This window comes from Echiichthys vipera (assembly GCF_963691815.1).
Source record: "Echiichthys vipera genome assembly, chromosome: 8".
Classification (NCBI taxonomy): Eukaryota; Metazoa; Chordata; class Actinopteri; order Perciformes; family Trachinidae; genus Echiichthys; species Echiichthys vipera.
In genome coordinates this window covers 1,407,347-1,477,250 of record NC_139833.1, presented here as the reverse complement: position 1 = coordinate 1,477,250, position 69,904 = coordinate 1,407,347, and the positions used below count along the sequence as shown (strand labels likewise).

The following is a 69,904-nucleotide window of genomic DNA, read 5'->3' as shown; positions in this document are numbered from 1 at the left end:
CGACCACCTTGGTATGGTTGTTGTTCAAGTTCTTTTGATGGAGCACCTACAGTAGGTGTCACTTCTGCAAATGTCACACACTTAAAAGCAATTCAATGGTTTTGTACTTTTACTTTGAAACATTTATGCATATTAAACATGATATCCTCAGCTCAGGCTCAGGAAATCTGTGTCTTTGACCTATTATTGGTATATATTTTTACATTGCAAGTTACGTGTTTATTTTTGAAAATGAAAAATAGCCTCTTGGCTAATTCTACCATAGTTATTTATTAATTACTCTTTGTATGAATGGGTTTGCACTTTCCCTTTTCAACCAAACTCAAACTTTTACAACAAGGGAAGAAAAAACAAGGCGCCACCTACTGGAAGGTCTGTGAGTTGCGGTCAAAGATGAACTCGTTCTCCAGGACGTCGGCGTCGTCGCAGAGCTCGAGCGCCGACTCCCGACTGCAGCTCGCCAGTTTTCCCAGCCGAGTCTCCGGATAGGACGCCAGCAGCTCCTGCGACAGCACGTAGCGACTTCCCCCGACATTGATGATGAAGAAGTCGAGCGGGTCTCTGATGCAGGAAGCCGTCGTCTCGTCGCTGAAGAAAACACTGCCGTTAAGGGACTCTGGGGAAGCGCTGTCGCCGTAGCGCTCAGCAGCCGCCGCCGCCGAGCTGGAGGGGAGGCTCATGGTGGAGGAGGGGCGGAGGGAGCGGGTGAGCTGGAGGAGAAGTAAAGGGTGAGAAGAGTCCACACAGAAACACCAGTTTATTCAAAATTAATCGAGTGTCAGGCCTGGGCAGGAGTGAGGACTCAGATGCGAAGTTGAACAGGTTATGCAGGCTTTTATTCTGAAACTTCAGCTCGCAAAAGGCTGAAAACCAAACTTAAGCTGCTCTGAGCAGTAAAAACACAAAACAAAGTCACTCTGAACAGGAGGAAAACAAAGGGACTCTAAAATAAGCTTCTCCTAAAAAACAAAGCTGACAGAAAACGCAATCAAAATCAAAATCACTCACAAGTGCGTGGTGATACTCAGGCTCAAAGGCAGGAACAAGGCTGTGGAACGGGCTGGACGTATTCGACATGACGGATGAAATACTCTGGCAACGAGACAGGGGTAGACACGGACTATATACACATGAGACAGGGGAAGACACAGACTATATACACATGAAGGGGGAAGACACGGACTATATACACATGAAGGGAAGACACAGACTATATACACATGAAGGAAGGGGAAGACACGGACTATATACACATGAAGGGAGGGGAAGACACGGACTATATACACATGAAGGGGAAGACACAGACTATATACACATGAAGGAAGGGGAAGACACGGACTATATACACATGAAGGGGAAGACACAGACTATATACACATGAAGGGAGGGGAAGACACAGACTATATACACATGAAGGGAGGGGAAGACACAGACTATATACACATGAAGGGGAAGACACGGACTTTATACACATGAAGGGGAAGACACGGACTATATACACATGAAGGGGGGGGAAGACACGGACTATATACACATGAAGGGAGGGGAAGACACGGACTATATACACATGAGACAGGGGAAGACACGGACTATATACACATGAAGGGGAAGACACGGACTTTATACACATGAAGGGAGGGGAAGACACGGACTATATACACATGAGACAGGGGAAGACACGGACTATATACACATGAAGGGGAAGACACGGACTATATACACATGAAGGGGGAGACACGGACTTTATACACATGAAGGGAGGGGAAGACACGGACTATATACACATGAGACAGGGGAAGACACGGACTATATACACATGAAGGGGAAGACACGGACTATATACACATGAAGGGAGGGGAAGACACGGACTATATACACATGAAGGGAGGGGAAGACACAGACTATATACACATGAAGGGAGGGGAAGACACGGACTATATACACATGAAGGGAGGGGAAGACACGGACTATATACACATGAAGGGGGAGACACAGACTATATACACATGAAGGAAGGGGAAGACACGGACTATATACACATGAAGGGGGAGACACGGACTATATACACATGAAGGGAGGGGAAGACACGGACTATATACACATGAAGGGAGGAAGACACAGACTATATACACATGAAGGGAGGAAGACACGGACTATATACACATGAAGGGGGAGACACGGACTATATACACATGAAGGGAGGGGTAGACACGGACTATATACACATGAGACAGGGGAAGACACGGACTATATACACATGAGGGGGGGAAGACACGGGCTATATACACATGAGACAGGGGAAGACACGGACTATATACACATGAAGGGAGGGGAAGACCCGGACTATATACACATGAAGGGAGGGGAAGACACGGACTATATACACATGAAGGGAGGGGAAGACACGGACTATATACACATGAAGGCAGGGGAAGACACGGACTATATACACATGAAGGGAGGGGAAGACACGGACTATATACACATGAAGGGAGGGGAAGACACGGACTATATACACATGAAGGGGGGAAGACACGGACTATATACACATGAAGGGGTGGGGGGGAAGACACGGACTATATACACATGAAGGGAGGGGAAGACACGGACTAAAACATGAAATTCACAAGACGGAAATCCCAGAGACAGGACCGTCCTCACTGCGGTGTGACATCAAGGAAATATCAAAGTCTAGAGAACTCGCTGTAAAGCATGGGTGTCAAAGTGATCCAGTAAAGGTTCGCTGTGGCTGCAGGTTTTCATTCCAACCAATCAAAAACACACCTGGTCCAACAAGTCAACTGTGTGAAGGCGGTTAAGGTGATTGAATGAGTCGAGTCAGGTGTGTTCTTGCATGGTTGGAATGAAAACCTGCAGCCGCACGACCTTTTACTGGATCACGTTGACACCCATGCTGTAAAGGGGCACCCACACCAAGAACGATGACCATAACAATGTGAGCATCCACTCAGATAAAGTGTTGGAAATGCACATTCTTGGCACAGGAAACTTACTGGGATGTTAACTGTAGTTCAGTGTGTGCACCCACCAAACTAACAATAGTGTGCCACCTGGCTAACATGTGGTGTGTGTCCTGAATGATGGCGTGGTGTTTTACCAGTGGCAGGGGAAACACAGACGCCACAGATGACTTTACCTCATCTTGTAAGACTTCGAACACCTGCCGGTCGTAAAAAAGCCAATAACAAACCTTTCTTTTGGGTCGTCAGATTAGCTCTTTGCAGAATATTCTCATTTAACCTCGGTCAAAACACCACAGCAAACATGAATCAGTGAAGGAACTCAAACAGGGGATGGGGTAAATAAGAAGAACTCCACGAGAGGAGACAAAGCCTCTGGTGCTGTCCCACTTTTGCAGATCTGGCTGCTACAGTTTTTAAGTATTTCATCTGGCTTCAAAATAAAACATGACATTCACCAGATAGAAAAGCCAGAGACAGGACAGACCTCACCGCGGTGTGACATCAAGGAAATATCAAAGTCTAGAGAACTAGCTGTAAAGGGGCGTCCGCACCAAGAATGATGACCATAACAAAGTGAGCATCCTCTCTGATAAAGTGTTGGAAATGCACATTTTTGGCACAGGAAACTTACTGGGATGTTAACTGTAGTTCAGTGTGTGCACCCACCAAACTAACAATAGTGTGTTTGGCTAACATGTGGTATGTGAACTGAATGATGGTGTGGTGTTTTACCAGTGGCAGGGGAAACACAGAAGCCACATGACGATGACTTTACCTCATCTTGTAAGACTCCGAACACCGGACGGTCGTAAAAAAGCAACTAACAAACCTTTCTTTTGGGTCGTCAGATTAGCTCTTTGCAGAATATCCTCATTTAACCTTCAGTCAAAACACCACAGCAAGAATGAACCAGTGAAGGAACTCAAACAGGGGATGGGGAAAAGAAGAAGAACTCCACGAGATGAGACGAAGCCTCTGGGACTGTCCCACTTTTGCAGATCTGGCTGCTACAGTTTTTAAGTATTTCATCTGGCTTCAAAATAAAACATGAAATTCACAAGATAGGAAACCCAGAGACAGGACAGACCTCACCGCGATGTGACATCAAGGACATATCAAGAACATCCACGTTCAAGGGGCGCCAGCGCCAAGAACGATGACTATAACAATGTGAGCATCCACTCTGATAAAGTGTTGGAAATGCACATTTTTGGCACAGGAAACTTACTGGGATGTTAACTGTAGTTCAGCGTGTGCACCCACCAAACTAACAATAGTACGCCACCTGGCTAACATGTGGTATGTGTACTGAATGATGGTGTGGTGTTTTACCAGTGGCAGGGGAAACACAGAAGCAACAGAGCACTTTACCTCATCTTGTAAGACTTCGAACTACGGACGGTCGTAAAAAAGCAACTAACAAACCTTTCTTTTGGGTCGTCAAATTAGCTCTTTGCAGAATATCCACATTTAACGTCAAAACACCACAGCAAGAATGAACCAGTGAAGGAACTAAAACAGGGGATGGGGTAAAGAAGAAGAACTCCACGAGATGAGACGAAGCCTCTGGTGCTGTCCCACTTTTGCAGATCTGGCTGCTGCAGTTTTTGAATATTTCATCTGGCTAACCTAATTGATAGATCCAATGCTACGATTCCTGTGATCATTCAATCCCTTTCGCTAGGTGTCTGACACCGTCGCCTCACTCATTCTCGTGGTGTGAATATTACAGGAGGCGGAGGTGTGATGACGGACGGACGCGCTCTCAGAGTTTTGGCTCAGTGAAGGGAAGCAGAGAAACGTAGAGCGCCACAGTTTTGCCTCTCCGCAGTGACGACCTGGATTTTGATTAAACATGCAGTGATATGGGGACACGGTGGAGTGGTGGTCAGCACAAGAGGGTTCCAGGTTCCCTTCTGTATGGAGTTAGCATGTTGTCCCCGTGTCTGCGTGGGTTTTCTCCGGGTTCTCCGGTTTCCTCCCACAGTCCAAAGACGTGCGGGTGTTCGGTTCATTGATGACTCTAAATCACCCGTAGGTGTGAATGGTTGTCTGTCTCTGTTCGTCTCTATGTGTCCTGTGATAGACTGGCGTCCTGTCCAGGGTGGACCCCGCCTCACGCCCGATGTCAGCTGGGATCGGCTCCAGCCCCCGAGACCCCGATAGGGACAAGAGGCTGAAGATGAATGAATGATGATTGTTGGTATTTATTCTGTCAGGGTCTCCAGCGAGCTGTAGTCAGGGACCCAGGACGTGTAGCTGCTGTGTGTAAACCTCCTGTTTATTCCAATATCTTCTACCAAAACATGAAATATGCAGCAGCTCGTCTCCTGGGTGTGATTCTGAGACTCATCTGTTCTAACATCCGCCCCCTCGTCTGACATGAAGTGGTATTAACAAGCAGCCGTGACCCAAAAACAGTACAAACGAGCATACAGGCGTCAATACACGCTGAGAAAGAAACAAACACAGATTAATTTTGACGCCAATGTGACACAAAACAGATGTTCCTGATGCAGGAGGGCAACACTGAAGGAAGAGAATGAATCCATCCAGAAAAGAAAAAGCACTCTGCTTTGTTCAGGTATAGAAGTTCAGGCTGAACCAAAGGGGAGCGTACCTATGTTCCCCGCTTTGTAAGTGACCGGGGTCCTATGTACCCTGGGCTGTTGGCAAATAGGCTTATGTAGACTCTAAGGGCGCACTCCCACTGTCCTTCTGCACCGGGCCAAAACAGGTTTTACGGCTAAAGCCTAGTGTGTTTGACGAGTGTGAGTGCAACCGTACCACGCATAACTGCGGCCAGCTGGCCGTCCACGGCCCGTTTGAGAGAGGTGGGCTTTTGTAAAGCACGTTTGCACATGTACGAGCACGAGCGTGCGCACGTGTACGAGCACGAGGCCTACGGCAGTTCTGAGGTCATTTCCTGTGCGCCTGTTGGGACGTAGAAAAAAGAAGGAGGGACCATGCGCGGACATTTCAAACAATGGCGGTGAAAGGTTCACGTTGGTGTGATGCGGAGGTGGAGTGTTTACTGCAGATTTGGTCGATGAAAAGATTCAAAAACAGTCGACAAGACGCACAAAAACTCCGAGGTCTACGGAAAGATCTGGAAACAAAGCCACGCATCGCCATGACGTCATCAATGCGTGTGACGTGTTACGGCGTGATGACGTATAGGCAGCAAGAAGCATTCTCCGAGGCCCAGGTAGTGTGAGTACAAACGGGCCTGGAGGGGGGGACAAGGACCCTAAAGCACGGGGCACGGGACGGAGGAACAGTGGGAGGGCGCCCTGACACTACCCCCTAACCCTGACCCTGAGACTTATGCGACAGGGGGACGTAAACATCCTTTACTTCAGTAAAAATATGAAATGAATTGAACTAAAGCACAGATATTAATTCGTAAAACAGGAAAAGACTGAATAAATCCCTTTCATGTTCAAATGAATCCACTGTGCAACACAATTAATGAAGACGTTTTAGGACTGTTTCATTATTTTTGCCCTCCTTTTCATTTCTGACTCCACTCCTCTGCTGAGTTTTGTCATGTTTTTATGATAAATGGACTTGTACTTATAAAGCACCTGTCTAGTCTTCTGACTACTCAAGGTGCTTTCACAGTGTTTATCACATTCACACTGATGGCAGTGGACGTCTACAGACCATCTAATGTAACCATTCACACCACATTTACACACCCATGAGCAGCACGCGGAGCAATTCGGGGTTCAGTGTCTTGCCCAAGGACACTTTGACATGTAGACCGGGTAAGGTGGGGATCGAACCGCCAATCTCTCGAATGGAGGACGACCCACTCTCCCACTAAACCACAGTTGCTGTTATGAAACCTTTATGAAACCTTTATCTCTTTCAGAAGGGTTTTCACAAATGCTGAGACTTATTTATGCTGAGACTTTGTCACATGCAAGGAAATAAACTCTCATTTAACTGATTTATCGTCCCACTAATGAGTGTTATTGGACTAAATAGTCAGAGATTGAGTATTAAGTTAAGATAGTTCTTGACATGCAACCATCTTCCGTAAAACCAGACGTCACTGTTGTTAACTGAGAGATTATAAATGATCGTAACAGCCGGTGTTGGATGAGAAAACCCCAGCTGGTAAAGGTGAATCTTACCTGGTCTAACTGAAGAGAGTCCTTTCTTGATGATAACTCCACATTTTCACAAAACCATCATGCAAAAGAAAATCCCATCATGAGGATGAGACAGACACGAGCGCAGCTCCGGGAGGCTCGGCTCTGTGCTGCCGTCTGAGCTTCGCGGTGCAGGTTTAAAATAGAGCAGTGGAAGGTATGAGAGGTGATTAATGACACGCAGGAGCAGCAACGGGAGAAAGAGGAGGAGGAGGAGACGGACCAGTAGCAGCAGCAGACTCTGTAATGGAAGATGACAGGGGTGTCTGTTGTGATAGATCACAGATGTGTTCATTCAGGTGAATTTACCCTTAAAATATAATGTTAACAGAGACCTCCGTGCAAGGACGCCACCACCGCCTTTGCGAGGCAACAGCTGCACACAGAGTTTCAGAGAGCCGGGGATGAGAGCGGGCAGTTGGGTGTCAGGTCTGTGCGAGTCCAGCTCAGTGTTGGGATCCAGCCTGACGTCCAGTACGCCACTCGCTCCCTTACTGCTAAATTCCTGTTAGTTCAATTTTCAATTCAATTCAATTTTATTTATAGTGTCAAATCATAACCAAAGTTATCTCAGGACACTTTACAGAGTAGGTAAAGACAACACTCTATGACTTATTTATGATTTACAGAGACCCAACAATTCCCCCGTAGAGTACGGTGGCGTTGGAAACCTTCACTATAACAGACAGGAACGACAGACAGACCCAGCTCTGTGGAGGACGCACATCTGTCTGCACCGGAGAGAGGAAGAGAGGGAGAAAGAAAAGACGGACAGATGGACAGAGACACACTTCCAGAGATGCAAGCAACCACAAAAGTCACAGTAACTATAATAATATCTATAGTAATGTGAATATGACTCACATGTTATGGCGGTTAATACAGCAGAATAGTAGAAACAAGCACAGCTAAGATGACAGAACATGACAATTATAATAATTATTAGTTATAGAAGTAGCAGGAAGCGTCATGCAGGACACATTTAGACCACTACGTACCACAGAAAGGATTAAAAACTCAAAACACAAAGGAGGTTGTTCTCACTGTGAACGATCTCTAGAACTCTCCCTAAATGACTTTGGTCCTATCGACTCACTTTGTCGTTGCCTTGAGAAGGTGGAGAAAACTTCCTGTCAAGAGCCGGTTCGGTCAGTGCCCTCCTCTCTCCCTTTGGTGTGAGTTTGTCTCCCTCTGTCTGTCTTTCCCTGCATGTGTCTCACTCTTGGGTCTTGTCCTCTAGGTCCGGTAGGTGTGTTTCCCCCCCAGCTGGAGCCTGTTACCCTGATCACCTGGTGGACTACTTAAACCCTGAGCTGACAGGCATGCAGCGCCGGACCGTTGTTATCCTTCATCTGTAAACTGTTCCCCCTGGATTGGCGTTCCTTACTCGTTTGTGGTTTTCGTCTGTAAATTTGCGTTGAAAGGAGCCAGTTGAGGTGGTTCAGGATCATCTGGTAAGGATGAACCCTGGGCGCCTCCCTAGGGAGGTGTTCCAGGCACGTCCAGCTGGGAGGAGGCCTCGGGGAAGACCCAGGACCAGGTGGAGAGATTAGATCTCCACACTGGCCTGGGAACGCCTCAGGATCCCCCAGTTAGAGCTGGTTAATGTGGCCCGGGAAAGGGAAGTTTGGAGTCCCCTGCTAAAGCTGCTGCCCCCGCGACCCGACCCCGGATAAGAGGCTGAAGATGAGATGAGATGATGAGTCTTTTGTTTTTCTCCGTAGTTCCTGTGTTCCTGTTTCCTCGTCCGTTTCCTTGATCGTCCGTCGTTTCCCGCGTTCCTGTTCCCCTAGTCCGTCTCGTCCCCAGTTCCCTGTTACCCTGTAGTGTTTTACGTGTTTTGTTTGTCGTTTATATTAAACTTTTGTTTGTACTTTAACCCCGTGACCGTGTCTGCATTTGGGTCCAGTCTCTTTGTTTTGTCCCCGTACCGTTCATGACACTTCCTTTAGTTTACCTCAACTCGAGAGGACTGAAACGAATCCCAACCTCAGTGTCATGTTCAACGTTCAGTGAACATTAAAGGCTTGAAAACATAATTGTCCAGATTTAGAAAAGATAACTCATGCTTTTATTTCTTAGGAGGATTGACAACTGTAATGCCCTTTACTGGTGTCCCCAACAGGACCAAACTAGAATACTGACGAACACCCTGAAGAGACAACATGTTTCTGCAATTCTCAGGTCCCTAAAATACAGATTATGGTCTTACTTATTGTCTAGAACAGTGGTTCTCAAATGGGGGTACGCGTACCCCTGGGGGTTCGTGAAGGCACTCAAGGGGGTACTTGAGATTTTTAAATATATTTAAAAGTTGCATGTATGCAAAAATCCTTTAAAATGTATCATCTAATACATTTTCAAGAAAATACAAGTACAAGTTCATAAAGTTCCTAAAAACCAGAGTCCCCCCCATAGCAGGATGGTTCGACCCAACCTGTCATATGCTAGCTAGCTAGCTGTCAATCACTGTCAAAACTCAAACAATGGAGTCGTGGTTGAAGCGTAGAAGTCATCTGAGGGTCAAGTGGCAAAGAAGGCCAAACCAGAGCCTGCAAAACTCCGGCTGTATCATGAAGATTATGTTTTGATTGGATTTACGTCCACAAGTTGCGACCAACCCAAGGCACTGTGTGTTTTTCTGTGGAGAGAAACGAGCTAACGGTAGCATGAAGCCGGCACATCTGCAGCGTCATCTCAATACAAAACATGGATGTCACGTCGGTAAGCCCCCTGACTCTTCCTGACTCTAGAAGTTACTCAATGGTCTGGGCCCAAAATACACAGTAGAGATATTATATAAGGTTCTGTTTCATTTGAGTTTCATTGAATAACAGCAACAGCTTCTGTTTGTGTGGTTCATGTTTGCAGACGCAACCTCTTAATGGACTTGGTTCTTTGCTCATCAGCCATCCAATGTAGTCTGAGTTTGATCACAGCTCATGTGAGACTCTAACGATCACACTCAACAGCGTCTTGCTATCGCTTCAGCTGAAGTTCAGCGCTCTGTAAAGACACGAGTCCACCTCACGAAGAGCAGCGATCAGAACCGAGCAGGCGGCAGCCCCCTTTCTCCGCACCGTGTCGATCACCTCCCGTGCTTTGTCTGCTCGGGCTTTTGTTCTGGCCGACTGCATCTCAGCATCATTTATCACGCGATGCTCAAGAAGTTGATCCAGAAGCTCGTTCAGAACGGGTTCAGACACTCTGTTAACAAACTGTGTACGGACTGATGACAGCTGCTCCTCTGCCGGGACGTCGTCCTCTGCTGGGACGTTCTGCTCTGCTGGGACGTTTCCCTGTGGAATTACTCCTCTTGAACCTGGAAAACCACACGGTAGTTGATGTATTGTTAGTCCTCCTCATGTTTTGTCCTCATATAAGTTTTTTGATACAGCGAGACGGACAGACAGCAGCTACACAGCACCAGAGCCACGGCCCCTGAACATCTACTGATGTTGACTTCATGTTAAAGGCTCGTTCTAATCTAACCTACAAACACACGTCCTGTCCTGTACCTTAGCTTGTTGAACCACTAAACTAACATTGGTGGACTGCGTGAACTAACGTGAGTTAGCAGCAGGCTATTGTATTAGCTGCTCAGCTGCAGCACATTAGGGCGCACTCACACTGTCCTTCCGCACCGGGCCAAAACAGGTTTTTCGGCTAAAGCCTAGAGCGTTTGACCAGTGTGAGTGCAACCTCTCCGCGTCTAGCTGCGGCACGCTTGCTGTCCACGGCCCGTCAGAGAGAGGTGGGCTTTTTTAAAGCACGTTTGCACATGTACAAGCACGAGCACGAGGCCTACGGCGGTTCTGAGGTCATTTCCTGTGCGCCTGTTGGGACGTAGAAAAAAGAAGGAGGGACCATGCGCGGACATTTCAAACAATGGCGGTGAAAGGTTCACGTTGGTGTGATGCGGAGGTGGAGTGTTTACTGCAGATTTGGTCGATGAAAAGATTCAAAAACAGTCGACAAGACGCACAAAAACTCCGAGGTCTACGGAAAGATCTGGAAACAAAGCCACGCATCGCCATGACGTCATCAATGCGTGTGACGTGTTACGGCGTGATGACGTATAGGCAGCAAGAAGCATTCTCCGAGGCCCAGGTAGTGTGAGTACAAACGGGCCTGGAGGGGGGGACAAGGACCCTAAAGCACGGGGCACGGGACGGAGGAACAGTGGGAGTGGGCCTTTAAACAGCCTGTAAACAGACCTGCAAATGTCACTTGTCCAGTTAAATGTGGTTCTTACTCTTCAAAACTACTAACAACATGTTGTTAGAGCTACACATATCTACTCTATTCACTGGGGTGTCAGGCGATCAGTGCTGCTGCGGGAGAGAGAAGCTTTCACCTGTCAGGTACACGTTACGTTTCCAGACTTCTCTCCTCTCTTGGTCCTTGATCATCAAAGTCACTCTCTCTGGGATCGACGTCAGGAAAACTTCAAATGTTGGATGGTAGTTTGGTCCATACTTTGAGCGAAATAGTCCATGCTGAAAACAAGAAGCAACACATCATTTCTTTTTAAATTTATTTGACACCAGTGTTGTTAACGATAAACAGTGACACGCAGGTGTAAAGCGAACTGAAGCTGGATATAATTTGTAGCAATATAAATGAGGACATACATTATGTAGTGAGATACTTGCTGCAGCTGCATTTCTAGTAGTGATGAAACGGAGGAAATATCCTTTGATTTCCGTGATTCACTGCTTTGTTCTCGATTAACGGCGCTCTCTTCATTTATTCTCTAGCTCGCTCGACCCCCCCCCCTCTCTCTCTCTCTCTCTCTCTTTCTCTCTCTCTCTCTCTCTCGTGCACTTGTTGACTGCCATTTCGACCACCTGACAGTTTGTAAGTGACTTGACCAGCGGACTTTGCTACAAGTTAATTGTCTGTTGAAACAGGTGACGTGCCTTGCTTTCTAAAACCAGCTGCTGGAGACTTGGCGAGCTGAGTTTACAACATCCGCCGGTTTGAGTCCAGACGAGACAAGTCGGTTCACACAGCTGTAACGTTTACCTGCAACAATCTAAAACAGTTTGGTCTCGTCCTGAATCTTTGGTCTAAACTGGGCTGAAGATTATTGCAATGCCGTTCAAGGTGTCACATTCAAACCTTTTAAAAATGTGTGTGACGGTTTGAAACATGTTGCCAACCTTGACAGTCGTGTTCATAACCATTAGAAGAAGACTCGTCTCACCTCAGGCTGTATTTCAAAGCCCTCGGGGTCACAGTGGGCACTGTAACGTTGGAAGTTTAGATTGCATTCGGAGGATATCTTGATGCGCTCAGCACCTCCTTGTTTCCTTTCCACCTTCAGTCACAGGACATATTAGTTTATGCTCAGATAGTTAAATTAACTTTATTTATAGAAAACATTTAAAAGCAGCAAATGTTGACCAACGTGCTTTACAGAGATGAGAATCAGTCAATCAGAAACATATTTATGAGGATAAACTGTAAGTAAATTGATGAACTTATCGTCAAACTAGGCTGCTAATCAAATATGACTCAAGATGTCAAGAGTCGGTTCTGTCAGTCCCTCCTCTCTCCCTTTGTGTGAGTTTGTCTCCCTCTGTCTGTGTTTCCCTGCATGTGTCTCCCCTTTGTGTTTGTTTGTCCAGGTCCTGTAGGCGTGTCCTTCCCAGCTGCAGCTCGTTACGCTGATCACCTGACAGGCTGACAGGCATGCAGTGCTGGACCGTTATTATCCTTCCCTTGTTAAACTGTTTGTCGGATTGGCTCCCGTTTCTCGTTCGTTGGTTTTTGCGTTCCACGTTGTTTGTGTTACTAACCGTTGTTTTCTTTGTTTTCTCCGTAGTTTCCCGCGTTCCTGTTTCCTCACCCTGTTTCCTGATCGTCATATTAAACGTGTGTTTGTACTTTTACCCCGTGTCCGTGTCTGCATCTGGGTCCAGTGTCCCAGTGTTATTTCCCCGCACCGTTCATGACACAAGATTCTTCAACTGTATTGCAAATTTCTCACCTTAAATGTTTTCAGGAGCACATTTTAGTGTCCTGTTTAAGTGTAATTTGTCAAGTTTGTTAGCAACATTATACTCCGCAGAGTGGTCTGTCCCACCAATGTCACTTTAGTTTAATTAAGTTTAAATAGATTACTACGGTTATGTTTGAGAAGACCTTGGTATTTAATTTTGGACTAATTTGAAATGAAAGAGCAATCTGAAGATTTACAGTCAAATTAACACAGCACGGTTAATTAATAAAAGGAGCAAGGTGTGACTAACATTAATGAATTTCTCTGTCAGCTGTGGCTTAAAAAAAGAGTTACGGTTGAAATGACAGATTTTTACCTCGTCTAAATTGACGTTGTCGGGCAGAAGTAACACATCGAGTACCCGGTGCCTTATGTCTGGCGGTCGCAGGAACAGCAGGACTTGAGCGTTTATTGGCAGCGAGAGGTTCAGAAACCTCTTGGCGATGTCCCAGATCAGGCCATAGACGGAGAAGTGAGGGACCTTCACAACCACATGAGTGTCTGTGATCTCCAGCGGCTCCAAGATGCTCATTCCATCATCAGTGATGTGGACGACGGACAACAGGCCGTCAAAGAGCAACGCTGTGGAACAAAAGAGATGTTTAACTTCTGTACTGCTGCTAAAACTGCTTCATCTCTGCCTGATTCCTTTCTTACAGATTAACCTATGACTCTGGAGCCTCCGAGTTTGCCTCTCTACCTAATTTTACACATTAAAATGAAGCGTTGCAATTGAAGACAGCGGTCTTTACCTTCCTTTGTTTCACAGTGTGGGAGGTGGAGCTGAAGCACCGCAGCGTCCTCAGAACTCTTGATATCGAACAGCGGCCCTGCAGGTGTTTTGCCAGCTGGTTGGAGGAGGCTTTCATCCCATTGGACAGTCCTGTACAGCAGCTCCACCTCCTGAGCCATAACAAACACCAGTCCAGTCGAGTCACACTGGAACACACCTGGACCAGGACACCTGAACCTGCAGGACACAGGGGGGTGAATTCATATGAGCTGTTCTCACTGACAGCTGTTCATGTGCAGTGCAGGGAAACTGGCCCCTGCAGGTTTTGTGTCATTAGGCAAGATACTGAACCCCAGGTGGTCCTGACTCCTCTCCTCAACTCCTCACGTCTCAGGGCACACTCCCACTATGCCTCCGTACCGTGCCCAAACAGGTTTCACAGCTAAAGTCTGGTTCCTTTGACCAGTGTGAGTGCAACCGTACCACGTCTAGGAGCGGCACGCTTGCCGTCCACAGCCCGTTTGGGAGAGGTGGGCTTTAGTAAAGCACGTTTGCACGTGTACGAGCACGAGCGTGCGCACGTGTGCGAGCACGAGGCCTACGGCGGCTCTGAGGTCATTTCCTGTGCGCCTGTTGGGACATAGAAAGAAGAAGGAGGGACCATGCGCGGACATTTCAAACAATGGCGGTGAAAGGTTCACGTTGGTGTGATGCGGAGGTGGAGTGTTTACTGCAGATTTGGTCGATGAAAAGATTCAAAAACAGTCGACAAGACGCACAAAAACTCCGAGGTCTACGGAAAGATCTGGAAACATAGCCACGCATCGCCATGACGTCATCAATGCGTGTGACGTGTTACGGCGTGATGGCGTATAGGCAGCAAGAAGCATTCTCCGAGGCCCAGGTAGTGTGAGTACAAACGGGCCTGGAGGGGGGGACAAGGACCCTAAAGCACGGGGCACGGGACGGAGGCACAGTGGGAGGGCGCCCTTAGTCCCGCCCACGAGATATGAGTGGATGAGGGAAGGAAAAAGGCATTCAGCCAAAAGCCACCTGAACCAGAACCTGAGCCCCAAGTTGCTCCTAATTGTCATGAGACACAAAATATATAAAGACTGTGTCTCCACTTCCCCCAGTTCATACTCGTACGCCTCCATGTCTGACCTGTTGGTTGATCCGCCTTCTTGTTAACAAACAACTTCATGAACCAGGAAAGAAGTTGAACGAGTGTTTTGTCAGTTTATAGGATTACCTGTATGAAGACTCAGGTGTGTGTTCAGGTGAGAAGGATAATGGAGCCTGGAGTTAAGAAAGGTACAAAGTAAGTCATAAAGCCACAACTCTACGCCATCAAATCATTCTTCACACTGTACAACTGCTCCTCTCTCACCTGTTTATCGTCCTGGGGCAGCTTTGTTTTCTCATCCAGTTTGACATCAGAGTGATCTGACGGAGAGAAGAAGAGAAAGAGCAACAAACAAACATGAACTTGTTCATTTTAACATCAGAGTTTAATGAACACCAGCTTGATGAATGGAGGACTGTCAAGATCCCTGTCCTGTCAGTCTCTTCCCTCTTCCTTCCTCCCTCTGTCTGTTTCTCCTGCTTGTGTCTTTCCCCTTTGTGTTTGTCTGTCGTTGCTGGTCGGCGTGGTCCCGCCCAGCTGTGGCTCATCAGCTCGTCAGCACTGGAGGGATAAAAGGCCGGATGTGGCTCACATTCGGCGCCAGACCGTTTTTGCATTTACGCGGTATCTGCCACAGTTCGCTCGGCTCCTCCCCTGCTCTGCTGACCCCTGATCAGTCTGCAGCTCTCACCTGCTGCTCTCACCTGCTCACCATCTCCAATCAAGCCAGTATTTATGCATCCTCACTCCACTCACGCTTTGCCAGATTGTCTTCGCTCTCATGCCTGACTCTCCAGCACTTGTTCCCGGATTGCTTACCTGGTAACGACCCAACTTGCCTCTGCCCTTCGCCTCTCGTCTAAGCCCTGGTAAATCCACCAGCCTTCTGTCCCTGACCACGAGTATTGCCTGTTTCCTGTTCCCTGTTCCTGGTCTGCCTGTTCCCTGTTCCTGGTCTGCCTGTTTCCTGTTCCTGGTCTGCCTGTTTCCTGTTCCTCGCTTGCCTGTTTCCCGCTCCTCTGAGTTATTCCCTGCACCGTTCATGACAAGGACAGTGTTTCAATACTCACACTTTTGGTGTTCCTCAGCTTCGATCACCTCATTGTTGATCCTGCAGGTGTGAAAACAATTACAAAGGTTATGGATCTCTGTTAATGTCTCTGTCTTAGCTGCAGAGTTATTAAATTACTACAAAGAAATAAACTAGGGGCAAAGTACTTTATGAACATATATATTAAAAAATGACCTGTAACGACAAATGATGTACAATTTAACAGTTAAGGCAACTTTATTTGTAACGCACTTTTCATACACAGGGCAGACTCAAAGTGCTTCACAGCAACACGTCATGAATTCAAATGCATTACAGAGACAAAGAGAATAAAAACACAGACAATAATAAAAACAGTGCGGACGTTAAAAGTGCAAAGGTTTAGCAGAAAGCTACGGTAAACATAAAAGTGTTCAGTCTAGTTTTAAAAGTGCTCAGAGTGGGTGAAAGGAAGTTGATTGCAGCTGTTTGTTGCATAATGACTGAAAGATGCTTCCCCTTGATTTGAGTTTACTCTGCGAACCTCAGACAGACTCTGACAGACTCAGAGGATCTTAGTGATCCTGAAGGCTTATGTAGCGGGAGCAGATCAGTGATACACCTCGGCCCTGGACCATGTAGTGATTCATACGTGAGCAGGAGGATTTTGAACGTACAGGAAGCCGGTGTCATGATTTAAGAATTGGTGTAATGTGCTCACATGTTCTGGTCTTTGTCAGAACTCTAGCAGCAGCGTTCTGAACGAGCTAATTCACTAAAAGGTTGTGCAATTTTGTGCAGAATGTGCAAATAGTGTGGTTGTCAGTGTTGTGTTAAATGTATGAAAATGTCACAGTGTATTCTGTACATGTTCCACAATGTCCAATACGTTGTTATGGCGCATAGAGGCAGTGACTGTGTTTGGGGGCGGGGGGGTAGAGTGTGTGTCCTGGGGTTCCTGGACCTTGTTGATGAGGCCAGTTGCAGATGGGAAATAAACAGTTCTTATGGCTTATCCCTGTGTTTAATACCAAACTGTTGAACCAGACCCCTAACTGACCTCAGAGTCTCCAGTCTGCAGCGTGGACTCTCCAGAAGCTCACGCAGCAGCTTCACTCCTGAATCCTGCAGCTTGTTTCCACCCAGGTCCAGGTATCTCAGATGGGAGGGGTTGGACTTCAGAGCTGAGACCAGTGCAGCACAGCTGATCTCTGACAAACTGCAGCCCCATAATCTGAATAAAAAAATAAAGGATGTAACTTTAGAAGACCAAGTTCTGGGGGGGTTTACATATTAGACATATAAGCGGGGTCTGTGGGACACCATCATCTCATCTTCAGCCTCTGATCCGGGGTCGGGTCTCAGGGGCAGCAGCTCCAGCAGGGACCCCAAACTTCCCTTTCCCGGACCACATTAACCAGCTCTAACTGGGGGATCCTGAGGCGTTCCCAGGCCAGTGTGGAGATCTAATCTCTCCACCTGGTCCTCGGTCTTCCCCGACAAAATTCTAATTTTCTGCATTTCGGTGGATTTACGTATGGTGGCCCAATTTATGGTAAATGTCTGTATTTATGTAAAGGAAATACAAAATAGAGTATGACTCATAGCAGTCTATTTGTCATGATCTGGTTCTGTCAGTACCCTCCTCTCTTCCGTTATGTGTGAGTTACCGGACCGTCGTCCACCCTGTATTGGTAAAACTATTCCCCCCGGACTGGCGTCCCCTTTCTCGTTGTGGTTTTCACGCTCCCCGTAGTAAGTTGATTAATCGTGTTTGTTTCTTATTCCCCGTAGTTTCCCGTGTTCCCGTTTCCCGTCCGTCTCCTGATCTTCCGTCGTCTTCCTGTTCCTGTTGTTCCCCTGTTCGTTTAGTCAGTCTTGTGTTTGTATATCTGTAGTGTTTTTGCGTTTGTCCGTTTATTATATTAAACGTTTCTTTGTAACTTTACTTTTTGTCTGTGTCTGCATTGGGTCCACCTTTCGTGTTATACCTGAACTGTTCATGACACTATTCTGACTTTATTAACCCACCGGATCTGCAGCCAGGCACTGGAGAAGAAAATCAGTTCAACATTGAGATACTCTGTGTGGATCCGTATAATATCAGCCTCTTGTCTTCAGTTTAGTGTCAACACATCTTTAAAGAATGGAGAACTGACCCCAGAGTCTCCAGTCTACAGTGTGGACTCTCCAGAAAGTCACACAGCAGCTTCACTCCTGAATCCTGCAGCTTGTTGTCCGTCAGCTCCAGCTCCCTCAGATGGGAGGGGTTGGAGTTCAGAGCTGAGACCAGAGAAGCACAGCTGGTCTCCGACAAACCACAGTTACCCAATCTGAATAAAGAACAAATGTAGATAAAAAAATATATTTATTATCAAATCAGATGTGTTCATGTTTTAGAGTGCAGCTCAACGTGACTCTGTCCCAATCAATGAGCGTTCTCCTAATAACTCATGTTTTTACATCCTGTAAATTAGGTTCAATTAAAGACATAAAACATCTACAGTAACAGAGAGTCAGTGAACTGACCTCAGAGTCTCCAGTCTACAGTTTGGACTCTCCAGTCCAGAAGACAGCAGCTTCACTCCTGAGTCCTGCAGCTCGTTGTCACTCAGCTCCAGCTCTCTCCGATGGAAGTGGTTGGATTTCAGAGCTGAGGCCAGAAAAGCACAGCTCACCTCCGACAAACTGCAGCCCCTTAATCTGAATAAAGAATAAATGAGTTTAGAGACAGAGTTCACGCTTGAAGTCATTCGATATTTAACCATCTGTTGACTGACAAGACCACACCATTGTACGGTATCTAAAGAAGTTTAATTTTGGAATAAACATGAGATGCAGTAACGATGGGGTGAGGGTCGCGTAAGGTGGGATAATAGGGGTCAAGGGGAGGGATGAAGAATGGGGCCGGTTGTCAGGGACGAATACGAACAACTGGGTCGAGGTATGGATGGACGTTTAGGAATCTAAGGGGAACGGTTCAGGGTGGGGGTATGCCTTGGTGGTTTACTGCTTCATCATGCCCCAAAGAAACTTCATTGGATGAGGTGAGAATGGGCTATTCAGATGTGGGGGGGGGGGACTGGAAGAGCATGTGCAGCTGGGGTCAAAAGACGAGGCAAGGGTACAGCTGGGTGGCTTGGTGCGAAGATGCACCGCACAGGTTGCAGGCCAGGGCATAGCTAGCTGCACACATGCAGAAAAAAAGCTCAGAGTCAAGGACACATGATAGGTGTAGAAACCAGTGCCACCGCACCGCAGGGCCAAGTCCAAGATGGTGGATAAGTATTTGTCCAGCTTGAACCTGCGGTCAGGAAAGACAGAGCGAATAGTGTCACGGTACAGAGAAAAAGCAAAGGCAAATTCAAGAGCAGTGAGAACCCTGGAATGTGAAGGTTGGGGGGTGTCCTGGGCTGTGTCATGGGGTGTAGGGGGACCGATGATAGTGCAAGCTGAGGCTTGAAAGAGCTGGGCTAAATCTACGTAGGTACTCGCTAGTATCTTCTTTCTGTTAGGTTAGGGTTAAGGGTTTACCCTAACCCAGTGCCACCACAACTTTGACATCACATGCATCTCAGCACACAATTCAAGAATGGAGAACTGACCTCAGGGTCTTCAGTCTACAGTGTGGACTCTCCAGAAAACCACACAGCAGCTTCACTACTGAATCCTGCAGGTCGTTGTCGCTCAGGTCCAGCTCTCGCAGATGGGAGGGGTTGGACTTCAGAGCTGAGACCAGAGAAGAACAGCTGATCTCTGACAAACTGCAGCCCTCCAATCTGAATAAAGACAAAATGATGTTGATACAAATACATTTAGTATACAATCAGATGTGTTCAGGTTGTAAACGTGCAGCTCAACATGACTCTGTCCTAATCAGTGAGCGTTGTCCTTCTGTTATTGTGGATCATCATAATATCATCAATGATGGAGATGAAAATAATTCATAATCCAGTCTTTCCTATTCCTCTTTACTTTGTTGTACTCGTTGTTTTGTCGTTTAAAAAGACAGAAAATTACATTTTTTGTGCTCAAACAAACAAATATATGAATCAAAAACTTGAAACCTCAGTCAAGGATTTGAATTGAATAAGTATAAAAAAGTAAACTGACTTCAAAGTCTCCAGTCTACAGTTCGGACTCTGCAGACCAGCGAACAGTAGCTTGACTCCTGAATCCTGCAGGTCATTGAAACTCATGTCCAGGTGTCTCAGGTGCGACGGGTTGGACTTCAGAGCCGAGGCCACAACTTCACAGTGAGTCTCTGAGAGGCCACAGCCAGTGAGTCTGTCAGGACACAAATATTACAAGAATGTAACTATGAAACAGGACACTTAATGTTTACTCCATGTATTTGATGACAGCTGTTTGAAACATCCTGGTTTGAAGTATTAGATTTGATTGAAATCTGGATTTTTCTTCACATCAGTGGTTCAGGACGATCTTATCTCTCTGAATAATAACTCTCATCACTCACTTGATCTTTGTTTATATTTAATCTTACAGATGAAGGGAGAGAGTTAGATTTGGCTTCCTTTAATGTCCACAGTCTGTCAGTTTGATCTGATCCCATGTCTGTCCCCCTAGAGGATGTCTTTGTTATGACAACATTACAGCTGGCGCCTCAATACGACAAATGGCATTTGAAAAATCTGAAGAACATCCATGACAAAATATAACCGACATTATAACCGGCAGGCATCTCAGGCTTCTCTGATTGTGTAGAACATGCTAGTCTCATCTGGTATCAGATCCAGGCAGGGACAGATCTTTACATGGTGTTCCTGGATCTTGCAAATGCCCTTGCTTCAGTCCCTTACAACCTCTTGTGGACAGCCTTTGACTACTTCAGGGTCCCAGCAGCTCTTACAACCCTTGTCAAGACCTACTTCCAGGGTGTCCAACTCTGTGTGACAACGGCACAGTACACAGCAGCATGGGAACACCTGCCAGTGGGAATCCCATGGCCAGCTGCACCATCTCCCCCCTAGCCTTCACCCTGGCTGAGGTAATCATTCGGGCCTCTAGATGGACGGTTGGTGGACAGCGAATAAGACCAGGGCTGAGGCTGCCGCCGGTCAGAGCCTACGTGGATGGTATCACCACTCTTACCAAAATCAAGGTTTGCACTGTACGGCATTAAGAAAGTACCAGGAAAACATCAAGTGGGCTGGCATGAAGATCAAGCTGAGCAAGTGGAGCCAGCACAGAAGCATCTCCATTATCAAGGGGAAGCTGTCAGACTACCGCTTCCACATTGGCAAGGAACCCATTCCAACGTTCCCCAAGAAGCCTGTGATGAGCCTAGGTCATGCCAAGGTGATGCCTCCCTTACAGACAAAGAGTAATTGAAGCAACTCAGACAGGAGCTAGCCAGGGGTCTGGATAAAACGGACAGAACCCTGCTTCCCTGCAAGCTGATGCTCTGGTGCATGCAGTATGGACTACCTCCAAGGATCCCGTGGTTGCTTACCCTCTATGAAGTCCCGCTCTCATAGGTGGAAAAGAAGGGTTGGCCTTCCCACGTGCCTCAACCCCATTGGACTCTACGGCAAAAGGATGTTACACCTGCCCATTTCCAGTCTAGCGGAGGAGTGCAAATGGGCCTATAAACGGAAAAGGCTGATGTATGCTGAACTTGCAGCCGATGTGCAACAACAAAGCTGGAATTCAAAGGTAAGCCCAGTGAAAGTAGGCTGCAGAGGGTTTGTAGCCACCTCAACATCCAGGCTACAAAGAGAGATGGGTGTGCGAGGGAAGGCCCACCGGAAGGTAGTCAAAGACCTCTCCAGGGCTGCTGAAAAGTGGAGCCAGTGGCTGTGGATGAAGAGAAAAGATCCACTTAGGCCTTGATGGCATCTAGGGAGTGAACCTGGGATGCTGGGATTCACTGCTGAACCCTCTGGATGGGTCGTAGGCCTATCAGCGAAACACCCAAGAAGGAGGGCACCCAGTTTACAACCCAAAGGGTGGCATCACTCAACTGACCATTCCACAAAGTCCCATCTGTGCCTCAAGTAAACATTCATTGAGGGTTATCAACATATAGTCCTAAACAACAGTTCAAGGTGAAAACCTAATTTAAGAATAATAAGAACTTTAGAGTGTTTATAAACTATTCTACACTGATTCATAAAGTTAATCACATCTGGACTTACACAGCCTTTCTGCAGTTCCTCACAGCTGGAATCAGTCTCTGTCGTCCCGGCAGTAATGTGTTGTACTCCTCCAGGTCCAACTCATCCAGAACCTCCTCTGACATCTGCAGCATGTAGGCCAAAGCTGAGCACTGGATCTCAGAGAGTTTCTTCTCTGATCTGTCCTCGGACTTCAGGAACTCTTGGATCTCCTGATGGACTGAGTGGTCCTTCATCTCCGTCAGACAGTGGAAGATGTTGATGCTTCTGTCAGGACAGGTGTCTTCTGTGTTCATCTTCTTCAGGTTGTTGATGGCTCTCTGGATGGTTTCTGGTCTATTGACTCTCTTACCCAGCAGACCTCCTAAGAGTCTCTGGTTGGACTCCAGAGAGAGGCCGTGGAGGAAGCGGACAAACAGGTCCAGGTGACCATTTTTACTTTGGAGGGATTTCTTCATGGCTCTGCTCAAAAAGTCCTCCAGTGATGTGTAATGATCCGTGTCTTCTCCCAGGAAAGCCTCCAGTACCTCTGTGTCCTTGCTGGTGTAACAGTGGAACAGATAGACTGCAGCCAGAAACTCCTGAATGCTCAGATGAACGAAGCAGTAGACAGTTTTATGGAAGATCACAGACTCTCTTTTGAAGATCTCTGTACAAACCCCTGAGTACACCGAGGCCTCTGTGACATCCAGACCACACTGCTCCAGATCTTCTTGGTAGAACATGATGTTTCCTTTCTCAAGTTGTTCAAACGCCAGCCTCCCCAGCTTCAGGAGAACTTTCCCGTCAGCCTCCGTCAGCTGCTGTGGACTCGTCTCATGTCCCTCATCGTACTTCTGCTTCTTCCTCTTCGTCTGAACCAGCAGGAAGTGTGAGTACATGTCAGTCAGGGTCTTGGGCAGCTCTCCTCTCTGGTCTGTAGCCATCACGTGGTCCAGAACTGTAGCAGTGATCCAGCAGAAGACTGGGATCAGACACATGATGTGGAGGCTCCTGGTTGTGTTGACATGTGAGATGATTCTGTTGGACAGCTCTTCATCGCTAACTCTCCTCCTGAAGTACTCTTCCTTCTGGGCGTCAGTGAAGCCTCGTACTTCTGTTACTCTGTCGACACATTCGTGAGGGATCTGATTGGCTGCTGCAGGTCGTGAAGTGATCCAGATGAGAGCCGAGGGAAGCAGATTCCCCCTGATGAGGTTTGCTAATAACACGTTGACTGATGACTTCTGTGTGACATCACAAACAACCTCCCTGTTGTGGAAATCCAGTGAAAGTCTGCTTTCGTCCAGGCCGTCGAAGATGAACAGAAGTTTACAGACAGCGAGCTCCTGTGCTGTCACCTTCTGTAATGATGGCTGGAAAACCTGCAACAGCTGGAGAAGACTGTACTGCTCATGTTTGATCAAGTTCAGCTCCCTGAATGAAAGCAGAATCACCACACTGATATCTTGGTTTTCCAAACCCTCGGCCCAGTCCAGAGTGAACTTCTGCACCGAGAAGGTTTTCCCAACGCCAGCGACGCCGTTCGTCAGGACCACTCTGATGTGGCTCTGTTGGTCCAGTAAGGCTTTAAAGATGTCGTGGCACTTGATCGGAGCGTCATGGGCGATCTTCTTCTTGGAGGCTGTCTCGAGCTGCCTCACCTCATGTTGGGTATTAACTTCTTCACTCTGACCCTCTGTGATGAAGAGCTCTGTGAAGATCCTGTTGAGGGGCGTTTCACTTCCTGTTTCATCACTTCCTTCAGTCACATGTTCACATCTCCTCCTCAGACTGATCTTATGTTCATCCAGAACCTCCTGCAGAACACTTTCTGCTGCAAGAGAAGTCAAATGTTTCAGTAAAGGAAAGGGTTTTAAAGATTTTTATGCAACACAACAAAACAAACATGACAGATCAGCAGACAGATGTACAGACTTATTGTTCTGGATCGTTTTCCACACTGGGGACAGGAGCAGTCTCCCGATGAAGCAGACTGGACCCAGTATGAGGTGATGCACTGTCTGCAGAACCAGTGTCCACAGCTGGTAGAGACTGGATCCTTCGGGAAGTCCTGACACAGAGCACAGCAGGACGGCTGCTCCTCCACGGAGACATGACTCCTCTTCCTCTCTCTGTGGAGAGAAACACACTCTTTATAACACATTATATTTCATTCATTCATCTTCAGCCTCTTGTCCCTGTCAGGGTCGCGGGGGGGCTGGAGCCGATCCCAGCTGACATCGGGCGTGAGGTGGGGTCCACCCTGGACAGGACGCCAGTCTATCACAGGACACATAGAGACGAACAGAGACAGACAACCATTCACACCTACGGGTGATTTAGAGTCATCAATGAACCGAACACCTGCACGTCTTTGGACTGTGGGAGGAAACCGGAGAACCCGGAGAAAACCCACGCAGACACGGGGAGAACATGCAAACTCCACACAGATGGGCCCCAGCTGGGATTCCAACCAGGAACCCTCTTGCTGTGAGGCCACAGTGCTAACCACTACACAGCTCACAAGTTGCTTGCAGCTCTTTCTCTGCATATACAGTCGTGTAGTTTGTAGTTTGTAATTGTAACAGGGATAAAAAGTACACTGTTGAACTTGATGCTGAATTGGTTTTCCAGTCCAGAAAAGCAGTGAACCTGGATCATTACTGAAGCTCCAGATATTGAGTTGTTGTGACCAGACATTAGAAACAGAACCATGTTGAGTTCAGTTTACAGTAGAAGCAGTTTCTTACTTTGTTTCTGAGAGTCCAGGTTCATAACTGAAGTCTGGAGGATCATCTTTACACCAGTCGCTCTTCACAGAGAAACAGCTGGAGTCTAAAGACCATGCTCTGTGGAAGCATCACATATTTCACACATAGCATTAGCACTTACGGATAACGAGCGGAGGAAACGTTAGCATGAGACATGAGCATGATTTCATAACAATAACAAAGAGTGGAAACTGTTTATTTCTCCATCTAAATGTTGTCAACATTTCATCTCCAGTAGTTATTATACCTGAGGATCAGGAACAGGACCACACCCCTCTTCCACCACCCATGCCTCAGAAAGCAAACCACCTGAATCTCATCGACACAATCACCTGTGCAAACATATACAAACACACGTCTTAACAGCTCGCTCCCCCGTTGCTTCAGTCTTCAGGACCTGACTGAATACATATTCCACGCTGTGTATTTCCTTCATATCAGCTCCCTTATGGACCACCAGCTGATCCTCAACCAGTCGTACTCCGACCTGTTCAGTTATCTGTCCGTGATCTCCGACTCTCCTCCATCCATGGTCAGCCCCAATCCACCACAACCGGTTGCCCCGCCATCCCGCCTTCGCTCCGCCATCTGCATCCCAGTAGTCCTCGTCCGGTGGCTCCAGCCCGGCATCACCCTCACCACCGGTGCCTCACCGAGGATGCAGCCGCCTCTGTCTTTCGGCAGGTGGCTTCCCTTCTAAACGCCACACCCGCCACTCGACCAGTCGGCTCCGCAGCTGGCGTCTTGCAGCTCTCTCTCCCCTCCTGTACTATGACCATCTCCATCTGGACGGTCGCCTGCCTCCAGCATGTCCACCAGGAAAGAACGATCCCTCTCTGTCGGGTCGACATCAAAGCCACGCCATTTCTCACCCCATGTACCTTTTCCATCTCACATCCCCCCTAAGACCCTTTGAAAATATCGAAACCACGCCATTCCACAAAACCCACTCTTTATCACAGAATACGACCAAGTCGCAACACTTTCCTGGGTCCACCACCGCCGCCGCCAAATCCTGTCAAAACCAGGGATTTCTCCCGAACAGTACTCTGGACACTCCTTTCGTATAGGACCTGCTTCAATCGCATCCAGGCAAGGGGTACCAGCACTCATCTCATCTCATCTTCATCCGCTTATCCGGGGTCGGGTCGCGGGGGCAGCAGCTCCAGCAGGGGACCCCAAACTTCCCTTTCCCGGGCCACATTAACCAGCTCTAACTGGGGGATCCTGAGGCGTTCCCAGGCCAGTGTGGAGATCTAATCTCTCCACCTGGTCCTGGGTCTTCCCCGAGGCCTCCTCCCAGCTGGACGTGCCTGGAACACCTCCCTAGGGAGGCACCCAGGGTTCATCATTACCAGATGATCCTGAACCACCTCAACTGGCTCCTTTCAACGCAAAGGAGCAGCGGCTCTACTCCGAGTTCCTCACGGATGCTGAACTTCTCCCCCTCTCTCTAAGGGAGACTCCAGCCCCCCTCCTGAGAAAACCCAGCACACACAATCAAAATTCTCAGGTGCTGGTCTTCCCAAGTCTACCACAGCTACATCCACAGACTCTGCTCTCTGTCTGTGTCTCATGTTGTGAACATTTCATCTCCAGCTGACACATAATCAAATCATGACTCCCTCCTGATCTTTCACTCATTCATCCTGCCTGGTTTTCCATGTCACTGTCTGTTCAGACCCGACCACACCGACCTACCTGTACCTACCTGTAGCTACCTGCACCTACCTGTCGGGTCCCTCCGGCATGAAACACTGACTGAATGCCTGGATCTTTGCCCACCCTGTGCCTGCTTAGCTTTTAGGTCGGTTTACAAAAGAAACAGTCTCTTACGGTGGATCTGAGGGTCCAGGTTCATCTTTAGACCGGTCCCAGCTGGAGCCTGGAGTCTCCTCTGTGTCCTTCACCTCCTCTAAATCACTCATCTTCTCAGTGTGGGAGGTTAATCAGTAACACTGGACACACACACGAATATACAGTTTATTTTACAGTAGTTTACTCTACAGCATTTCTAGTGTCTGATTAACTTTGACCGGATTAAATCCAACAAATAAGTCAGACTTTACTGTGTCTGTACTCAATTTTGACTGCAGCTGTCTCACATGTTAAGTGTGAAGGGAGAATTATGTACAGATAATATATAAGATCATTTATAACCTTATGTGTTGATGATTTAAGGTAATTTCCTCTGACCGTGTGAGTTCTTGCACGGCTCAAATCAAAACCAAAAGCACCATAAACGTGACTTGAACCACGTTTCAGTTGAACGTTTCTTACACTTCCTGTTTTTGTGAGTGTGTGATGTCTGATCACGTATGAAATGCACACCGATCTGATCCTTTACTCGAGTTTGACTCTGTATTTGCACTCAAAACCTTTTATGAAATAACCTTTAAACACAGATCATGTCTACAGGTTATTTCTGCACCTCATGAAGCAGCTCAGGAAAAACAAACATGCAGAAAACGTGCAACATTTTAAGTTTTCACGTTGAAGTCTGGGGTTTAACATCAGTTCTGAAAAACATCTGCAGGTTCATGAATAATGCAGGATTAAGATTAACACTCACTCTTCATCAGACTGCGTGTGTTCCTCTCTATGCTGTCAGGTGTAAAATGGAGTCTGTGCACACTTTCACTTCTCTCTTTGAACCGACTCCCTTCTTATCGTAATCGTTTTTATTGGCCCTGTGTTCGCCCACAGGGAGGAACTCCGTTGTTTCACACAGAAGAATTTACAGGAAGACAGAAACAGACACAACAAGCACACAACAGCTCAACAAAGATCTGTGGAATAAACATTCAACTCTAAAATTCATACAAGTGGATTCAAACGATACATACTGAGGGCATAATATATATAAAAAGAGCAACAATGGAAGACAACTCTTTGAAAGGAGCTCCTTGCATAATAAGTATATTTAAGTACATTTTACTGATCATAATTATCTACTTTTACTTCAGTTACATTTTGTTCACAGCCTCTCGCCTCGATTACTGCACTTCTCTCTCTATATTTATTATATTTTTGTATGAGTATATGTATAATTATTAAATTATATTATGTTGTATTGTATTAAATTATTTTTTCATTATAATATTTTTTATTATATTTATTACATTACATTGTTTGACAAATGAAGACTTGAACCTTGAAATCAGACTGTCCACAGCATTTATGTGTTTATTTTTAGTCATTCATACATGTTTTTAATATGTATATACATAAATACATAAAACACAATTTTTTTTCTCTAGATTGTATATATATATATATATATATATATATATATATATATATATATATATGTTTAATTTAATTTAATTTCATTTCATTTAATTTAATTTAATTTTACTTTATTTTATTTTATTTTACTCTATTTTTATTTATTTTACTTTACTTTACTTTACTTTATTTTATTTTATTTTACTCTATTTTACTTTATTTTATTTTACTTTATTTTACTTTATTTTATTTTATTTTAGTTTACTTTATTTTATATTATTTTATTTTATTTTATTTTATTTTATTATACTGTTGTTGTATGTAACACAGCGCCACCAGCAGGGTGCGCTACTGCAACGTCGACGCGTCGAATCCACCAATAACACCCCAAAGAAGCCAACGTCATCATCCGTTGATCCAATCAGCGCAGCGGCCGCCGCAGTAAGCCCCGCCCCCTCAGAGAAACCGCCATCATGAAATGAAAAACAAGAAAGTGACAGATGAGCCGCTTCTCCGCAACAAGGTCAACCAACGTGAGTGCAGCTACGCCGTTTACCACTTTAACCACGAGACTGTCGCGGGTTTTAAACGTTTCCGGTCGTTATTTCTCTGTAATTACGTCACAACTGTGAGTGAACGCAACATTACGGCAGCTAGCGTCAGTGCTAGCAGGCGGTTGCTAGCTCCGTGGACTAGCTAGCAGACGTTAGCGCCGGGTTTGTCGCCTTCGCTGGTCGTTGAACACGGTTAACGGAGCAACACACACCGGGGCGGCACGGACGCCACTGTGTGCGTTAAATTGGGGTTTTATTTTAGTTCCCTGAGTCTAAAAACAAGCTAACTGAGAAGCTAACAAGTTTACACGCTGTGAGGGGAAGTTCCCAGCGCGCCAATCCGCTCAGACCTTTATTGTGAAGGGGGAGACAGAAAACAGCATCAGCCTGGAAGAAGAGACAGAAAAAGACATTTAAAGAATAAACCGAGTGCTTCCTGAGACACTCTGAAGGGTTTGTGACTGTAAGTGTTATTTCCAGACACAAATATGGGGTTTAATTCTCTTTAAAACTCATGGTTTGTGGCTAATCCATTGGAAAATCAGTGGTTTTAAGGTTAAAGGCTCCTTACTGGCGAAACAAGAGGTCCCAATAAATCATTTTTAGACTTAACGGATCATAAGAAGCCAAATGAATGTTCTGCATCCACTGTGCACCAAACTGCATTCACTGAAATACAATATCTGTCTGCACATGCACGTTATTGTGCTGTCTTTTCTTGTTTTGTGTCAAATGTGTTAACGCCTTTGTCACTAGTGTATTGCTGTTGTAGCTGCAGTGTGGACTGGAGGAGCCACAACCAAATCATTATTAACTGGAGTTTACTTTTATCATTAAATTGGGACCTGGGAAATGCAAGTTAGTGGAATTTGAGTTAACAAAAACAAAAAGTTCCTGCATAAGTCTGCTATTTTTTTATTTACTGGTTTATTTTTACATCATGTTCTCACCAAAGTTCGGCCAGACACACTAACAAATTTATCTGGGTGATAAATCATCCCAGAAATGATTGCGAGAAGCGATAATATTGACGTTTTAAGACCAATTTTAAACTGATATAACAACAATGGCAAAACATGCTTGGTCCTCTGTGGCTTGACATGTTGTGACAGATGTTAGATGGAAGTATTTTATTTTAATGTCCAATGACGAGGACGGCATTGTTTTTCTGTTTTAGTAAAATGTTTTAATGTCTTTCTATTACTAGTTTATTGCTTTTATAGCTGCAGTTAAATGTGATGTTTAAGACGTTCAGGTGATACAGATCCTGCAGCATTGTGACATTTATTCAGTTTTCACCAGATTCTTTCTCCTGTTAGCAGCCGTCGTACAGGTGCGAGAAATCCTTGAAAAGTGCTTGATTTCTAGACGATGGACTTGAAAATGCTTTAAATTGTATCCACATTAGCTATAGAGTAGAATTATAAGTTAATTTCTAATCCTTCTGGTATTAAAAACATTGTTGGTGTTTAAAACCTAATATCATCTCTTTTAACCTGATTTTAATGGAAAAATAAAAGGTTAAATAATACTTTTTCAGTATCCATGTGTATTTGTAGAAATGTGTAATTTACCAAAACTGTTTGGTGCTGGAAAAGCATGAAAATGGACCTTTAAAGTGCTTAAATTTGTCCTCGGCGGAGGTGTAGAAACCTAAGATACGGTTAGACTGTAGACTCCTCTCAGGCCATTAGTGCGTCTGACTCCACTATTCACCGTGTGAGTCAATGGCATCTCATTTCCATGACAACCAGGAAAGATATGATGTCTTCCCATTGAGCAAATCAAATCCTTCTTTATTTTGCAGAGGCAGTGCAGACATGAGTGACGTGGCGGGGGAAGCGAAGGACAGCTCCGAGGCCGCGAAGGACGGCTCCGCGGTGACGCAGAAAGCCGTGGAGGTCCAGCGAGAGACGTCAAAGGAAGACCCCCCGAGTCCGAACAAAAGCAGCGCCAAAGCACCTGGTAAAGGTATGGTGCATGGTATCCTCCCTCTGTTCAGTCACCTCGTCACAGGCTCAAATAATAATAATGAGATCTGTGTCACACTGCATTGACACATACAGAGATTACGTATTTACCTGCTTTTAAACCGCGTGGGTGTTGTTCACACTGACGTACTGTACAAAGCACAGAGCTGTTCTAGAGGAAAGGATCCGTAAACGACTCCTGTTCGGATCTGACGCTGTTCACAAAACACAATTAAATCAAATTACTTGACTTTCAGGGGGCTGGGGGGGGACTCTTGTCAGGATTTGAACCGTTCTTTAAAGAGACAATAATGCTGATTTCATTTTCCGTTGTCTTTCTGCAGCTGCAGGTAAAATCATGGAAGGCAAGCGGGCGAAGAAGACGGTGGAGAGGCTCGACTTCCAGGCACCGAAGCAGATGGAGAAGCTCAAGATCGGAGACGGTGAATATTCAACTGTGACGGACTCAACTTTGTTTGGTTTCAAGCGTTTAAACGGCTGGATATGAACAGTTTTCATTAAAGTATGGCCGATAATAATAATAACAATAATCATTGTTCAGTGATGACATCATGAATAAACCTTCCAGAAACTTTCCGTGGGTAGTAAAGATGGGGAAGTTTGGAAATATTGGAAATATCTGGAGATTGGGGTAATTTAAACAAACTGTCTCAATTCCAAACGTAAATGTAAACATTTAGTCATGAGCAAACATCCAAACAAACATTACATTTGAACAGATCTATTTGTAAGAGGAGCTTATCAAGTTTTAATTATTTTATTGAACAAAAACATGAATGTCGAGTAAACGATTACCCTCCCCCGACTCCACTCATTCAAAAATGATTTCTCAGGTAAAAAGTCCAGATCAACGTGTAAAACTGTGCATGTGAAGGAGGAACGCACAGTGCATGAGTGGGCGTGGCCTCAACACCCCTGCATAACGCAGTGTGCTCTGTGCATGTGATTGAAGCCTATAACATGTTTTTATATTGAGATATTCTCACGTCTACGTGCATGAAATCTGGTTGTTTTAGTGCTAAAATGTGTTTTCCCCCAATTTCAATTTGGTAAATTTCCGGTTTATTTCCAAACTTTGAAAATCCCCGGAATTTAGCAACCAAAACCAACTAATTTCTTAACACCAAGCACCTACTAAGACATACTGAGTCACATATTCAGTGTAAATGTAGTCCGTAGATTGGTCAGAGAGGATCTTATTGGTCTTGTGCAGTGAAAGCATCTCAGTGATACACTTTGTCCCTAAGCCACGGTGTTATTTACAGGTGAGCAGCATTTTGAAAAGCCAGTGTAAGGATTTAAGAATCGTTGTAGTGTTTCCTGTCTTTGTCAGAACTCTACAGCGGCGTTCAGAGCCGGCTGCAGCCGCCTACAAGTGTTTTCTGCCGTCATCTGTAATAAAACTGACGGCTGTTTGTTTATTTTCCCGTATTTTCAGGCAGCGGAGATAAATTAGGAGACATTCCACGCACCGGCTACCAGATCACCAAGATGAAGCCAGCTGACCTGAAACCTCTGCACGCCATCCTGTTCGACAGACCGGGGAAGGTACGAACATCTGCAGGAGTTAAGATGGAGAGAGAGGCTTATAGTGGGAGGAGGGACGGGCAGCAGCTCTAAATTAGCCCCGATAATACCGGAAGAGTCTATTTAATAAGACGTTATCGGTTCTGTTTAAAGGTTCCTCACGTTCCTCCTGAACAGTCAAAGGGCTTAGTGCTGCCCGTCTGTCACACATGTTGACAGAGACTCAGGGCGCATTCCCACTGTTCCTCCGTACCGTGCCCAAACAGGTTTCTCGGCTAAAGTCTGGTTCCTTTGACCAGTGTGAGTGCAACCGTACCACGTCTAGGAGCGGCACGTTTGCCGTCCACGGCCCGTTTGGGAGAGGTGGGCTTTAGTAAAGCACGTTTGCACGTGTACGAGCACGAGCGTGCGCACGTGTACGAGCATGAGGCCTACGGTGGTTCTGAGGTCATTTCCTGTGCGCCTGTTGGGACGTAGAAAAAAGAAGGAGGGACCATGCGCGGACATTTCAAACAATGGCGGTGAAAGGTTCACGTTGGTGTGATGCGGAGGTGGAGTGTTTACTGCAGATTTGGTCGATGAAAAGATTCAAAAACAGTCGACAAGACGCACAAAAACTCCGAGGTCTACGGAAAGATCTGGAAACAAAGCCACGCATCGCCATGACGTCATCAATGCGTGTGACGTGTTACGGCGTGATGACGTATAGGCAGCAAGAAGCATTCTCCGAGGCCCAGGTAGTGTGAGTACAAACGGGCCTGGAGGGGGGGACAAGGACCCTTAAGCACGGGGCACGGGACGGAGGAACAGTGGGAGGGCACCCTATGTCGGAGAAAACCAAGTTTATTAAATTCTCAATTTGTTTAATTTTTTCTCTAAAAAAAGAACCAATAACTCGCAGCGTTAAAGTACCGGATCGATGAGAAGTATCGGTAAAAGTAGTAATATTGTCGTTAATGATCCCCATCCCTATGTGAGAGTGAACATTAGTGTTGTGCGTCTATGGTTTCTTATTAGTTTGAATCATTTATGAGCGACGGTTCCTTTGAACTCTGTTTGCTGTAGTTCAGATTAACAGCTCGTCACACTCGTCAGTGTTGTTGCTTCACTGTGTTTAACTGTGTTTGTTCTTTTATCAGATGGCTTCATTAAAGAAGAACCTGCGCCTGTTCAACGGCTTCCCTTTTGACGCGGACAGCGAGCAGTACGCCAAGAAACGGGAGAAACTCCTCAAGTAGGTTCCTGGGTTTTCCTCTTCATTCCTCACGTGGAAGCAGAGAGTTCGGTTTTCATGTTTGAAAAGATGAACGAGGTCCGACTGTGAAGGAACGACCACCAAGAGGGAAGTAACAGCCGCCGTCTTTTCTTTGTTTTGCAGGAATTCAAACTTCACCAACACCAAACTCAAAGTGGTGTGTGGTGTTTTGGATCTGGAGAAGAAAGGAACCCACTCAGATCTGGTCGACAGGATCCTGAGTTTCCTCAGCGCCCCGAAGAACAGCGGGAAGGTGAGTAGCGAGGGCGCACTCACACTGTGCCTCCGTCCCGTGCCCTGTGCTTTAGGGTCCTTGTCCCCCCCTCCAGGCCCGTTTGTACTCACACTACCTGGGCCTCGGAGAATGCTTCTTGCTGCCTATACGTCATCACGCCGTAACACGTCACACGCATTGATGACGTCATGGCGATGCGTGGCTTTGTTTCCAGATCTTTCCGTAGACCTCGGAGTTTTTGTGCGTCTGTTTTTCTAAACGCGGTACGGTTGCACTCACACTGGTCAAAGGAACCGGTCTTTAGCTGTGAAACGTGCTTGGGCACGGGACGGAGGCACAGTGTGAGTGCGCCCTGAATCACAGTTTCAGTACAGAGTCGTTTTTAGTGGATTCGTTTGTCTGTCTGCCCCCATGGAGCTGTTCAGTCTGACGTAACACCCTTTCAAAATAAGATTTCTGGGTCCAAACTCGCTGTCGAACACTTTTGTCTTCAGCAAGAAGATTACGCCGTTTGTTTTTACTCAGATCTGTTCAAACAACGCCGAACGCTGCGCCAGGGCGTTGTAGAAATACGTGGCTTGGACCAGGAAATGTTACGTTGTTTGTAGCGGCCTCGTAACTGCAGACGAGCCTCTGAGACTTCATCTCCCAGAGTTCCTTTGGAAACCGAACATTGTCGACTGTGTGACGTCAGTAGAACGGCGTGATGCCTTCACATACGCCCTAAAAAGACCGACAATTTAAGTAAAGTCGAGTCCATTTTTGCATCATTCCACGCTCGCAGTCGCTTCGTTCTTTTGCTAATTTTGCAAACGTTACTGCGACGCCACGCTTTGGACCGTGTAACTTCATTGTCTTGCGACGCACGACGGTCAGAGAAAGCCGCTAAAGTGCTGAGTGCAAACTCATTCTCTGACACGATGAACAAACAGACGAAACGTTAGACCTGTGAAGTTTCCTCTCCTTCAGGAAGTAGCACCTTTATTCACCCTGTTTGTCCCTCGGCAGCGTTTGCCCGTGAAGAAGAAGAGGAAGTCGAAGAAGAAGCTGTCGGGCGACGACTCCAGCGCCAAGAAGAAGAGGAAACCCAAACCCCGGAGCTCGTCGTCCAGTCCGAAGAAGTCCAAGACAGGAAGCAAGTCCAAGGCCATCGTCATGGACTCCAGCAGCGATGAGGAGGACGAGGAGGAAGACGAGAAGGCGGGGGCTTCGGCTGAGGCCGAGGGGTCGGACGCGGAGGACAAACCGTCGGAGAAAGGGAAGGACCTGTCCGACAAGTCAGAGGAGTCGGCAGATGAAGAGGAGGAGGAGGAAGAGGAGGTGAGGGAACTAGTTTTTCTGGTAAATGTCTTTGGACCGTTGTTCAGATAAGACGCAGGAAGTTGTTGCTTTTGTTTTATTGAGCAAACGATCATTAAAGAACATGAGTGGCGTCCGTCGCCGAAAGGCCCCTAATTTAAACAGTTTGTCTCTGCTGAGAGAAGCCCGGCTGCTGATTGGCTGCAGCTCTCAGCAGGATGTGACGTGTGGTCGAACAGACGCCACAACAACACAGAGAAGTAGAGCAGAGACACTTTTATACGGTGGGGAAGAAGAAAGCAGCACAGGAAATGATCCGTGGATGACCATCTGTGCACGAGCATCTGTGCACGAGCATCCGTGCACGAGCATCTGTGCACGGGCATCTGTGCACGGGCATCTGTGCACGAGCATCTGTGCACGAGCATCTGTGCACGAGCTTGTTAAAACGAGTGCGGCAGCGGCCGGGTCGGATTCTGACCTGTGGTCCTTTAATGCATGTGCTCTATCTCTCTCTCTCTCTATCTCTATCTCTCTATCTTTCTCTCTCTCTCTATCTTTCTCTGTTTCTTTCCCTCATCTCTCTCTTTCTCTCTCTCTATCTGTTTCTTTCTCTATCTCTATCTTTCTCTCTCTCTCTCTATCTTTCTCTGTCTCGTTCCCTCATCTCTCTCTCAATCTTTTCTATCTCTCTCTCTCTTTCCCTATTTCTCTCTCATTCTCATTTTTCACCCAACAGCGAATCGACTAATTGAGGGAATAATGGAGAGAATAACGGACAGTGAGAATAATTATTTTAAGCCTTAATTCAGCAGAAAGCTGTTTTTCTAGTTCTGTTTTCTTTGAACGCTGACCATCGCGGTGCTTTGGCTGCAGCCGGCGCACACGGCTCATCAGAGCGTCCCGTATCCTTTTCATTCAGTCGTCATTTCGGTTTTTAATCCACATCCACGTTTTGTGTCAGTCCCCAAAATCAAAGACGGGCAGAGGGAAGTCTGCGTCCAAGAAGTCTGCACCGGTGAAACGAGCGAGGACACCAGCGAAGAAGAAAGGTCCTCCAAAGAAACGAGCCAGGAAGGACGTGTCTGCGGAGTCTGAATCTGACGCCGACAGTGAAGCTGAGGAGAAGGTAAAACTCACCAACACTCTTCTTTAAGGCTCCGTCTCTCAGATGTGTTGTTGTTGTTGTTGTTGTTGTTGTTGTTGTTCAGGTGTTTATTGTGTTTTTTTTGTTTGTTTTTCAGCCCAAAAAAAAGAAGTCGGCCAAACCTGCAGCCAAAACCAAGAAGGCCGACAGCAGCAGCAACAGGAAACACAACACGAACACAGGTGAGGTCACGCTTCTCAAGATGGCCGCACTGATAGTTAGGGTTTCATATTTACCTGCTTGATAACTGACAGACAGACGACCCGATCGTGGACGACTGTGTCCACAAAACGTTTGTCCGTGCCGCCGTTCACCTGCGAGGTTCTCAGCTGTGTCCGTCTGCTTACTCCGCGTGTCGGACGGACGATTTTAGTCGTCAAAGGACTTGGTGAAAAGAAATGTTTTGAACGTAGGCAGGGACGGGGCGGAGCGGACATGAAGCGGTCGGCTGTTTCAGAGTGTGGGAGCGTTGACAGAGAAAGCCCTGTCCCCAAAAGTCCACAACCTGGTGCGGGGGGGTTTGGGGTCCTTGTCCTTGTCAGAGGAGCGCAGGGAGCGTGACTGAGTGTAGTGGTGGAGGAGATCTGTGAGGTGTTGTGGTGAGAGTCCATGGAGAGACTTGTAGGTGAGCAGGAGGATCTTGTAGGCGATGCGTGACTTGACTGGCAACCAGTGGAGCTGTTGGAGAATGGGAGTGATGTGCTGCCAGGGCTGTGTGTGGGTTCAAACCCCGGCAGCTGAGTTCTGAACATACTGCAGTCTGCTCAGGGCCTTGGAGGGCGCTCCAGACAGGACACCAGTGCAGTGGTCCAAACGGGAGGTGATGAAGGCACGGATGAGTGTCTCAGTTACTGAAGGTGTGAGTGAAGGCCGCAGTCGTGAGATGCTTCTGAGGTGGTTGAAGGCCGACTTGACATTTGATGTGAGACCAGAAGGAGAGAGTGGAGTCCAGAATAACACCCAGACAGGAGACGCTCTCTGACCGTGAACTGTGCGGATGAGACGTGATGATGCGTGCTGTTGTGTTTTTTGAGTTTGAGGGTCCGTTTCACAGCTGCGCCCCTTCATGTTCCCGTGTTTTCCTGTTTCCACCTTCAGCGGAGGACAGTTCAGACGACGACGAGCCGCTCATCAAGATGATCAAGAAAGCGCCGAGTGATGCGCAGCTGAAGGAGACGGTGCGGGGTCTGCTGAAGGAGGCCAACCTGGAGGAGATGACCATGAAACAGATCTGCCAGCGGGTACGGAGTCCTCCCGTTTACACAGGACCCAGAGGGGAGACGCTCTCGGACCCAGACGGGAGACACTCTCCGACTGAGACCGGAGACGCTCTCCGACCGAGACCGGAGACGCTCTCCGACCGAGACCGGAGACGCTCTCCGACCGAGACGGGAGACGCTCTCTGACCATGAACTGTGCAGATGAGACGTGATGATGCGTGCTGTTGGGTTTTTATAAAAGAAAAAATGAACCTGTTATTTTGTGTTTAGGTGTTTGACACATACCCAGACCACGACCTGGCCGCCAAGAAGGACTTCATCAAACAGACCGTCAAATCTGTGAGTGCACACACACACACACACACACACACACACACACACACACACGCTCTCTCTCTCTGTCTCTCTCTCTCTCTCTGTCTAAGTCACACATGGAAATCAGACATGTGTCAGGTGAGTCCCCTGACACATGTTGCATTGTGGTTATTCAAAGTCCTGTGTTTTGCATAATTACAACCCTTGTCTCTGTTGTTGTTGTTGTCTCTGTTGTTGTTGTCTCTGTTGTTGTTGTTGTCTCTGTTGTTGTTGTTGTGTCTGTTGTTGTTGTCTCTGTTGTTGTTGTTGTCTCTGTTGTTGTTGTTGTCTCTGTTGTTGTTGTTGTGTCTGTTGTTGTTGTCTCTGTTGTTGTTGTTGTCTCTGTTGTTGTTGTCGTGTCTGTTGTTGTCTCTGTTGTTGTGTCTCTGTTGTTGTTGTCTCTGTTGTTGTTGTTGTCTCTGTTGTTGTTGTTGTCTCTGTTGTTGTTGTCTCTGTTGTTGTTGTCTCTGTTGTTGTTGTTGTCTCTGTTGTTGTTGTCGTGTCTGTTGTCTCTGTTGTTGTTGTCTCTGTTGTTGTTGTCGTGTCTGTTGTCTCTGTTGTTGTTGTCTCTGTTGTTGTTGTCGTGTCTGTTGTTGTCTCTGTTGTTGTTGTTGTCTCTGTTGTTGTCGTTGATGTTGTCTCTGTTGTTGTTGTTGTTGTCTCTGTTGTTGTTGTTGACGTGTCCTGACGCTCCTCTGAACGCGTCCTCAGCTCATCACATGAAGAAGAAGAAGAAGAGTGAAGTCGTCCCGTCAGCAGAAACGTCGCTGGTGGAAAACTTCAGAAACGCTCGTTTTCCTTTGTTTCATATCAGTTTTCTTACAAAACAGTTTTTATACATGAAAGTTTTGTTGTTTTTATTATTAATGTTGTTTCCACATTAACTCCATTAACAGCAGCGAAGCATCAACAAGTTTAACGTTTAACGAGAAATGACACTTTTTTTTTTACGCGTTCAGTGTTTTTTCCTCTGTTTGAAGCTCAGGAGTCGACTTTTACGGCTTTTTTTTTTACACACCGAGGTTTTTATTTTTGTTGTTTTCATGCGTTTGATTTTAGATTTCACGCCCTCAACTTTACTCAACCAGGCAAACCAGCGCCACTCCTTCCTCTCTTCCCTTTCACAATAAAAGCCCTGGACTGGCTCCCTGTTGAGACGACCTGTGGATATTCCCGGGCGAGTCTTTTGCGTCGTCGTGTCCTTTAATCGTCTCCCCCCTGGTGTTTAAAGAGGATTTTAGTCGCATGTTTAGCCGTCAGAATAAAATCCTAAGCCACAAAGGATCCGGGTCGTTGGTCTGATGGTGGAAGGACTGAACAGTAGCGTGCAGCCGTGTTGATGCCGGGCTGATGGTTCGGAGTAAGGATATATGTAAAGTGGAACTGTGAGTGTTGTGATTGAGAATAAGCGTCAGGCGTTGGTCAAATGTGTTGCTGTGCATCATCGTTCCTGCAGGAAGACGCGTTCACTTTGGAAAAACCAGTTCTCCACTGGCGCTCGAGGAACCGATGACCCCTCCATCTTGGGATTATCTTCTCATGTCCCGACTTTTAAGGTCTTTTGTTGTTGTTTTCATGCATTTAATTTTAGATTTCACGCCACAAAAAGGCGTGATGATTAAAGGACAAACTTTACTCAACCAGGCAAACCAGAGCTACTCCTTCCCTTCTTCCCTTTCACAATAAAAGCCCTGGACTTGGTCCCTGTTGAGACGACCTGTGGATATTCCCGGGCGAGTCTTTTGCGTTGTTCGTCTCCCCCCTGGTGTTTAAAGAGGGTTTTTTTAGTCGCATGTTCAGCCTTCAAAATAAAATGCGAATGCCACATCACATCATCATCTTTGCTTCTGACTCTCGGGACGTCACGTTTTTTATTTCCGGGTTAATATTTGTAAATATGTTTCTAATTAGGCGACGCTATTTTTTTAATAACTCCATTATTTTTGTTACCGCTCTTGTGTTCATGTTCATTTCCTGTTTTAATCCTAAATGAATCGTGCTGAGTAAAAAAAACTCACCGATGATTAAAATTGTACCTTTTTTGAACGATATCGTCTCATGTGTGTTTAAATATCGATGTTATTCACTGTTGCAGTCTTAAGTTTTGTGTTGGTTCAGATTCATAAAACACGGGACGTGATGTTGAGACTGTCCATTGTGCCGTGGTGTCGTGCACTCACATGAGATGTGCAGTGATGTTGAGAGTGGCGTGGGAGACATGCTCCTGAGGGCGGGGTTAGATGTCAAATTTGGGGACACGTCCTCAGTAGAGTTCCTTTGAGTCGACGGGTGTTTCGGCCTTTAAACACTCCACACCCTCATCACAGGTGGCCAGCTACAGGGTGATCCAGCCTGAGCTTGTGTCCCATGCCCCATCATTAGCGTAGCCTAGCTGTAAAATAGCTAATATCCCAGGGGACTATACAAGGCGGGGGCGTCCTCTTCCCTGAGCCGAGCCTACAGCTGACCGCACACCTTATGGGCCCTCTGGAAACACTGGTGCGGCTCATTCTGTGTCCTTTCAACTCCTGACCACTAGATGGCAGTGCACTAACGTGTCCTCAGCTGTTTGACTCATTCACAAACATCAGGAGGAAATCACTGACACACACCTGCACTGAGCAAAGAACAAACACGTTTTACTGCACATCAAACAACTGAGAGGACTTCTTCTTTCCTCTGAAACACCCTGAAGACGTCTGGTGATATCTGTTAAATACTTTTAAGTCTGTGAGTAAAAAAGCTGTTCACTTATCAAGTCAAGTCAAATTTATTCATACAGGACATTTCATACGACGAGCGTGAACTTAACATTCATTCATCTTCATCCTCTTGTCCCTGTCGGGGTCGTGGGGGGCTGGAGTCGATCCCAGGTGACATCGGGCGTGAGGCGGGGTCCACCCTGGACAGGACGCCAGTCTATCACAGGACACATAGAGACGAACAGAGACAGACAACCATTCACACCTACGGGTGATTTAGAGTCATCAATGAACCGAACACCTGCACGTCTTTGGACTGTGGGAGGAAACCGGAGAACCCGGAGAAAACCCACGCAGACACGGGGAGAACATGCAAACTCCACACAGAAGGGCCCCAGCCGGGATTCAAACCAGGAACCCTCTTGCTGTGAGGCAACAGTGCTAACCACCAGACCACTGTGCCCAACTCCTGCTGCAGGAAACATCCCAAAACTTTGACACTTCCTCCAGATTTCACTGACTTCTTCACACACACGTTGGGTTCAGTCGTTCCCCGGTCCGACCCTGAACCTCATGTTTCCATCAGACACAAATAACCTGAAGTCCCTCTGGACCCGGGTCTCCTCTGGACCGGGTCTCCTCTGGACCCAGGTGTCCTCTGGACCAGTTCTCCTCTGGACCGGGTCTCCTCTGGACCCAGGTGTCCTCTGGACCAGTTCTCCTCTGGACCGGGTCTCCTCTGGACCCAGGTGTCCTCTGGACCAGGTCTCCTCTGGACCGGGTCTCCTCTGGACCCAGGTCTCCTCTGGACCGGGTCTCCTCTGGACCCAGGTGTCCTCTGGACCAGTTCTCCTCTGGACCGGGTCTCCTCTGGACCCAGGTGTCCTCTGGACCCAGGTGTCCTCTGGACCAGTTCTCCTCTGGACCGGGTCTCCTCTGGACCCAGGTGTCCTCTGGACCAGGTCTCCTCTGGACCGGGTCTCCTCTGGACCCAGGTGTCCTCTGGACCGGGTCTCCTCTGGACCCAGGTCTCCTCTGGACCCAGGTCTCCTCTGGACCAGGTCTCCTCCGGACCCAGGTCTCCTCTGGACCAGGTCTCCTCTGGACCGGGTCTCCTCTGGACCCAGGTCTCCTCTGGACCCAGGTCTCCTCTGGACCCAGGTCTCCTCTGGACCAGGTCTCCTCCGGACCCAGGTCTCCTCTGGACCAGGTCTCCTCTGGACCAGGTCTCCTCTGGACCCAGGTCTCCTCTGGACCAGGTCTCCTCTGGACCGGGTCTCCTCTGGACCCAGGTCTCCTCTGGACCAGGTCTCTGTCCACACAACCTGCTCCTTAATAAACACATTTGCATTCAAAATAAGTATAATTAGACTTTTATGAATATATTTATTATTAAAAAACAAGTTTACAGTATAAACTAAACATTAATTCATAATAAACATTAATGTATAATAAACACTAATACATCATCACTGTAGGGGGCAGCCGTGCGCCGGTGCAGCCTCCGTTCTGCCGAGCCCGAAGAAGCGGAGGAGGCGGAGGAGGAAGCCGCCTGCTGGTGCACACTGGACGGACCCGGAGCTGCCAGCTGGACCGCGGATTGTCCGGTCTGAACCCGGAGAGAGCAGCGGGCTGAGGCGGTGTGTGTGTCCCGGACCTGCTGCACCGCGGAGGGGCCGCGGAGTGAGGAAGCACCGGGGCCGTGAAGAAGAAGAGGAGGAGGAGGAGGAGGAACAGCTGCTGCCTCACGGTGAGTGTCGGAGTCAGGGTGTTTGTTCCTGTTGATCCGGCTGAACCTGGATCAGGACCAGGATCTGAATCTGGGTCAGGACCAGGATCTGAATCTGGATCAGGACCAGGATCTGAATCTGGGTCAGGACCAGGATCTGGACCAGGACCAGGATCTGGATCTGGATCTGGGTCAGGACCAGGATCTGAATCTGGATCTGGGTCAGGACCAGGACCAGGACCAGGATCTGGATCTGGATCTGGGTCAGGCCTGAGCTCTGAACTACTCTGGTCCAAGTCCTGAATCCGAAAAGTCTTTAAAAGTAGAAAAAGTTTTGATACTTTAACTTTTGTCACAATGTTTCAGCTTCAAACTGTAGAAAAAGTAACAGATTATGATTTTATAAAATTATAATTATTTAATGTTTAATGTCGCAGCTGATGAAGGTTTGGGCTCATTTCATTTAAGTTTCATAAACCTGCGACTTTATTTTCTCATAGATTTTCAACTTTTAATCTCATATATCTGCGACTTTTTTCTCATAAATTGACTTTTTTCTTGTGTTTTTTTTTTACTTTTATCTCATTAATCTGCGACTTTTTATAGATTTGCTACTTTTTATCTCTTTAATCTGCAACTTTTGCTCTAAATACCCCCCCCCCCCCCCCCTGTATTGACGTCATTTGCTGCTGCGCATTAATCTGTAATTTGAGGCTGATTAATATAAATATGTGTAAAAACCTTTGACTCTAAATTGTCGACAAAATGAAACGTAAAAACTCACTTTTCTGTTCCCGAAATGGAAGAAAATGAAGCTCGTATTTCATAACATAACACAACATAACACAACATAACACAACATAACATAACATAACATAACACAACATAACATAACACAACACAACACAACACAACACAACACAACACAACACAACACAACACAACACAACACAACACAACACAACACAACACAACACAACACAACACAACACAACACAACATAACATAACATAACATGACCTAACGCCTCATTTGCATATTTAAACGTGACAGTCCAGAAAAGTTGTTGTTGTTTTTGCTTCTGACGCTTTGAATCTGAAACACGTTTGGCAGCTTATCAGGTTTGTGTGTGTGTGTGTGTGTGTGTGTGTGTGTGTGTGTGTGTGTGTGTGTGTGTGTGTGTGTGTGTGTGTGTGTGTGTGTGTGTGTGTGTGTGTGTGTGTGTGTGTGTGTGTGTGTGTGTGTGTGTGTGTGTGTGTGTGTGTGTGTGTGTGCGCGCGTGTGTGTGCGCGTGTGCGTGTGTGTGCGCGCGTGTGTACCAGGATATCCTCCTCCTGTGTTTCGTCACCTGGGTTTGGAGGAGTCTTTGTTCTGTTGTTTGCTTTGTGTTCACTTTCTTTCTCTTACTTTGCTGTGTGTGTGTGTGTTTGTGTGTGTGTGTGTGTATATATGTGTGTGTGTGTGTGTGTGTAGATATGTGTGTGTGTGTGTGTGTGTGCTATTTAAGAGCTTTGAAAGCTCTTAAATAGTTCTGAAAGGGTATTAAAGTGTCTTTAAAGATTCGGAAAGCGTCTAAAATGTAAATAGTGTTTAAAAGGGTCTTAAAGGGCCTTAGGGCGCCCTCCCACTGTGCCTCCGTCCCGTGCCCCGTGCTTTAGGGTCCTTGTCCCCCCCTCCAGGCCCGTTTGTACTCACACTACCTGGGCCTCGGAGAATGCTTCTTGCTGCCTATACGTCATCACGCCGTAACACGTCACACGCATTGATGACGTCATGGCGATGCGTGGCTTTGTTTCCAGATCTTTCCGTAGACCTCGGAGTTTTTGTGCGTCTTGTCGACTGTTTTTGAATCTTTTCATCGACCAAATCTGCAGTAAACACTCCACCTCCGCATCACACCAACGTGAACCTTTCACCGCCATTGTTTGAAATGTCCGCGCATGGTCCCTCCTTCTTTTTTCTACGTCCCAACAGGCGCACAGGAAATGACCTCAGAACCGCCGTAGGCCTCGTGCTCGTACACGTGCGCACGCTCGTGCTCGTACACGTGCAAACGTGCTTTACTAAAGCCCACCTCTCCCAAACGGGCCGTGGACGGCAAGCGTGCCGCTCCTAGACGTGGTACGGTTGCACTCACACTGGTCAAAGGAACCAGACTTTAGCCGTGTAACGTGCTGGGGCATGGGACGGTGGTACAGTGGGCGTGCACCCTTAAAGCGCCTTAAAAGCTCTAAAATGTTCCTTAATGAATCGTCTTAAACGTGTGTTCAGTCGTCAGGTCATGGATGCAGAGAGCGGGGAGCTGTTTCTGGACGCCGTGGCGGCAGACAGCTGGCAGCTGGGCGCTCCGTTCCCCGGCTCCGACCTCGTCTGCAGCGGCTCCCAGAAGCCCCTGCAGGACTGGGCGGTGGACCCCGACTGTGTGAGTCTCTGGCTCCGTGTGTCACGGTACCACAGGTGAGGTCCCATGATGCAGTCTGTTAAATGGGTCTCTCTCTCTCTCTCTCTCTCTCTCTCTCTCTCTCTCTCTCTCTCTCTCTCTCTCTCTCTCTCTCTCTCTCTCTCTCTCTCTCTCTCTCTCTCTCTCTCTCTCTCTCTCTCTCTCTCTCTCTCTCTCTCTCAGACGCTGGAGGACAGCGAATCAGAGGACTTCCTTCACGGCGTCGACCCAAACGAGGTGTTTCCCAGCGGGCCGCCTGCAGACTCCACGTCTGAGAGCGACAGCGGCATCTCCGAGGACCCTGTGACTGAGGGTCCTGTCGCCGCGGTGACAGCGGCGAGCGCCCGGACGGCCCCGGCGACTGTCTACCAGGTGATCTATGACATCAGCGGCCTGGGGGGCGTGAAGGCGGAGCCTGGACAGGAGAACGTCATCTCCATAGAGCTCGGTGAGGGATTTTAAATACTATTATAAATCATTATTTCTCAATGACTTCCATAACCTTTTAGCAGATTTTAGAAATGACGTCACATTAAACAAAAAGACCAACGAAGACGGCGTTTTTAAAGGGCTCAAAGGGTCGACCTGTCTGAGGGCGCACTCCCACTGTGCCTCCGTACCGTGCCCCAGCACGTTACACGGCTAAAGTCTGGTTCCTTTGACCAGTGTGAGTGCAACCGTACCACGTCTAGGAGCGGCACGCTTGCCGTCCACGCCCCGTTTGGGAGAGGTGGGCTTTAGTAAAGCACGTTTGCACGTGTACGAGCACGAGCGTGTGCACGTGTACGAGCACGAGGCCTACGGCGGTTCTGAGGTCATTTCCTGTGCGCCTGTTGGGACGTAGAAAAAAGAAGGAGGGACCATGCGCGGACATTTCAAACAATGGCGGTGAAAGGTTCACGTTGGTGTGATGCGGAGGTGGAGTGTTTACTGCAGATTTGGTCGATGAAAAGATTCAAAAACAGTCGACAAGACGCACAAAAACTCCGAGGTCTACGGAAAGATCTGGAAACAAAGCCACGCATCGCCATGACGTCATCAATGCGTGTGACGTGTTACGGCGTGATGACGTATAGGCAGCAAGAAGCATTCTCCGAGGCCCAGGTAGTGTGAGGACAAACGGGCCTGGAGGGGGGGACAAGGACCCTAAAGCACGAGGCACGGGACGGACGCACAGTGGGAGGGCGCCCTGACATTCAGGTAACAGATCGTCTGCTATTCTGTACAACACTAACTGTGATGTCACTTCCTGTCCCATGCAGATGAGTGGAGCTCTCAGGTGTTGTTTTCAGACTCGTGCGTCGTGAACGAGCTTCCTCTGCTCCCTGCGGCGCGCCTCGATGGCGGTGTGAGCGCCGCCGACCCTCCCAGCCCCGACGGTGACCTGGTGAGACGTGTTTCTTTTCGTGTATTCTCCTGGGTCAGGGGTCAGGGTTAGGGGTCAGGGTTAGGGTCAGGGTTAGGGGTCAGGGTTACGGGTCAGGGTCAGGGTTAGGGTCAGGGTCAGGGTTAGGGTTAGGGTCAGGGTTAGGGGTCAGGTTTAGGGGTCAGGGTCAGGGTTAGGGGTCAGGGTTAGGGTCAGGGTTAGGGGTCAGGGTTAGGGTCAGGGTTAGGGTCAGGGTTAGGGGTCAGGTTTAGGGGTCAGGGTCAGGGTTAGGGTCAGGTTTAGGGGTCAGGGTTAGGTTTAGGGTTAGGGTCAGGTTTAGGGGTCAGGGTCAGGGTTAGGGTCAGGGTTAGGTTTAGGGTTAGGGTCAGGGTTAGGGGTCAGGGTTAGGGGTCAGGGTCAGGGTCAGGGTTAGGGTTAGGTTTAGGGGTCAGGGTTAGGGGTCAGGGTTAGGGGTCAGGGTTAGGGTCAGGGTTAGGGTCAGGGTCAGGTTTGACCCGGAGCCCTGACTCTCCCTGTGCTGTTGCAGCTTTACCCAGACCTGCAGCTGACGGACGAGGAGCAGAAGCTGCTGACACAGGAAGGAGTTTCTCTGCCCAACAACCTCCCTCTCACCAAGGTCAGAACACCCCCTCACCAAGGTCAGAACACCCTCTCACCAAGGTCAGAACACCCCCTCACCAAGGTCAGAACACCCCCTCACCAAGGTCAGAACACCCTCTCACCAAGGTCAGAACACCCCCTCACCAATGTCAGAACAGCCCCTCACCAAGGTCAGAACACCCCCTCACCAAGGTCAGAACACCCCCTCACCAAGGTCAGAACAGCCCCTCACCAAGGTCAGAACAGCCCCTCACCAAGGTCAGAACACCCCCTCACCAAGGTCAGAACAGCCCCTCACCAAGGTCAGAACAGCCCCTCACCAAGGTCAGAACACCCCCTCACCAAGGTCAGAACACCCCCTCACCAAGGTCAGAACAGCCCCTCCTCTTCCTCTTCCTCCTCCTCTCCTCCCTCCTCCTCTCCTCCCTCCTCCTCTCTTCCTCTTCCTCCTCCTTCTCCTCTTCCTCCTCCTCTTCTCCTCCTCCTCTCCTCTTTCTCCTCTTCCTCCTCCTCCTTTTCCTCCTCCTCTTCCTCCTACTCCTCCTCCTCTTCTTCCTCTTCCTCCTCCTCCTCTCCTCCTCCTCTTCTCCTCCTCTTCCTCCTCCTCCTCCTCCTCCTCTTCCTCCTCCTCCTCTCCTCCTCCTCCTCCTCTCCTCTCCTCCTCCTCCTCCTCTTCCTCCTCCTCCTCTCCTCCTCCTCCTCCTCCTCTTCATCCTCCTCCTCCTCTTCCTCCTCCTCCCCCTCTTCCTCCTCCTCTTCCTCCTCTGATACACTTTCATCCGCAGGCCGAGGAGAGAATCCTGAAGAGAGTTCGGAGGAAAATCCGCAACAAGCAGTCGGCTCAGGACAGCCGGAGGAGGAGGAAGGAGTACGTCGATGGGCTGGAGAGCAGGTACACGCCGCTGAGGGGGAGGGGGGGTCCACCAGAGACCCACCAGAACATGTTTCATATATATATTTACTGTGTGTGTGTGTGTGTGTGTGTGTGTGTGTGTGTGTGTGTGTGTGTGTGTGTGTGTGTGTGTGTGTGTGTGTGTGTGTGTGTGTGTGTGTGTGTGTGTGTGTGTGTGTGTGTGTGTGTGTGTGTGTGTGTGTGTGTGTGTGTGTGTGTGTGTAGGGCAGCAGCTTGCTCAACACAGAATAAGGAGCTGCAGAGATCGGTGGAGCAGCTGGAGAAACGCAACATGTACGAACACTTTTCATTTCCATCGTCTCTTCTAGTGTGTTTATCTGACACGTCTGAGGTCAGATTATTCAGATTACTCAGATTATTCCTCAGATTACTCAGATTATTGCTTTCTATTGTTGCTGAAAGTCCTCAAAGCAGTTTCAGTCCAAAGCAACTGGACTTGGTTCTTTGTCATGAAGACGTTTCACCTCTGATTCAAGAGGCTTCATCAGTTCATGTACGCATCTGACCAGGACCAGGACCAGGACCAGGACCAGGACCAGGCTGGGACTGGACCAGGACCAGGACCAGGCTGGGACCAGGCTGGGACTGGTCCTGGTCCAGTGGTTGGTGGATGAGAGGTGAAACGTCTTCCTGAACAGATGTTCTTTGAGGTTGGATTGTTGGATGAAGGGATGAAAGGGCAGCATTGTAAACTGGAATTGAGCGGAGTCTCAGACCTCCTCCTCTGGTTAGCCATGGTCCAGTCCCAGCTTGATCCTGGTCCTGGTCCTGGTCCTGGTCCCAGCCTGGTCCTGGTCCTGATCCTGGTCAGATGCGTACATGAACTGATGAAGCCTCTTGGATCAGAGGTGAAACGTCTTCCTGACAGAGAACCAAGTCCAGTTGCTTTGGACTGAAGCTGCTTTGAGGAGAACGGCGACCTGGACACATGAGAACATTCACAGGCTTGTTGCTGAACGTAACGGCAGAATGAACGCTGACGTAAACGCGTGTCCACTGTGTTTTTGTGCCCCTCAGCTCTCTGCTGACTCAGCTGCGACAGCTTCAGTCTCTGATCAAACACACGGTCAGCAAAGGAGCCCAGACCAGCACCTGCTTACTGGTAGGAAACATCGCACGTTCACTCTTCTTCTCGTGAATCTGGAGGGTTTCCGACTGTGTTTGTGTCCTCAGATCATCCTGGTGTCCCTGGGGCTCATCATCATGCCCAGTTTCAGCCCGTTCAGCCGCAGCTCGTCTGCAGACGACGACTACAGACCCACGGGAGGTCAGTCACTTCCTGTTGTTTCTGTCACCGTGTGCGGCTCGTCCTCGGTCCTTCTGCTGGTTTCATTATAGTGAGATCGTTCTGTAAGCGTGAGGAGAGCAAAGTGACACAAGACCCGGTTCTGAAGGTTTCATTAAAGTGTAATGACAGCGTAAAATCATCCCAGGGTCTTTTCTGCACTCAGGGCGCCCTCCCACTGTGCCTCCGTCCCGTGCCCCGTGCTTTAGGGTCCTTGTGCCCCCCTCCAGGCCCGTTTGTACTCACACTACCTGGGCCTCGGAGAATGCTTCTTGCTGCCTATACGTCATCACGCCGTAACACGTCACACGCATTGATGACGTCATGGCGATGCGTGGCTTTGTTTCCAGATCTTTCCGTAGACCTCGGAGTTTTTGTGCGTCTTGTCGACTGTTTTTGAATCTTTTCATCGACCAAATCTGCAGTAAACACTCCACCTCCGCATCACACCAACGTGAACCTTTCACCGCCATTGTTTGAAATGTCCGCGCATGGTCCCTCCTTCTTTTTTCTACGTCCCAACAGGCGCACAGGAAATGACCTCAGAACCGCCGTAGGCCTCGTGCTCGTACACGTGCGCATGCTCGTACTCGTGCAAACGTGCTTTACTAAAGCCCACCTCTCCCAAACGGGCCGTGGACGGCAAGCGTGCCGCTCCTAGACGTGGTACGGTTGCACTCACACTGGTCAAAGGAACCAGACTTTAGCCGTGACACGTGCTGGGGCACGGTACGGAGGCACAGTGGGAGTGCGCCCCTACATACATCAAATAAGCCTTGAAGACAGTTTTTTTCTGTAACAACTATTAAGGTAGAAATCCAGGAGAGATGCTAACAGCTGGATGTGGCTAACAGTGATTAGCTCGGGGCAGTGCGGTGAAGGCATTCAAAGGTCTTTTTTAACCACTAATGCTGCTGAAAATAACAGCAAACCTCTGCAGCAGCATGAGAAGAGTCCCTACACACACAACAAAGCAGCAACAGCGTAGTTAGTGAAGCCAGAGTTTATTAAAAGAGTGTTTTAAAGACTTACCTACTGGCCCCTGTACCAGCTCCTCTCATAGTAAAGTCCATTACAGTGGATTACCAAAGTCGATCCCAAAGAACATGCATTTGACATTCACAGTTGTTCCTTTAATTTCATGGAGGGAAAAGTAACAGCGGTACTTCCAGCTCAGGAAAGCTCGTTTTCCTGGGCTCACAGCGCTGCAGTACTCGTGCCAGGCCTGCGTGTGGCGCTGTGACTCTGCCAACACTTAAGTGCAATCATTTAATCTCACTGCTCATTTCTGTCAAACACACTCAAACATATTTGATCTGATACATTTCCTCCACATTTAACTCATCTGATTTAACTTTCTGAGACTTTTATTTGACCCGTATTCTTTCATCTACCTCACATATATTTGACCAAGAGTTAATTATTCAAGATTCAAGATTCAAGATTCAAGAAGCTTTATTTATCCCGAGGGAAATTATTGTGCAACAGTTTCGATACAAAGGCAGAAAAGGATCAGAGTAACAATAAGCATAAACATAAATCAAATCAAAATAAAGCTAACATCAAATAAATCAAACAATAACTAAATGTGACAGAGTGCAACAGACGTCGTGGTTAAGCGTAGGTTTATACAATATACAACAATACGCAGCGTGCAGTTTAGCAGCAGATTGAAATAAAATAAGTACAAACTAGATAAGTGAGAAGGAGAGATAAGTTATAAGTGTTAAAAATGTTAAAAATGTTAAAAATGTAGCAGCATGTCCTACAGAACTAAGTGACAGTGTGGCACAGTGGAGTGTAGCAGCATTTCGTACTTAAGTCAGTTACAGTAAACCACAGTGAAATGTAGCAGCATGTCCTAAAGCACAGTAAGTGTATCAGCAGATATTCACTGTCTATTGTGGTTGTTTTTTATACTATCTGTATTTATTAAGCTAAGGGTTTATTGGTTAACCTATACTGTGTTTTTCTAAGCTGCTGGAAACTCAATTTCCTTGCGGGAGTTCATCCCAAAGGATCAATAAAGAGACGTTTAAGTCTGAGTCTAAGTCAGAAACCCACCAACAACAGAGAAGAAGAGACACTTTTGTCCGTTTGTGTGCAACCAAGCATGCTTTTGATTTTGTGTCAACAACACCCGCCCAACTCCACCTCTGATTGGCTCAACGTGACACTACCTCAGCTGATCATCATCATTTTGTCTCGTGCCCCCTCACTGAGGAAGAGCGGTCTCTGCCGTCGACTTAGAGATCTCGTTGCTCTGGTGAAAACAGCTTCAGTGAGATAACGCGTAGAGTAACGCGCTGCTTTTTTTCGGCAGTTACGGTAGCGATTGGGAAGAGTGATCAATTAGATTTACCTGTAACTGAGTCGTGATGCCGGTATTTTTGAACGCTGTGGTTGCAGATTGGACAAAGTACGGTCAAGTTGCAACAACTTCCTGTCTTATGGCGAAAAGTGATATTTTGGCGTCAAACCACGACAACAAGAAAACCTTCGGTAACATTTGATCGGACGCGTCTCGAGATGGTAGCGACTGATTTGGAAGTTGATGGTGTTTTGTCTCTAGGAGGAATTTGATGGAGTTGGCGTGGAGTTCACCCGTGCAACTGTCAGAAAATAGCCATAACATTTAAAATGGCCGACTTCCTGTTGAGTTTAGGTTATTGCTCCAAGAGGCTTTTTTCTAACCCGACTCCTCCAGATGGACTGAGTCTCATGGTCTCAGCAGATCCGTCTGAACTCTGGTTTAAAGATCTTTATGAAGGGGTGAAAATCCTTGTCTCTGATTGGATAAACCATCTGTCTGTCACCAACATACGGGCCAAACCAACCAATCAGATGACTGAAGCGTGTGACGTGCTAACAGCGTGGAGGCAAAGCTCTCTTTCAACAGTGTGAAGTAAAGATGTCTTGTTTCATCCTTTTTTCAGTTATTTCCAGAAACATCCTGACAGACCCGTCCGTCTCGCAGCCGGCGGCCGGTGCCGACGGTCCGGCCGTGCAGCCCGACTCCCAGTCGCCGCCCTCTGAACTCAGGCAGTCGGGACCTCCGGACGGCGGCGCCATCCTCAAAGAAACAATAGAAACCTCTGAAAACGCGGGATTCGGCGGCGCCGCTCAAGAGGGGAACAGCTCGGCGCCGGTCGAGGCTGAGCAGCTGGAGCTGGGGTTGAGGTCGACGACGGGGAAAGGAAGCCGCGATCCGGCCAAACCTGCACACGCCGACGAGATGTAGACGGAGGCTTTTGACCACAAGCAGGACTTCATGTTCCACGGCTCACTCAAGGTCGTGACCCGCGATGATTAACCGCTGTCGGACGCTTTGGGCCAGGCTTCGTCTGGAACGAATAGATTGGTGGTGGTCTTTAATTTTGCTGATGAGAAATCGGATCCTGACTCCGCCGCGTGTCCTCCGACGGACGAACCCCGATAAAACCTGAACTAACCTCCACGTAAATCAGTTTAACACAGAAGTTTCACACCTTTGGGAGATGGGACGAGGATCTGGACCCTGCTCTCGTGTCCGTACGGTCCATGTGAACCCAGCAAACCCGGGTCAGGCTGTGACGTCATATCCCTCGCAAAAAAACGGCCCCAGTCAGACGCCAAAAACTGCAGCGTGGTTACAGTCGGACGTCGTTTCTACGTCCAATAAACGTCCAGTCAGTCAAATATTAGGGGTATTAGGGGTCACCAGTGTTTTCTTTATTCTTAAATTTGTTCTTAAGAAAAGTCAACTGTTCGTAGCTCTGTTCCCATTTCCTCGTGAGTTGACGGTGCGTTCGATGATCCTAATTAGCAGGTAATCGCCTCCGACAATCCCCACAAAAGGGCGTGAGAGCAAACCGCCGTACACGGAAATAGAAAAGAAAAGTTGAGAGAGTCGGGTCAAGAACGTCCAAATCGGACTCTATGGAGAAAAGCACGTGTAAAAGAATTTTAAAAAACACAAACCTTTAAGAGTTTGGAAGTGGAGCTAACAGTGGTTAGCTCGGGGCAGCACGCTGAAGGCATTCAAAGGTCTTTTTTAACCACTAATGCTGCTGAAAATAACAGCAAACCTCTGCAGCAGCATGAGAAGAGTCCCTACACACACAACAAAGCAGCAACAGTGTAGTTAGTGAAGCCAGAGTTTATTAAAGAGTGTTTTAAAGACTTACCTACTGGCCCCTGTACCAGCTCCTCTCATAGTAAAGTCCATTACAGTGGATTACCAAAATCGTTCCAAAAGGACGTGCATTTGACATTTACAGTTGTTCCAAAACGCCCAATGAGCCGCCGCGTTTAGTAGTGACAGTCACCTTCTCCCGTTTATTCTCTACGGAGAGCTGGAGATCCGGCCGTGAGTTGCATGATGGGTACAGCGCGACGAGTCGACTGGCGGTTCACTGTCTCCGAATTCGCATAAACACGACTGGAGCTCAACTCCACGCAAAGGAAGTCTGTCCACTGCGACCAACAAGCCGAAAACTCCGATCAACTGCGAACCACGATTCTGTCACTGGTGCATATTTCACTTCATAGGTTTTCGCCGCGTTGTTACCAAACAGTGAGAGCCGCGTAACTCGCACAAGTGGCGCGTTGTTTCCTGCGTCGCTGGGACTCGCCGTGGACGTCGTGCACAGCCGCAGCACGAGAGACGAGCTGGATAACCTTTAATTCCTCACGCTCCATCAGAGGAACGTCTGCAGCTCTGCCTCGTCAGTGTCGCATCAGCGCCGCGGACGCCAAACAACGGTTCTGTTGGTACCATCCACGACTTCTGACGACAGGAACACGTGACGACTTCTAACTTCAAAATAAAATAACGCTAATTTGTGAGGGAAATGTCTTAATTCCTGATAATGACGAACACATGTGAGTTGAGGACTTTTGTAACCACCTGCTGATATTGCAAAATAAAAGCCCCGTCTGGGCCGTTTGAACGCGTTTGGCATAAACGTTGTGGCGTCGGCTGGTGTGACCGCCGTGAACGACGGCGTTTGTACGCAATAAACAGACATAACTGCTCTCTGCTCCCCTAGCGATCCAATGCTAAGCTGTGTCGTTTCATTAATTGATGCTTTGCTAAGCTCGTTAATAATATTCAGTAGTTTATTCGCAGCGCGTGGGTTGGGAATAAGGTGCCTTGCTCAAAGGTAGAGAGCGTAAATACTCATAGTGGTGTGTGTGTGTGTGTGTGTGTGTGTGTGTGTGTGTGTGTGTGTGTGTGTGTGTGTGTGTGTGTGTGTGTGTGTGTGTGTGTGTGTGTGTGTGTGTGTGTGTGTGTGTGTGTGTGTGTGTGTGTGTGTGTGTGTGTGTGTGTGTGTGTGTGTGTGTGTGTGTGTGTGTGTGTGTGTGTGTGTGTGTGTGTGTGTGTGTGTGTGTGTGCGTGCGTGTGTGTGTGTGTCTTTTGTAAATAATGATTCTTTGTTGAAGGGATTCTCTTTTTTTAATCTGATTGTTTTATTTTGAAAGCTAAAAGTCTCGTTGTGTTCCTGTTGAGTTTGTGAATGATTGATGTTGTGGGAAAATCACCTCCACATCAGATCAGATGAAACCGGATCATTCTCTCTAAACCAGCGGTGTCAAGTTCAAATTCACAGTGGGCCAAAATTTAAAACTGGGACAAAGTTGCGGAACAAACTCAATTTCCACAAAATAAAATAAAAAATTGTGGGGAGGGGTGGATTCAGTGTGTCTGCAGAGACTGGTAGCATGGATGCTCATGTGTGTGAACAGAAAAGTAGACGTGGATGAGCTTTATACTCACGGGCCAGCTCTCACAGAACCTGCATATGATCTTAGGGACAAATATAATTACACCGTGGACCAGATTTGGCCCACGGGCCTGAGTTTGACACCCCTGCTCTAAACCCTCAGCTCTCTGTGTGACAGCGTTGGTTTGCTCTCCGTTCGCTCACAGGTTTTATTTTCTTTACTGCTTCATTAAAAAGGGACAAACTCTGAGTCTGTGTCTGATTTATTTATGACATTATAATGAAAACGTGTTTTATGATGCAGCAACTCAGTGGATCTGAACATTAACATCATAACATTATCAAACGTTACCAAGTGAAGAAGAAGAAGAATCGGTTGATCAGACGCTCGGGGAGCGTTGTGAATATTTACGTCCTCTTCTGTTGAGTAATTGATGAGCGGACCCTGACGGGGTCCTCTCCCACTTCCTGTGGAAATGGCAGCGACCCACAGAGGAGACTGATTAAAGATGGATGCAGGGTCGGAGGATATGAGACGGATAACTGAGCTGATGAGGCAATGACTCATGAACGCTGCGTTAGTCCCCTTGGATCACATCGTTCAAGGCAATGAAACAGCCTGATTACAGGAAATGAGACTTTACTGTGCAACACTTAAGTGTCACGTTTAAGGCGACTGACGCCTCTGAACGCACTCTACCACAAAAAGATGCAAAATGACTAAAAATAGATGCAAAACCACCATCATGTCTCCATCATGTCTCCATCATGTCTCAATCATGTCTCCATCATGTCTCCATCATGTCTCCATCTCGTCTCCATCTTGTCTCCATCTCCTCTCCATCTCGTCTCCATCATGTCTCCATCTCGTCTCCATCTTGTCTCCATCATGTCTCCATCTTGTCTCCATCATGCCTCCATCTTGTCTCCATCATGTCTCCATCTTGTCTCCATCTTGTCTCCATCATGTCTCGATCTTGTCTCCATCATGTCTCCATCTTGACTCCATCTTGTTTCCATCATGTCTCCATTTCGTCTCCATCTCGTCTCTATCTTGTCTCCATCATGTCTCCATCATGTCTCCATCTTGTCTACATCTTGCCTCCATCTTGTCTCCATCTTGTCTCCATCTCGTCTCCATCTTGTCTCCATCTTGTCTCCATCATGTCTCCATCTTGTCTCCATCATGTCTCCATCTTGTCTCCATCTTGTCTCCATCTTGCCTCCATCTTGCCTCCATCTTGTCTCCATTTTGTCTCCATCATGTCTCCATCTTGTCTCCATCTTGTCTCCATCTTGCCTCCATCTTGTCTCCATTATGTCTCCATCATGTCTCCATCATGTCTCCATCATGTCTCCATCTCGTCTCCATCGTGTCTCCATCATGTCTCCATCTCGTCTCCATCATGTCTCCATCTTGTCTCCATCATTTCTCCATCATGTCTCCATCATGTCTCCATCTTGTCTCCATCTTGTCTCCATCTTGTCTCCATCTCGTCTCCATCTCGTCTCCATCTTGTCTCCATCATGTCTCCATCTTGTCTCCATCTCGTCTCCATCTTGTCTCCATCATGTTTCCATCATGTCTCCATCATGTCTCCATTTTGTCTCCATCTTGTCTCCATCATGTCTCCATTTTGTCTCCATCTCGTCTCCATCTTGTCTCCATTTTGTCTCCATCTCGTCTCCATCATGTCTCCATTTTGCCTCCATCTCGTCTCCATCATGTCTCCATCTTGTCTCCATCTCGTCTCCATCATGTCTCCATTTTGTCTCCATCTTGTCTCCATCTCGTCTCCATCATGTCTCCATTTTGTCTCCATCTTGTCTCCATCTCGTCTCCATCATGTCTCCATCATGTCTCCGACTTGTCTCCGACTTGTCTCAGTCATGTCTCCATCTTGTCTCCATCATGTCTCCGACTTGTCTCCATCATGTCTCCATCTTGTCTCCATCATGTCTCCATCATGTCTCCAACTTGTCTCCATCATGTCTCCGTCATGTCTCCATCTTGTCTCCATCATGTCTCCGTCATGTCTCCATCTTGTCTCCATCTTGTCTCCATCATGTCTCCATCATGTCTCCATCTTGTCTCCATCATGTCTCCATCTCGTCTCCATCTTTTCCCCATCACGTCTCCATCATGTCTCCATCTTGTCTCCATCTTGTCTCCATCATGTCTCCATCATGTCTCCATCTTTTCCCCATCACGTCTCCATCATGTCTCCATCTTGTCTCCATCGTGTCTCCATCATGTCTCCATCGTGTCTCCATCATGTCTCCATCATGTCTCCATCATGTCTCCATCTCGTCTCCATCGTGTCTCCGTCACGTCTCCATCTTGTCTCCATCGTGTCTCCATCATGTCTCCATCATGTCTCCATCTCGTCTCCATCGTGTCTCCGTCACGTCTCCATCTTGTCTCCATCTCATCTCCATCATGTCTCCATCTTGTCTCCATCGTGTCTCCGTCACGTCTCCATCATGTCTCCATCATGTCTCCATCATGTCTCCATCTCGTCTCCATCGTGTCTCCGTCACGTCTCCATCTTGTCTCCATCGTGTCTCCATCATGTCTCCATCATGTCTCCATCTCGTCTCCATCGTGTCTCCGTCACGTCTCCATCTTGTCTCCATCTCATCTCCATCATGTCTCCATCTTGTCTCCATCATGTCTCCATCTTGTCTCCATCATGTCTCCATCTCGTCTCCATCATGTCTCCATCTTGTCTCCATCATGTCTCCATCTCGTCTCCATCTTGTCTCCATCATGTCTCCATCATGTTTCCATCTTGTCTCCATCATGTCTCCACCATGTCTCCATCTTGTCTCCATCATGTCTCCATCTCGTCTCCATCATGTCTCCATCATGTCTCCATCTTGTCTCCATCTTGTCTCCATCATGTCTCCATCTCGTCTCCATCTCGTCTCCATCTCGTCTCCATCACGTCTCCATCTTGTCTCCATCATCTCTCCATCATGTCTCCATCTTGTCTCCATCATGTCTCCATTTCGTCTCCATCATGTCTCCATCTCGTCTCCATCTCGTCTCCATCTTGTCTCCATCATCTCTCCATCTTGTCTCCATCTTGTCTCCATCTTGTCTCCATCTCGTCTCCATCTCGTCTCCATCGTGTCTCCGTCTCGTCTCCATCTTGTCTCCATCTCGTCTCCATCTCGTCTCCATTATGTCCCCATCTCGTCTCCATCATGTCTCCATCTCGTCTCCATCATGTCTCCATCTTGTCTCCATCTTGTCTCCATCATGCCTCCATCTTGTCTCCATCTTGTCTCCATCTCGTCTCCATCTTGTCTCCATCATGTCTCCATCTTGTCTCCATCATGTCTCCATCATGCCTCCATCTCGTCTCCATCATGTCTCCATTTCGTCTCCATCTTGTCTCCATCTTGTCTCCATCATGTCTCCATCTTGTCTCCATCTCGTCTCCATCATGTCTCCATCTTGTCTCCATCTTGCCTCCATCATGTCTCCATCTCGTCTCCATCATGTCTCCAGCAGGCTGAGGGAAATCCATTATTGATGCCTCCACTCTGCAGTTTTCACGTCCTCCCTTTACCGTGGAGATTTTCCCCGAGGGACACGTCATGTCCCAACACCAGGAAGCCGTCCCAGCAGTTTATGCTCTTTAAATTTTCATGCCTCCCTCTGATGTTTGGCTCCCAGCAAAGACATGATTTTTAATGCTTCGTCTATTTTAAGACTAAACAGAGTAAACAGCTGTAAAAACCCACACGTGAAGTTCATGTTTCCATGTGTTTAACTGTCCATCACTGTTAAATGATCTGGTTTTATTAAACTTTAGTAAAAGATTCGGCTCCGAAACCACAAAGAAAACACGTAATCTGTTGTTTTGGTCGGTGATAACGGAGACGAGATCCAGTTGAAAGTCTCATCTGCGGCTTCTCTCCAGGGGCCTCATGTACTAAGAATTGCGTGGCTTTCTTACTAAAACATGGCGTACGCTAGAATCCAGAAACTGGCGTAAGCACAAAAAAATTCAGATGTATCAATGTGTGCGTACGCATGGATCCAAGCACTTTTCCTTTGTACATCCCAATCAACGTGGAATTGAGCGCACATGCAGAAGTGCTGAACTCCTCCCTGTCCACGCCCCCATTTAAATATGCAAATCAATGTAAATAGGGCCTGCACCGGGGATTCCCTCTCTGCACTATCAGATTTAAACGATGAGTAAAGGTAAGAAGCGCAACTTCAACGAGTCTAAGCTCGAAATTTTATTGAATGAAGTGGAGACCGAAGAGCGGTTTTATTTGGTAGCCTCTTTACAGGGATAAACACAAAGAAAAAGACATTTCTGGGGAGTGTGTGTGTGAGGCAGTGAACGCTGTTGGGTCGGAGCAGCGCACAACCACTGAAATAAATAAAAAAATGGTCCGACGTGAAGCGGAGGATTTCGGCCCACCGCCGAAGTATCACCGCAACGGGCGGGGTGACAGGAGGGGAGGAACTGACCCCCTTTGACCAGAGAGTGGCGGCTATTGTGGAGGGAACAGCTCTAAGCGGAGTTGTGGGGGCCATGAAGGCGACACAGATCATCCTCAAGGTAAATGTGTTAAACTCAGAAATGTCATTATACTAGGCTGCTCACATTACACATGCTCGTGCGTTAAGTTGCCAGGATATAAACACATTGACTCATGTTTAATTACTTCATTTTTTTTTATTATTATTTCTCAATAGACGATGAGACAGGAGAGGGCTCCTCCCTCTGCACCGTGCGCCCTGGCGTCTCCAGCGGCACCTCCAGCACCACGCGCCCCGGCGACCCCACGCCAGCTGACGTCCGCCCGACTGGCCGTGTCCTTTCACAAGCTGTGCTGGAATCACAGGAGGAAATATTGAGAGCCATCCGTGGCGTCAGTGATCTTCTAGATCAAATTGTCAATGCACTGGGAGATATTTATCATGCAATAAATGCACGTACAAAGTAAATCGTGTCCTTGCCTCTTTACATCATTGAAATCAGACGCTGACGGGCCCGTATCGCTTTGCGGGGTGGGTCGAGGTTGACGGGTCCGGCATTCGGTTCCTCCGGTGGGGGGGGGGGGGGGGTGCTCTGGCAGTGGTATGCCATGGCGGTGTGCCAAGTTGTGCAGGACACCATAGGCCAGCACGATGCGGCACACCTTCTCAGGTGTGTACAGCAGCACCCCGCCCGACCTGTCTAGACAGCGCCAGCGCCCCTTCAATAGGCCAATTGCCCTCTCCACCACTGCCCGAGTTCGGGAATGGCGGTCGTTGTATCTCCCCTCTTGGTCGGTGCCGGGGTTAGTGAGAAGGGTCAACAGCCACGTTCTCAGGGGGTAACTATATATATATATATATATATAAATCACACTACTGTTCGCGGGAAAACAAACAGGACAAAATAACTGCATTACAAGGATTGACAAGACTGATCACACTTATATTAATGACTGCAGAGGTTCCAACTTTACGCACGCGTTTATTGAGACGAATAATGAACACAAGGAGACATTCTTTTTTCACCAGGGAAAAAAACAAATACACATATTTGAATGCGCGTGTCCAAACGGGCATTGTGCTGGTTTAAATTCGGGGCGCATTAAACGGATAAATGATTTACTCACCGAGAAGCCACCCATCGCGCACCGTGCCAGCCTCCAACCTGTTACCTACCATGCTATTGTTTAGATTGAACGAGTCATGCGTTGCCAGAAATCCCAGAGTGGTCAGCACCTGTGTGGGAATGGACAACCCCTGGCTCCTGGGCGTGTGTCGTTCTAAGTCTGGCCGCGGCTCCGCGCACAGCTCCAGTAACACTGGCCTCGGCAACCCGAAACGACTCATGAGCCAGTTGTCGTCATTTGCAAACAGATCTTCCCGCTCTCTAAACACCCTCTCACGGCTGACATAACCATTTGCGATGTCTTCTAACAATGCCAAGGCTGCCATTGTTAATTCCCTTTTTTATTAAATTGCGCATGCTTTTATATCCTTCTCCTTATTTTATATCCTTACGATTGCAAACACGTGTGTGTTAATTGTCCATTAATGTGTCTCTGATGCGCACATTACACTGAGGATGAATTGTTTTCACATAACTAACAGTTTCCCAGCATCACCTCTAAGTGTCGCCAACGAAACAATAGCTGTAGAAACGTGCGTACGCCAGCCATGAAGTTTGCGTGGCGCACCGCACATTTCCACGGTCATTTCACTTTTGATACATCCGAACGTTGGCGTGGAAAATGGCGTACGCCACGTTTTTGTGCGTACGCAACATTGATACATGAGGCCCCAGGTCTCTTCTTCAAACAGAAGAGCAAACCCTGTCCCCGCGGAGCCCAGCAGGTGTCAGCAGAGACACTAACTAACCCGCTGCACGTCCTTCACCTCATCTGTCTCTGTTGATGCTGGAGCCAGAGGTTTAAAGTGCACTGTGTGATCAGCTCAGGGCAACACAACAGCTGCAGGCCACGGATCCACCCAGGTGCATGCTGGGACACCAACATTTCAGACGTTTACAGGACATAAAGGAATCTTTCTGTTGCACTTTTGCAACATTTTATAACTGAAGCATGATTAGTTTTCTCCACTGCAGCAGATGCAGTTTTTGTTTGTTTTTAACATTCTTTATTTAGAGGCATGTATATATATTTATATATATATAAAAACAAAGCAAAACAATACGTTCAGGACGAAATACAAAAAGATGCCACAAACCCAAACATCGAATAGGAAACATTCAATCCGACAGGCGGCCGACACAAAACCACAAAAACACAAAAACAGACATCGATTTTATCAAACAAGCTGTTACCAGTTCATCTGTCTGTCTGTCTGTCTGTCTTTATCTCTGTCAGTCTGTTTGTCTTTGTCTCCGTCTGTCTGTCTGTCTTTGTCTCTGTCTGTCTGTCTGTCTTTGTCTCTGTCTGTCTGTTTGTCTTTGTCTCTGTCTGTCCGTCTGTCTGTCTGTCTTGTGTCAGTCTGCCCATCTGTCTGTCTGTCGATCTGTCTTGGTCTCTGTCTGTCCATCTGTCTGTCTTGTGTTAGTCTTTGTCTCTGTCCGTCTTTGTCTCTGTCTGTCTTTGTCTCTGTCAGTCTTTGTCTCTGTCTGTCTGTCTTGTGTCTGTCTTTGTCTCTGTCAGTCTTTGTCTCTGTCCATCTGTGTGTCTGTCTTTGTCTCTGTCAGTCTTTGTCTCTGTCTGTCTGTCTTGTGTCTGTCTTTGTCTCTGTCAGTCTTTGTCTCTGTCCATCTGTGTGTCTGTCTTTGTCACTGCCAGTCTTTGTCTCTGTCTGTCTTTGTCTCTATCTGTCAGTCTTTGTCTCTGTTTGTCTTTGTCTCTGTCTGTCTGTCTGTCTGTCTTTGTCTCTGTCTGTCCGTCTGTCTGTGTGTTTGTCTTTGTCTCTGTCCGTCTGTTTGTCTTTGTCACTGTCTGTCTTTGTCTCTGTCTGTCTGTCTGTCTGTCTGTCTTTGTCACTGTCTGTCTTTGTCACTGTCTGTCTTTGTCTCTGTCTGTCTGTCTGTTTGTCTTTGTCTCTGTCTGTCTTTGTCTCTGTCAGTCTTTGTCTCTGTCCATCTGTGTGTCTGTCTTGGTCTCTGTCTGTCTTTGTCTCTGTCTCTGTCAGTCTTTGTCTCTGTATGTCTGTTTGTCTTTGTCTCTGTCAGTCTTTGTCTCCGTCTGTCTGTGTGTCTGTCTTTGTCTCTGTCAGTCTTTGTCTCTGTCTGTCTGTTTGTCTTTGTCTCTGTCAGTCTTTGTCTCCGTCTGTCTGTGTGTCTGTCTTTGTCTCTGTCCATCTGTCTTTGTCTCTGTCTGTGTGTCTGTCTTTGTCTCTGTCAGTCTTTGTCTCTGTCAGTCTTTGTCTCTCTCTGTCTTTGTCTCTGTCAGTCTTTGTCTCCGTCTGTCTGTGTGTCTGTCTTTGTCTCTGTCCATCTGTCTTTGTCTCTGTCTGTCTGTCTTTGTCTCTGTCTGTCTGTCTGTCTTTGTCTCTGTCAGTCTTTGTCACTGTCAATCTGTCTGTTTGTCTTTGTCTCTGTCTGTCTTTGTCTCTGTCTGTCTGTCTTTTCTCTTCTTTCCCTCGGTGCACACAGATGTCCATCTTCCAATTAAAAACCCTTCCACACTGGACCAAGCATGACTCCATGACCCTGCTCTCATCCCTCTCTTCATCTTCAATAACATCTGCAGCCTCTTTAAATATGATTTGATCGTGTTCATCCTTTCATCTCCTCCAAGACAAACACGTGTACGTGCACACGCTAATCAAACTGTGCGTGCACGTAATCAGTGATGTGAGTTCACGTTACAGCCTTCATCAGTTATGATTCAAATGCTGAAATAAAGGCACCAACATGGACGTACTGAGGCTGTTTCCTGTGAATGTGACTGAATAATAAATGTCTGATGTGTAAGAGGACGTTTGATTTCAGGGCGATCATCAGCGCTGCAGCACGTAAGTGGCAGTGGAGGGTTTGTTTGGAGGACGTATAGGAGACACTGACTCCCACGCTGCTAATGGCTCTCCTCAGCATCTCAACGCCTTCTGGATCCATCCTCCTGACAAAACGCTGTCACTGTCGGCTCAATGCAGACTGGAGAGGAGACGCAGCACCTTGTTTCCTCTACCCTTGGACTCAACCCCATCAAAAGCTCCTCAGTCTCAGTTGAAATTGTTCTGAGGCCAAAGAGCGTCCTGAATCTGAGGTACAGGTGTGAAAGCCCGTCTCATTTCAAGTGTAAACCCTATATTTCTGTTTTTTAAGACGGTCGCTGCACAAATCAACGATGTTTTATTGCTGAAAATAACAACAATGCAGGACTTTCTCGGCTCTGTGGTTCCTCACTCGTCCACCAGATGCCCTCAGAGTTTTCTGCCCTTTGTGACCTGCTTCTAAAAACAGCAAATCCACCTCAAAAAGATGCAAAATGACTAAATATAGATGCAAAACCACCTCAAAAAGATGCAAAATGACTAAATATAGATGCAAAACCACCACAAATAGATGCAAAATGAGTAAAAATATCAGCAGCAGCAGCAGTAACAGTAACAGCAGCAGCAACAGTAACAGCAGCAGCAGCAGCAGCAGCAGTAACAACAACAGCAGCAGCAGTAACAACAGCAGCAGCAGTAACAGCAGTAACAGGCACAGCAGCAGCAGCAGCAGCAGCAGCAGTAACAGTAACAGCAGCAGCAGTAACAGCAGCAGCAGCAGCAGCAGCAGTAACAGCAGCAGCAGTAACAGCAGCAGCAGCAGCAGCAGCAGCAGCAGTAACAGCAGCAACAGTAACAGCAGCAGCAGCAGCAGCAGTAACAGCAGCAACAGTAACAGCAGCAGCAGCAGCAGCAGCTGTAACAGCAGCAGTAACAGCAGCAGCAGCAACAGCAGCAGCAGCAGCAGTAACAGCAGCAGCAGCAGCAGCAGTAACAGCAGCAGTAACAGCAGCAGCAGCAGCAGCAGCAGCAGCAGCAGTAACAGTAACAGCAGCAGCAGTAACAGTAACAGCAGCAGCAGCAGCAGTAACAGCAGCAGCAGCAGCAGCAGTAACAGTAACAGCAGCAGCAGCAGCAGTAACAGCAGCAGCAGCAGCAGCAGCAGCAGCAGCAGCAGCAGCAGCAGCAGTAACAGCAGCAGCAGCAGCAGTAACAGTAACAGCAGCAGTAACAGCAGCAGCAGCAGCAGTAACAGCAGCAGCAGCAGCAGCAGCAGCAGCAGCAGTAACAGCAGCAATAACAGCAGCAGCAGTAACAGCAGCAGTAACAGCAGCAGCAGCAGTAACAGCAGCAGCAGTAACAGCAGCAGCAGCAGCAGCAGCAGCAGCAGTAACAGCAGCAGCAGCAGCAGCAGCAGCAGTAACAGCAGCAGCAGCAGCAGCAGCAGTAACAGCAGCAGCAGCAGCAGCAGTAACAGCAGTAACAGCAGCAGCAGCAGCAGCAGCAGTAACAGTAACAGCAGCAGTAACAGCAGCAGTAGTGACAGCAGCAGTAACAGCAGCAGCAGCAGCAGCAGCAGGAGCAGCGTAGCTCCCTCGTGTCGCCCTTTTCTAATCGCATGCTGGCGTTTGTGTTTATTGATGTGAGGAATTCTTGTAAAGGGAGCGAGATAATGCTCGACCGGCGCTGATGGAAGATAAAACAGCTATAAACTGTGATGACGGGGCGACGTCACGGGGCAAAGGCACCGAGCTGCACAGGAAACACACTCAGAGAGGAGCAGGGCCAACGTACGGTCACAACTCAGGACCAATCCGCGGATCCAACCGTCTGTTTAATATCCTCCGTGTACAGTAGCTGCACCCAACAACAGGCAACCTCAGCAACGCCCAACGCTATTGGCTGCTACCATGGAAACACAACGGGACAGGAAGTCGTTGTCAAACCCGTCAAAACGTTGTTGTTTTTTATGGAAAAGCAAAACTTTCATTCTGTTCCCGTCAAAACGACACGTGGGTGAATTATTATTTAAAAATATAGTTTTTAATAAAGATTTGACATGTTCAACCTTTCATATTTTGATCTCCACTGTACACACACACACACACACACACACACACGGACACACACCCTCTTTTCCTCTCTTCCCACCTTTCCTGGCTCTCCCCTCCCTCCCTCTTCCTCCCTCACTTCCCTTCCTTCCTCCTCCCCCTCTCCGCCTCTCTCCGCCCAGAGAGCGCAGCAGTCAGTCGGCTCCTTCAGTCACACAGGCAGCACACAAACAACAACAACAACAACAACAACAACAGCAATCAGTTTATTTCATCCACCTGCGCACGGAATCAAACACGCGACTCAAGTGGAGCCGGACCTTCCGCTGCAGGAGCGAACCGGTGCCCGTGCGCTTTGGATGGACTTGAATGGACCCGCTGCCGGACTCGGTGTCCCTCAGGGTCCAGGATGGGGATCGCCCCTCTTTGCGTTTTTAAACCTTCATCCCTGAACCACGTGAAGAGGGTGACAGGCGGACACGCGGACATGTGCGCGCGCGCGTGCGTGTGTGTGTGTGGATTTTAAACTTTTTATTTTTATTTTTTTCTTACTTTCAACCAAAGGAGTTCCGTTCAAAGTAAGTCCAAGCCACACACACACACACACACACACACACACACACACACACACACACACACACACACACACACACACACACAACACAAAGTCCGTTTTTATTCCTGATATGATCCTTTTTACAGGATGTATTGATTTGAACATGTGAGACGTTTGACCGCTGCATGTTTCTGTCCGCAGGGACTCGAGCCTGTGCAGCGAGGTACGGAGGGTTATTAGTGCCACAGTGTCTCTGTGAAGCAGCATTATTAGTGCCACAGTGTCTCTGTGAAGCAGCCGTTATTAGTGCCACAGTGTCTCTGTGAAGCAGCCATTATTAGTGCCACAGTGTCTCTGTGAAGCGGCCATTATTAGTGCCACAGTGTCTCTGTGAAGCAGCCATTATTAGTGCCACAGTGTCTCTGTGAAACAGCCGTTATTAGTGCCACAGTGTCTTTATGAAGCGGCCATTATTAGTGCCACAGTGTCTCTGTGAAGCAGCCTTTATTAGTGCCACAGTGTCTCTGTGAAGCAGCCGTTTTTAGTGCCACAGTGTCTCTGTGCAGCAGCCGTTATTAGTGCCACAGTGTCTTTATGAAGCGGCCATTATTAGTGCCACAGTGTCTCTGTGAAGCAGCCTTTATTAGTGCCACAGTGTCTCTGTGAAGCGATGTTATTAGTGCCACAGTGTCTCTGTGAAGCAGCCGTTATTAGTGCCACAGTGTCTCTGTGAAGCGATGTTATTAGTGCCACAGTGTCTCTGTGAAGCGATGTTATTAGTGCCACAGTGTCTCTGTGAAGCGGCCGTTATTAGTGCCACAGTGTCTCTGTGCAGCAGCCGTTATTAGTGCCACAGTGTCTCTGTGAAGCGATGTTATTAGTGCCACAGTGTCTCTGCGCAGCAGCCATTATTAGTGCCACAGTGTCTCTGTGAAGCAGCCATTATTAGTGCCACAGTGTCTCTGTGAAGCAGCCGTTATTAGTGCCACAGTGTCTCTGTGAAGCGATGTTATTAGTGTCACAGTGTGCGCACGCTCGTGCTCGTACACGTACACACGCTCGTGCTCGTACACGTGCAACCGTGCTTTACAAAAGCCCACCTCTCCCAAACGGGCCGTGGACGGCAAGTGTACCGCTCAAAGGAACCAGACTTTAGCCGTGACACGTGCTGGGGCACGGTACGGAGGCACAGTGGGAGTGCGCCCTCAGTAACTTTACACTTTTGAACACAAACTTGTATCCAGTTCATTTTCTGATTCACTCATAATTGAAATGTGCTTTTACTGTAACATGACACAGATGCTCTCAGGTGTCAGCGGCTCAGATCTCTGCGTGCACAGTTTTAATGAGTTCAAACGACCTTTTGGAAATAATTCCTTTTTAATCATTTTAGATATTATCGTGCTGACATATGAGTCACTGCCTGAAGATGCACAGATACAGACATGTGCATCGAGAGGACACTTAAGCACACGTTTAGGCTGCTAGAGGACACTTTAACACATGTTTATGCTCCTAGAGGACACTTTAACACATGTTTATGCTCCTAGAGGACACTTTAACACACGTTTTGGCTCCTAGAGGACACTTTAACACATGTTTATGCTTCTAGAGGACACTTTAACACACGTTTATGCTCCTAGAGGACACTTTAACACACGTTTATGCTCCTAGAGGATACTTTAACACACGTTTATGCTCCTAGAGGACACATTAACACACGTTTAGGCTCCGACTCTTTAGCACACGTTTATGCTCCTAGAGGACACTTTAGCACATGTTTTGGCTCCTAGAGGACACTTTAACACACGTTTATGCTCCTAGAGGACACTTTAACACACGTTTATGCTCCTAGAGGACACTTTAACACACGTTTATGCTCCTAGAGGACACTTTAACACATGTTTATGCTCCTAGAGGACACTTTAACACATGTTTATGCTCCTAGAGGACACTTTAACACACGTTTAGGCTCCAACTCTTTAGCACACGTTTTGGCTCCTAGAGGACACTTTAACACACGTTTTGGATCCTAGAGGACACTTTAACACACGTTTATGCTCCTAGAGGACACTTTAACACATGTTCATGCTCCTAGAGGACACTTTAGCACACGTTTATGCTCCTAGAGGACACTTTAGCACATGTTTTGGCTCCTAGAGGACACTTTAACACACGTTTATGCTCCTAGAGGACACTTAAGCACACGTTTAGGCTCCTAGAGGACACTTTAACACATGTTTATGCTCCTAGAGGACACTTTAGCACACGTTTAGGCTCCTAGAGGGCACTTGAGCACACGTTTTGGCTCCTTGAGGACACTCTAGCACACGTTTATGCTCCTAGAGGACACTTGAGCACACGTTTTGGCTCCTTGAGGACACTCTAGCACACGTTTATGCTCCTAGAGGACACTTAAGCACACGTTTAGGCTCCTAGAGGACACTTTAACACATGTTTATGCTCCTAGAGGACACTTTAGCACATTTATATGCTCCTAGAGGACACTTTAGCACACGTTTTGGCTCCTAGAGGACACTTTAGCACACATTTATGCTCCTAGAGGACACTTTAACACACGTTCTGGCTCCTAGGACACTTTAGCACACGTTTAGGCTCCTAGAGGACACTTTAGCACACGTTTATGCTCCTAGAGGACACTTTAACACACGTTTTGGATCCTAGAGGACACTTTAACACACGTTTATGCTCCTAGAGGACACTTAAGCACACGTTTAGGCTCCTAGAGGACACTTTAACACATGTTTATGCTCCTAGAGGACACTTTAGCACACGTTTAGGCTCCTAGAGGGCACTTGAGCACACGTTTTGGCTCCTTGAGGACACTCTAGCACACGTTTATGCTCCTAGAGGACACTTGAGCACACGTTTTGGCTCCTTGAGGACACTCTAGCACACGTTTATGCTCCTAGAGGACACTTAAGCACACGTTTAGGCTCCTAGAGGACACTTTAACACATGTTTATGCTCCTAGAGGACACTTTAGCACATTTATATGCTCCTAGAGGACACTTTAGCACACGTTTTGGCTCCTAGAGGACACTTTAGCACACATTTATGCTCCTAGAGGACACTTTAACACACGTTCTGGCTCCTAGGACACTTTAGCACACGTTTAGGCTCCTAGAGGACACTTTAGCACACGTTTATGCTCCTAGAGGACACTTTAACACACGTTTTGGATCCTAGAGGACACTTTAACACACGTTTATGCTCCTAGAGGGCACTTGAGCACACGTTTATGCTCCTAGAGGACACTTTAGCACACGTTTATGCTCCTAGAGGACACTTTAGCACACGTTTATGCTCCTAGAGAACACTTTAGCACACGTTTATGCTCCTAAAGGACACTTTAGCACACGTTTATGCTCCTAAAGGACACTTTAGCACACGTTTATGCTCCTACACTTTACCTTTAAACTGAGGACTTTAACGTTACTACCAAGAAGACCCGTTAGTGTCCTTATTCTGTCCAAAAGTTGTCTGCGTTCTCCGCGCTTTCAAAGTTGTCGTGGCTATGACTAAAGGTCAACGTGAAGACAAAGACGTATTTAGACCAGAGCGCCACCTACAGTACCGGAGGAAGAGTTACTTAACCTTACTTAACCGGGGAAAGAACGTATTCGTGTTCCTGCTGTGACTGTAGAAGCACTGAATGTGTTAACTGGTGTCTGGGATGTTGTCGAGGGCAGGTTGTGCTTGAGAAGACACTCATCACTCTCAGTGTAAAACTATGTGCTGTATGAGGTGGGCAGGGCTGACGGACAGGGGAGTTCTTCTCCCACGTCTCAGCCCGGCCTTGAACTCACAAAAAGCCACTTAGGACAAAATGTTTACAGTGAATTGGACCATGACCGACCAAAGCAGGTCTCAGTGACCTGGGTATGTCGGTAGATATTAGTTACAGGAGGAAGTACGCATCATTGCTTCATGCTCAGATAACACAAGTTCATTTATGTTGCATGTTTCGTGAATGTCTCCCTTGTCTGCAGTTAACGGGGATCAATTATTCAGCTGTGGTGGAAGTGGACTACCTGCTGGGCTGGAGGATGGCCTTTTGGAAGGATGGCGCCGCTCTCCTGCTGGTTCTGCTGGTTCTGCTCGACCTACAGCCGGTCGCCGCGAGGCCGTCTCGGCACCGCAGCTTGAGACGTCAAACCCGAGGGCACCACGAGCACCCGGCGCACAAGAACATCACGCTGGCCGTCATTTTACCCCAGAGCAACACGGATTACCCGTGGGCTTGGCCTCGCATCGGCCCCGCCTTGGAGCGGGCCGTCAAGACCGTCAACGCCGACCCCACCCTGCTCCCTGACCACCACCTCACCTACGCTT

At 47.6% G+C, this 69,904-nt stretch overlaps 5 protein-coding genes across 8 annotated transcripts in view; 3 read left to right on the top strand and 2 right to left on the bottom strand.

Moving 5' to 3' along the window:
* The window catches only part of kcnv1 (potassium voltage-gated channel modifier subfamily V member 1), a gene marked incomplete at both ends in the record, with an annotated part of 7,190 nt that extends 6,113 nt beyond the window's left edge, over positions 1-1,077 (bottom strand). The window contains 2 exons of the mRNA XM_083917732.1: positions 367-710; positions 1,009-1,077. Of these exons, the coding sequence (XP_083773858.1) occupies positions 367-710; positions 1,009-1,077 (413 nt within the window). The remainder of the gene's footprint in view (positions 1-366; positions 711-1,008) is intronic.
* Positions 1,078-9,250: 8,173 nt separating this feature from the next.
* On the bottom strand, positions 9,251-27,533 carry LOC310950573 (uncharacterized protein). Of its 2 annotated transcripts, none has more exons than XM_083918453.1 (18): positions 27,503-27,533; positions 26,767-26,888; positions 24,910-25,008; positions 24,095-24,291; positions 22,199-23,993; positions 20,154-20,327; positions 19,646-19,819; positions 18,570-18,743; positions 18,200-18,373; positions 17,101-17,274; positions 16,081-16,121; positions 15,275-15,330; positions 15,137-15,183; positions 13,904-14,121; positions 13,468-13,733; positions 12,354-12,467; positions 11,502-11,643; positions 9,251-10,466 (listed from the first exon to the last, which is right to left on the bottom strand). In XM_083918453.1, the coding sequence occupies exons 2-18, from the start codon at positions 26,856-26,858 to the stop codon at positions 10,132-10,134; spliced, it is 4,272 nt and encodes a 1,423-aa protein (XP_083774579.1). In that variant the 5' UTR covers positions 26,859-26,888; positions 27,503-27,533; the 3' UTR covers positions 9,251-10,131. The 2 variants fall into 2 exon arrangements, with proteins under 2 accessions (XP_083774579.1, XP_083774580.1); XM_083918454.1 differs by having other exon boundaries at positions 22,199-23,990.
* Positions 27,534-28,640: 1,107 nt separating this feature from the next.
* Positions 28,641-39,734, top strand: dek (DEK proto-oncogene). Of its 3 annotated transcripts, none has more exons than XM_083918457.1 (12): positions 28,641-28,691; positions 30,520-30,683; positions 31,027-31,125; positions 32,142-32,251; positions 33,370-33,464; positions 33,609-33,738; positions 34,729-35,040; positions 35,984-36,148; positions 36,264-36,348; positions 37,265-37,407; positions 37,676-37,725; positions 38,452-39,734. In XM_083918457.1, exons 2-12 carry the CDS (start codon positions 30,533-30,535, stop codon positions 38,480-38,482), a joined length of 1,371 nt encoding a protein of 456 aa, XP_083774583.1. In that variant the 5' UTR covers positions 28,641-28,691; positions 30,520-30,532; the 3' UTR covers positions 38,483-39,734. The 3 variants fall into 3 exon arrangements, with proteins under 3 accessions (XP_083774583.1, XP_083774581.1, XP_083774582.1); XM_083918455.1 differs by having other exon boundaries at positions 37,657-37,725; XM_083918456.1 differs by lacking the exon at positions 28,641-28,691 and adding an exon at positions 29,117-29,175 and having other exon boundaries at positions 37,657-37,725.
* Positions 39,735-41,990: 2,256 nt separating this feature from the next.
* On the top strand, positions 41,991-52,727 carry creb3l4 (cAMP responsive element binding protein 3-like 4). Its single transcript, XM_083918847.1, has 10 exons — positions 41,991-42,192; positions 44,443-44,593; positions 44,795-45,059; positions 45,874-45,998; positions 46,525-46,614; positions 47,384-47,490; positions 47,716-47,784; positions 48,529-48,613; positions 48,685-48,778; positions 51,733-52,727. Exons 2-10 carry the CDS (start codon positions 44,453-44,455, stop codon positions 52,035-52,037), a joined length of 1,281 nt encoding a protein of 426 aa, XP_083774973.1. The 5' UTR covers positions 41,991-42,192; positions 44,443-44,452; the 3' UTR covers positions 52,038-52,727.
* Positions 52,728-69,618: 16,891 nt separating this feature from the next.
* LOC310949934 (atrial natriuretic peptide receptor 1-like) overlaps positions 69,619-69,904 on the top strand; it is a gene marked incomplete at both ends in the record, with an annotated part of 59,616 nt that continues 59,330 nt past the window's right edge. Inside the window, one exon of the mRNA XM_083917554.1 lies at positions 69,619-69,904. This exon is cut by the window's right edge and continues 474 nt beyond it. Coding sequence (XP_083773680.1) covers positions 69,619-69,904 — 286 coding nt within the window.

Coding starts and splice junctions, on each gene's coding strand:
- dek (XM_083918457.1), top strand. CDS start 30,533: ATGAGTGACGTGGCGGGGGAAGCGAAGGACAGCTCCGAGGCCGCGAAG. Junction 33,739..34,728: donor CCCCGAAGAACAGCGGGAAG/GTGAGTAGCGAG, acceptor GTCCCTCGGCAG/CGTTTGCCCGTGAAGAAGAA. Junction 37,408..37,675: donor TGAAACAGATCTGCCAGCGG/GTACGGAGTCCT, acceptor ACACATACCCAG/ACCACGACCTGGCCGCCAAG.
- LOC310950573 (XM_083918453.1), bottom strand. CDS start 26,858: ATGAGTGATTTAGAGGAGGTGAAGGACACAGAGGAGACTCCAGGCTCC. Junction 15,331..16,080: donor AGCTGAGGAACACCAAAAGT/GTGAGTATTGAA, acceptor TCTCTCCGTCAG/ATCACTCTGATGTCAAACTG. Junction 14,122..15,136: donor ACACCTGAGTCTTCATACAG/GTAATCCTATAA, acceptor TGTGTCCTGCAG/GTTCAGGTGTCCTGGTCCAG.
- creb3l4 (XM_083918847.1), top strand. CDS start 44,453: ATGGATGCAGAGAGCGGGGAGCTGTTTCTGGACGCCGTGGCGGCAGAC. Junction 45,060..45,873: donor CGTCATCTCCATAGAGCTCG/GTGAGGGATTTT, acceptor TGTCCCATGCAG/ATGAGTGGAGCTCTCAGGTG. Junction 48,779..51,732: donor CGACTACAGACCCACGGGAG/GTCAGTCACTTC, acceptor TCCTTTTTTCAG/TTATTTCCAGAAACATCCTG.